Raw genomic sequence first — 69,860 nt, 5'->3', positions numbered from 1 at the left:
TATTCCGGGGCCACGCTTAAAATCAGGATATCTCCTTGGTCCTGACGCCATTCCTTCCCCCGCCGGCCTCGAACCCTAGAAGACGCCAGGGCAAGCTAGGCTGGGCCCGAGGTCAGCGATGGGCCGCGACCACTCGGCTGCCCCGAGGCCTAGACCAGGAGTACCGCACGCAAAGGGCCCGGCTTGGGCTTTCGAAAGGACCAGAAGCCCTGGCGGGCCCCGAATTGTCAGCAGGACCCAAAGTTGGGGGGTTGGGGGGACCAAAGCTCCGGCTCCCTCCCTTCGCCCGGGGCCGGACAGCAGCATCCATCACCCGCCCGCGCGCTTCCTGATCCGGGTCCGCGCGCGCGGCGCGCCCATTGGCGGGGGCGGGTCACGTGGAGGTACTAGGCGGGGCGCGCGTGGGGCCGAGACGAGCGCGCGCGCGTGCGCGCGCGGGGGGGAGGAGCGGCGCGAACTTTGGTGGCATTGGCGGCGGCGGGAGGGGGAGGGGAGGGGAGGGGTGGGCGCTTGACAGCGGGGGAGGGGAAGGGAGCTGAGGAAAGGGGGGGATGGGAAGCGAGGCAGGAGGGGGAGGGGCCTCGGCGAGCCCAGAAAAACGACAACGCGAGAAAAATTAGTATTTTTGCACTTCACAAATTAATGACCATGAGCTCGTTTTTGATAAACTCCAACTACATCGAGCCCAAGTTCCCTCCCTTTGAGGAGTACGCGCAGCACAGCGGCCCGGGCGGCGGAGACGGCGGCCCAGGCGGGGGCCCCAGCTACCAGCAGCCCCCAGCGCCCGCGGCCCAGCACCTGCCGGCGCAGCAGCCCCAGCTCCCCCACGCGGGCAACAGCCGCGAGCCCCCCGCCTCCTACTACGCACCACGGGCCGCCCGCGAGCCCTCGTACCCCGCGGCCGCGCTCTACCCCGCGCACGGTGCAGCCGAAGCCGCCTACCCCTATGGCTACCGCGGTGGCGCCAGCCCCGGGCGGCAGCCGCAGCCCGAGCAGCCCCCGGCGCGAGCCAAGGGTCCTGCGCACGGCCTGCACGCGAGCCACGTCCTACCGCCCGGGCGGCAGCCCCCGCCGCCGCCGCCGCCACCTCCCCCGCAGCATCGCGCGGCGCCCCCCGCACCCCCGCGGCGTTGCGAGGCGGCTCCAGCCACCCCGGGCGTCCCGGCAGGGGGCAGCGCCCCCGCGTGCCCGCTGCTCCTGGCCGACAAGAGCCCGCTGGGCCTGAAAGGCAAGGAGCCCGTGGTGTACCCCTGGATGAAGAAGATCCATGTCAGCGCCGGTATGTGGCGCCGCTGGAGAGGCGCGGGAGGGTGGTCTGGGGCCGGGTCGGGGTTCGGGGGTCGGGGCTCGGGTCAGGAGGAGAGGCCGAGGGGAAGGGGGCCTCTGGAGGGGAGCCCCCATCTGGCCCAGGCTACAGTGGGATGTGGGTGTGTGCGCGCCAGCCAGCCGCCTGATCCTAACGTGAGAACCCTTTTGTACCCGGGGTCCCTTTATCGAGAGATTTACGAGACGCCAAACTGTTAGGGCAGTAATTATAGCCCCCATAAATTTAATTGCCCTGGCAGAGGCTTCAGGCCATGTGTCTTTGAAGCTTTTCTTCAGCCCCAATGCCCAGCACCATTCTTTATGGCTCTCGGGTGTTTCCCGTTGTCAATAGCCTGTGAAACATTTTCTTTGCCGTTTTATGTATCTTGCAGTGAACTTGGTGTCAGGTTATTATATAATGATGATGTCCAATTGCTCTTCCCCACCCCACCTTCTCTCTCCTCCTCCTTTCCCTCTCTTCCACTCCCTCCTCCTTGGCATTCTCCTTCGGGGTTATGGGCTTTCAGTCAACCCCAGTTATAACGGAGGGGAGCCCAAGCGCTCTCGAACCGCATACACCCGACAGCAGGTCTTGGAGCTGGAGAAGGAGTTCCACTTTAACCGCTACCTGACCCGGCGGCGCCGCATCGAGATCGCCCACACGCTCTGCTTGTCCGAGCGCCAGGTCAAGATCTGGTTTCAGAACCGGAGGATGAAGTGGAAGAAAGATCACAAATTGCCCAACACTAAGATGCGATCCTCCAACTCGGCCTCGGCCTCAGCAGGCGCGCCAGGGAAAGCACAAACTCAGAGCCCGCACCTGCATCCCCATCCCCACCAGGGCGCCTCAACACCCATTCCCTCCTCCATATAATCCTCAGAGATCTAGACCAGTTTCCTCGCCCCAACCTGTTCTTCTCCTCTCTTCTGCCCCTTTCCCCATACTCCTGCCTGTCTGGACTGTAAGAGACCCCCAAACAAAACTCAACGTGGTGAAAAGGATAATAAAAAAGAAGACAGTATCCCCAAAAGAGTGGGTGCTGGTTGCCACCTAAGGGCAGACAATAGCCAGGATGCTGGCTGGCCTGAACAAGGCTGCCAGGTTTGGGTACCTGAGGAGGACCACTTGGCAACTAGTACTTTTGAGATGGCTAAAGTCAGCTGGACAGCCCGTGCTGACCGGGGACATAGACATGTATGTTTGTTGCAAGCAGAAGAAAACGGACCCTTTTCCCACCTTCCCTATCACTCCCTTCCACATTAAGGCAGCTCCTACAAGCTTGTGTTGAACTGAACAAATGAGTAGACATTGTGGACCTCACAAGATTATTTAATTCTCAAAATGTATAGACCTTGACGGTAGACGTGACACATGTTAGTTTCCTTTCCTTGCATTTATTTAAAATATTGTTGTAGAGATATTGTTGTCTTACTCTGAGGCACAATCTCCGGGGAGAGGGGAGTGCATTTCGACCCATGTGCAACTGTACAAATTGTGGTGTGGCTATATAAAAAGCCATGTGCTAAGAATAAACTCTGTTTTAAAAACCATTAAAGTTCTAAGACACATTTGTGTGTTTCCTACTTTTAATTAAAAAAAAAAAAAAACTTCTCTGGACTGAGATGTTTGACCTTGTGTGTGAAAGTCTTGTAGATGGCTCAAGTTATGTTCACTTGGATTCTGACTGCTCACATAATTTGTGTGAGTGTATTCAACTTGAGCTGAACTCTTGTCAAGTTTGACCCACTGTGGGAAAAGTTCCAAGGAGCAGGAAGGCTCTTGAGCTCTGAGAGGGCTCCTCTTCTTCCCAAACTTGGCCAGGCTTTCAGGCTTCAAGTCTCTGTAAGGCATAGAAACGTGTCCTTCCCTGCAATGAAAGGTGAAACCACTCAATGCTTCGGGCCCAGGAGTTTCTGCAGCTGTTCTACAGGCTGAACTCTGAGCACACTTGGAAAGAAGTGGTCCCATTGGTATTTATTGCACCTTCACACTTAATCTGCCTGTTTCCCTGGAGATAAAAAAAAAAAAAGTTTGTGCAAAGAGTTGAGATTGCTTTTTTGTTTCTTGGCTGTCTTTAAGGTTGTCTTCACTACAGCTTTGGGGTTTTTGTCTTTACCTCTTCTTAAGTGAGAGCTTTCAAAATAAACTGAATTTCCCTAATAAACCCTCCAGAGTTTCTTCTGAGGAAAGAAAAGGCATAATGGCACCCTCAAAATATACCCCAAGCAAGGGAGTCCTGGGAGCATTCAGTGCTGGGAGAAAGTTCAACTCTGAGCTATGGTCACTGTTCTTAAATACTCCTGGATCCTATTGCCCAGCCTAAAGATCTAGATCCAGAGGCTGAAAATCAAAACCCAGGCCTTAGTCTCTATCACCCTAGTATGCATTTACTGATTTATAAATCAGTAAAGAGGATTTAGACAGGGTTGTCACTGGAGTAGTCTGCACCAAGATGCAGAAAGTGAACACACGCCAGCCCTAGAATATAACTGTCACCCGGCCTTAAATGAGTGCGACGTTAGGTTCCTGTTATAATTTTAGCAGAGATGGGAGGGGGCGCTCACCTACCTTTGGAATATCAGAGGAATTTTAAGCACATCCCCCCCCCCCCGCCCCCGTCATTGGCAACCCCTTAGCCAGCGGGCAGTGCTGTTCCTCCTCTTGCCCGCTGCTGCCCTGTGTGTGACACAGGCAAGGGTGACCGGTTCTCTACCTATGAACAAACCGTATCTGAGAGGAGAGTGATGGACACCGGTCTCTGCCGGGCCTCCGCCTCTCCCCAAGAAAATTCAGGAGCAACCAAATGCATGCCTTCCCAAGTCGGGGTCAGACGTGGCATAACGTGCACTTCATGCGGTGTGAATGGTGCGGTGCCAGGGGTTTCTGGAGACACTGCAACTGCTGCTGAAACTTATTAACCCTCCCCCTGCTACACGCACTTGTAAAACGAAATTAAATCACGCTGAAAATAGCAATTTTCCCAAGAATCATTAATCACCTCATACAATAAATACTTCTTTGTAATTCAACAGCAATTCTGAAAGGCATTCTCTGGGAAAAGTCTGTGGAGAAGCGAGGGATCTTCTTGCAAATAATATGGTCTCGGGCAAAGACGCAGCATCTTGGCTGTCAGCTCAAAAAATGCCTAGACTCTTGGTGGAAACTGAGTGTCGAGCTGCAAAACCTCAAATGGCAGATTGTCATCATTTAAGGTAAATTCTTATGTTTCTCCTTTGTAGGGAAGGAGGGGTATAGAGGCATTCATTCCCGCTTCATACTGGAGGCAGTTGTGTGGGGGGTGAAGGGGGTAACTTTCTTTCACTTACGTGATAGTCTATCCAGGAAAGGAAGAGAAAGGATGGACAGACTGTTTTTCTAATATACCGGGACAAAATGGCATTGCTGTCTAAGCTGTCTTAATTATTAAGGTATTGGTGAGTGTTACAAAGCCAGGATGATCCAAAATGACCCAAAGGATTGTGTCATTTCTTTAGTGTTTTTCCTGGTTTAGATTTGGTCTTTAAGGGAGCTTGTTTTAACAGCTCAGAAAAATCCCACTTTGTGCTTTAAAATCATGCATTGTCTTCCCTTTGCTAGGGCAACCATAAGAGTTCACCCAGAGGACAAATTTTCTATCTCATTAATTGTTTTTTTTTTTTAAAGCGAACCCTAGTGGCCCCTCAAACCCTTGACCTTTAAAGACAGTATTTTGTGTAAGCTCTATAATTCTCCTACCAAAATGACCCTTACACATGCTCTCTTCTTCTTTTTCTCTCTCTCCCTTCTTCCCTCTAATACACACTCTTTGGCTTTAGTCACAGAGCCAAGCTGTGCATGACTCTGGAGATAAAAGTTTTGTCAACATCTGAAATCAACCTAAATCGGATAGGAGACACTTTAATGGTCACAGTTTGAATTAAGTACTTAACACTCTCCCCCCTGAAGAAAAATGGCACTTTGCAGGCTCTCTTTCCTAGTTTTGCTGAAATCTACGATATACCCGGTGTTTTATTACAGCGGGAATTCAACTGTGACAGGCATAGTAGAGTACTTAATACCCAGGATGGGGCTCATGGGAAGATTACCTAGATATATGGGGAGTGGGCCCTCTGCACAGAATCTCTGACTTTATACCCAGCTATTCGAGGGTGCCCACATCCTTCCCCCACCCTCCCCACCTCTTAGCTTCCTCCCAGAGGGGTGGGTATCTCCATCTCTACTCTGTACCTTTGCTCTTCTAAGCTTCCAAATGAGGCTGCTCTTCTCACCACCGCCTTCCCTCCAGCAATTGCAACACAGAAATTGACCAAGGACTCTTTAGAATGAAGGGGGGGGGGGAGACCCCAAAGGATCAAACAGAATGGGGAGAGGGCTTCCTTTCTGAATGGATGGGTTCTGTGCAGGGAGTAGGCTGTTCTTTGCACCCCCTTGGTCTCCATCCCTAGGCTAGCTGCAGTCCTGTGTTGAAGAACACAGGCTTACCCTTCCCAAGAGTGTTCCTGTTGCCCCTCTTCTATATTATACACCAGGGCCCAAGAAGAACTCTGCTTCCTCTCTCAAAGGCCAAGGGCTAGGGAAAATAGGAGGAGGAAAGGATGTGGGTTCTCACTTCTTGTTGGAATCAGGGAGGCTGCTGGGGCTGTCATGAAACATTCTAGTCTGAAACTTCTCTCTTGGAATTCTGGCATCACTTCTTCCCAAGGCCCCACACTCATGGAGTAACTCCCACCAACCCGTTAGGCCAGCTCCCCTCTCTCTGGGCTTGATTTCTGGGGCTAAAAGAAATCCTTGTTGGAAAGAATGTCTGAGGTGAAAGAGATTTGGAGGCCATTTTGGTTTAGTCTTCTCAGTTTACCTACCCAAGAAGAAACTAAGGCAGCTGAATGTTCCCCCACGTATGTGTTAGTGAATGTGCTGGTTGATTAGAGCCTTTGGTCTCACCTTGGAGAGGGGTAAGTGCACAGGCATCTTTCCTCTGGGGAAGCCTATTCCACCTGGAATGGACCTGTATCTGGGCTTACCTTTGACAAGGATGGCCACAGGTGTGCTGCCCGGCCAGGGAAGTAGGGTGGGTTCTTGCCTGAAGCGCCATCAGAGCGGTCCCAGGAGATTAGGTAACCAAAGCTCCTTAGCCAGGGCACTGACACAGGTGGGCTGGCCTCTGGGCCCAGGAGGGGACAGATGCCTGGGAGAGCGGTGGGCACCTCACTGTCCAAAATGCTCATAGTTCCAGAAGGACTAATTCTATGCTGGCCCTGGGATTTCCATGGCAGTCGCTGGCCCTGGAATTGAGGAAGGGGCAAGGAGCGTTCTGGAGGCCTGGGAACTAAGAAAGCCAAACAAGGACCGTCGTTGCAGCAGATAAAGGTGTAGCGCCAGTTCGAGGGAGATATTGAAATTGTAATCTTTTGAGGTCACGTGACTCATTAAATAATTAATGCGGATCGTCAGGAATGGATCGGAGTCGTCAGGGCCACACTAGGAATGAATCTCTCAGAAGTGAGACCCCAACTTCCTATTTGATTTTTAAAAACACACACCCTCAGATTTTTCTCCAAAGGCTTTTAACTCCTTCAGGAGGTTTGAAGAGAGAGCTCTTCGGCGGGGAGGACCGGAGCTGGCGGGCCCGCGCTGGGTTTGGGGGCTTTTTCTTCAGGGTTTCTGCAAGTGCGGGGAGCGCGCCGCGCCGGGCAAACGTGAGTTTGGGCTGGGTTTCCTGCGGTCACATCCCGGCTTTAGTGATGAAGTGGGACGGAGGCGCAGACAGTTGATAATGTTCCGATTCACACTGGGGAAGGCCTCAGAGATACCACAGGACCGGGCGCGCGGCTTTGTTCAATTTTCCCGGTGTTCATAAATCACCCGCGCCGGGCGAGCGAGGGAGCAAGCGAGCGCCAAAAACGCCGAGAGAGAGGCCGCGGCGGCGGCGGCGGCCATTGCAGCGGGAGAGACCTGGGCAACATCTCTTTGTGACTCATTAGTCTGAACGATTTATGGGGAACAGCAGCCATGAATATTTGACTTGGGGATAAGGAAATAGCAACAACAATAATAACCATAATAATTACAATACTCCTAAGCGTCGTTGGTGGGGAGGGGTGGCGGATGGTGGCACAGCGGTTCTTTCTGGGGCGCAGTTGAGTGGCATTGTGCAGGGTAGCTAAGCCCCACCATGCTCAGGGTCACTGCAGGAGCCCCAAGGCCGGAGGCACTCCCTGTGGGGACCCAAAGGGCGAATTTGAGCAAGAGAAAGGGGCCCAGCGTGGATTCTGAGTCCCAAGGGCCTGATGGAGGGTGAGGGCTGCAGGTGGAGATGGTGGCAGAGGGCAACTAGTTGCTGGTTTTCGGCCGTTTGTTCAGTGTGTTAGGGGACCCAGAAGCCTGAGGGTCGGGGGGGGGGGTGGCTTGTCAGCGATTTGGTAGCCTCTCGGGCTATCAGCAGGATTGCATCGACTGGGAACAGGCATCCAGGGCCGGTTGGGGGCATGTGGGGCTGGCATGTGGGGAGGCTACTGGGCTTGGGTGAAGGGGTAGTGGGGGAGCAGCCGGCCCAGCAGAGTCCCCGACAGCGGTGAACCTCTCCTAGCTGGGGTTCGGCATCCAGGATGCTTCTTTTCCACCTTCCCCAGAGTGTTCTCTCCACCTCCGGAAAGTTGGCTGACCGGCTGCTAGTCAGAGACGGAGAGAGGGTTGCAGATATCTTGAGGGACAAGTTGGAAGCAGAATTAGGGCATCGGTTGGCTTGGCACTGCTGTGCAAGGCCAGGCTGGCTAGGAGCCCCGGATCGGGTACTGTCAGCTGTCTGCATCCTTCCTAGTTTCCCCCTCTTTCCAACCAGCCATAGTTGGCCTGCTCTCAGGGACTGGGTGCTCCGATGGTCCCGCCGGCCCACTGGGCCGGGTGAGTGAGGCACCCAGGGCTTGCAGGAACCAGAAGACAAAACCTCAGGACTGCCCCCAGCCCAAAGACTGAGCCAGGGTCTAATTTCGCGCCAAACAGAAATGAACACTATTAGTGAGGTTTCAAGAGAGTCTGTGATTGAATGCTCCCAGACAGGGCTTCCCTTTGTTAGCGAAAGAAAATAAAGCGTGCATTCACATTCCGCAAGTTGAGGTGCGTGAGGTCTTGGAGCAGAGCTGGCACCCACGGCAAAGCTGCTTCCACCTTGCCATCTTCCTCCGCCCGCCCGGTTTCTTCCCCCTGCCTCCTTCCCCCATCCCAGCCCCCGTAAAAAGAAAGAAAGAGGAGAATGTGGGTGCGGAGATGGAGTATGTATTTATTTTACAGAAATAAATCATCATCTGCAGGCCATTCTTAGACTGGACCCTGTCGAGCAACGAGTGCGCCTCATGGACGAGTGCCCTGGCGACTCCTCCGTGTCCGCGTCACCCCGGGGGCCACCCTGGCGCGCCCGCGCAGGGCCGCACTTCCAACTCCGGTTCTCCAACTCCCTTCCTTCGCAGCCACCGTTTACCCTCTGCTGTTTATTTGTCCGCAGAGCGCCAGGACACCGGAAAAGGCGATCCCCGGAGTGCCCGCGGCTGGAGACAATCACTGGTTCAGTCTTAACCGTCGTTCGAGGTAGGTAAGCGCTGCGCCAACCCTCCGCTCCTCCGGGCTTTGCACGGGCCCTTGGAAGGGGCTTACTGGTCCGGGCAGCTGCGGCCCTTTGAAAGAGGTTCTGGTCAATATTTAACCTCGGAGACGTTTTGGAGCCGGGTTCTCTGCAGCCACACGCCCCGGGAATGCGGGGTTTCAGGCAGACAAAGGGTCTGCCCGGAAAAACGGCCGGCGCTGCGCAGGAGGGGCGCTTACAGAGGCCAGAGATGTGCGTGCGGGGGCGGCCGGGGGGCGATAGGAGCGTGTTTGTTTCTTCTGGCCAGCTCGGAACAAACCGCAGCGGGGCAAGAGCAAGTAGAGGCCACGGGTGCGGCGGCCGCCGCGTGGGCCGCGCTCCCTGTCGACCGTCTGCGGCGCCTGCGGAGACTGTGAGTTCGGGAAAGGTCGTCAGTCCCAGATCTGCGTTGAGGAAACTTGTCTCGCCGCCTCGCAGCTTCTCCTACCCTTTGGCCCTTTCCTTGGCACGAGGGAAGCTGCTGCCTTTCGGACGTGTAGACCCGTCGCGGGCAGCGGGTCCCCTCGGTTCCTTTAGGCGGGCGGAACTGCTCTTCTTCCTACGGGAAAAGCACGCGTGTTCCAGGTCTCCGCGTTTTCTTTTCCTACTGGAAACAAGGGAACCCTCTTTAAAATTCTTTCCAAGTTCTGGCTTAATTTGTTCTCTTAGTTTGGGATGCAGGGAGGTAATTACTGTGGTTTATTACCTTGTAAAAGATCCATAAATTTCGTGCCTGTTTGGGGGAGGGGCTGCTGGGAGAGCTTTCAGAAGCTTTGGTATGAAGGAATGGGGTTGCTTTGTTCTTTCAGGAGGTATTTGTTTTAAAAAGTTTTCGGAGTTTTTGTTTTCTATTCCGTGGGCCTCAGTCTTCCCTAAAAGCTGCTCCCCGAATAGATATCAGGTTGTTACTTAATTGCAACATGCTAGTCAGTGATGCTGTAAGGCTGATACGTTCTGGATACAATTATTATCTTATCAGATAGAAGGTAAACAGGGGAATACTAAACCTGGGTTACTTTCTCAGCTACTGTATGTCTATGTATATCAAGTATAGGTTGAGTATTTTAGGAATTTGCAACTCACTGTGTACATATGGTGATTTGAATCTCTGCACACAACAGAATCACTGCATGTGTGCATAGTCGCAGGAGTTTGAGACCATGTGCATAAAATGACATACACATCCATATGTGTCCCAAGAACTTGGAGCCCATTTGTACTGCAGTTGCACCCACAGGAAATATCTCATGTTAAATAATGATCTATAACCTATATACACACACACACACAAAAGTGGGCTAAGCGGGCCTTACCAGACACTAAGAAAAACCACTAGAGCTAACCAAAGGGAGAAAAATGTTAAGTGTATTTTTGACAGAGAAATCAGATTGCAGTGTTTGGATACAGATATATCTAATCTGCCAACAGCCTTGCAAATATTGACTAAAGCCCTGTATCCCTGCTCACCTGCTCCTTCCAAGACAACTTTTGGCTCTGGTGAAATGGATCTACGGCGTGTGTCCCCAGCCCTGGCCAGGTTGGGGGCTGGATTGGTAGGGGACTGGCAGCTAGATTTCCCCGGCTGGGCTTCGATACTTGAGTATCTCTATATTTGTTCTCTGGAAATGATCTTTAAAAGGGCCATAGCCTCGTTCAAGGAGAGTGGATTTCAGAGTGGTGAGGGAGGACTCTCAGCTGCTCGTTCCCTGGTGGCCTGCCCAGACCAAGGTCTCTCTTAGGGAAGCCATTTTCACTTCAAAAGTTAAATTTCTTTTGACTTTCTCAGCTTTCTTCCTTCACATCCTACCAAGTCACCCCATTCCAACCCAAGTCGTTAATGTTAATTGTTAAACAGCAGTTGGAGCATTAACTGGGCAGTTAATAGCAGCAATGGAGGCTCCTGGCTAGAGCCGAGATGCCGCTGGGCCTTCCTGGCGTTAAGGCATTTCTCTGAAGCAGCACCAAATACTTTTCCCATTGATTTATGGCCTCAGAGTTGTGATTTGCTCCAGACTGTTCTGAGAGTTCGGAAGGAGGCCCCTTCTCATCTTCGAGTTGAAGTCTCTGCAGAAACTTTGGTTGGGGGAGATGGGAGTTTGGCAGCAATGTGGTAATACTTCCAGGTCCTTTCTAGGCTATCTGAAGAGTTCAGGGTGAACTATTTGGCACGGGCAGGGTGGGGGGACCGCATAAGGGGAGCAGAGGACGTTGGGTTAGTTGTGTGAGTCCATGGGGGACTGGAGAGTGCCTTTTGGGAAACCAGCCTTTGGCCCTATCCCCCACACCCCATACCTGAGAGAAGTAGGTTTTCACTTTCCAGCTTGTGGCTTAGGTCAGAGTTGGGTCAGTTCACAGAGAGGCTCTCTCCCAGCTCTACCACAGACAGAACTTTGTTGGAATACTGCCACCAGTGTAGGCCAGGGCTCACTTCCAAAGGATTAGGTCTCCTCCTCTTTTATTGCCCTTCTGATCTGGACACCCCCATGACCAGGCCCCCTTACTGAGGGCCTTCCATTCTCACTAGGCCCCTGCAGGGCAGGAGAGGAGGGGGAGGCATCCTGCAGCCGCTGTAAGTGAGTCCTCACACTTGGAGAGGCCTAGCCAGCTGAAGACCCACTCTAAACGAAGAAAAGAATAGGGCACCAGGAGCCTACCAATTCAGAAACTAAGTTCAGAAACTAAGACCTGAAAAGAGAAACTTTCAAGGCAGCTCCTGAGAGAGTGAAGTGTTAAAATCAGTAGACAGTATCACCAAGCAGAAGTCAGGAGTAGAAGCAGCGGTGGGGTGGGGGTGGGGGTGGGGGTGGGGGTGGGGGTGGGGGTGGGGTTGGTTCAGCTGGGTTCCTCCAGAGCAGAGTTGGTCCGGTTCATTTTCTGCTGCTGGACAGACTTGTCTTAGGGGAGAGTAGACAGACCCATCCGCAAAGAGGGTCCCAGGTTATGTTGCGGGTTAATTCAAGGGATACCAGCAAAGGTTGGTTGTATATATAGTTTTTCTCTTACCCAATTAGATCATTTCCCCCTTACATTTTCCATTGTTAGAAGCCTCTAATTCCATGTATCACTCAGCTGTGCCCTGAGGAAGTGCGTAAGTGTAGGTTTAGCCAGAGCACTGAGTCCCTCCAGATTTTGTAAAACCCTGACCCACCACTCTAGAGCCAAGCACCTCTTCCCTAGAGGGCTCCCATTGAACAAAATCAACTGGACTTGGAGGAGATGCATTAGCCTTTTGTCAGGTAACTCGTGGCCTTTTGGGTTTCTCCAGTGATGTGGTGTATGGCGTGGGTGGTAGCAAACTCCATACAATGTCAGGTCATGAGGGAGTCCACTGACTAAGCCAGTCATCACTGGGTTTTCTTCTGGAAGCAGGGCCTGGGGCCTTGCCTTTTGATGTACTGGCTAGCAGGCCAGAGGAGACTGGAGTGCTTGGGTGTGCAGGCTTCAGCTTGTCTGTGTGTGGAAGACGGTACAGAAAGTTACATGGACTCTAAGAATGGGGACGGCACTGCTGTTCCCTTCTGTTTGGATCATTTGTAAAGAAATGTAAGTGGAGATAAGTGGCCTAGTGTGGCACATGTTGGGAGGGGGATGCCCCCAGCGTCCTACTGCCCTGGATGAAACTCTTCCCCACTGCTGGGCAAGGTTCCCCACTTCCCCTCCCCCAAAGCTGAATGTTCTGCTTGGAAACCTAGTCCCTTCAGTGATTTCCTATTTCAAATAAAAGGATTTAAGTTGACGTATGACCACGTGAGCACATAATACAGCGCATTATTGTGGCATTTGGAGCGGAGACCCGGGCGGGCTTTGCCTGTGATTACGTTTTCTAGATTCTTTACAGAGCGAGAGCTTCTCCCCCCCACCCCCACGCACCCACCTCCTCCTTCTCCTTCCCCTTCTCCGGAGAGCGCTCTCCTAGCGGGTTGCAGTTTTCAGCGCTCATGGAGCGGTTCTGGGCGAGCTAGCCGATGGGACTCGAGGCCACACCAGGAGGATGGAATTTATTTTAAGGTATTTCCGCTGATTGTTCATATCTAGAGTGAGTTACGCTGTGAGAGACAAAGGTCAGGCGAGGAGACCCTGCTTCACGGACAGGACCCTCAGTCCCTCTCTTCCTTTGTTTCTCTCCTAGAACCGAAACCATCTGAAAGATCTCCAGTAGCACCTCAGACTGAGTTTAATTCTCTGCAAAGTGTAGGGGGGTGTAAAGGAAAGGGCACTTGGGGGCTGCGAGGTGAGTCCGGTGGCCTCCGGCGCCGTGGCGGCTTTGTCCACTGCAGCGGGGCTGGAGTCCCAGGAGCTGAGCCTTGGGCGGAGGGAGGGTCCCGAGGCGCCGGCTCGGGGCCGGGCCGAGGTGGCCCGCGCGGCGCTCGCTCGGCCGGGCGGCCTGGAGGGGGTGGGGGCTGGGTGGATGGGAAGGGGAATCTCTCCCGGGTTGGCCCCGGTTGCGGGAGGCCGGGGATGGAGAGGTAGGGCTGACCCAAGCAGCCAGCGCTGCTGGGAGAGGGAAATCAATGAGTGTGCAGACGCGCTGCCATTTTATTGATGATGCTCCAGGCCACTTTGTTCAGCGCTGGGTTGGTTGTAGGACGCGCTTTCCCACGCGCGGGACCGAAGTGCCAGACCCGGCGGACGCGCCATTGTTTCCTCGGTACTCTATCTACCCGGGTAGGGGGAAGAAAGATAGTTCAGATCTAGGACAGGCTTAGGGTAGGGGTAAGCATGCCCGATGCCCAGAAGCTCTGTTAGTCTAAATTTCGGCAGCCAGAACTGGGTTTGGGCTTCATAATGCGTGTGGCCTGGATGTCCTGTTGTAATGCACCCAGCCAGCTTGCAGAGTTTTCCTTAAAACTCTGGTTCTGGTTAAAACCAGGGTTTTGGTGCACCCTGGGCTAGAGAGAATTCCAGAGGCAGAGTCCACAGGAAGCAGAGGCAGACATCTCTCCGGCTTCAGACCCCAGAACCGGTGCTGTAGCCAGGATAGAAGCAGATGAGAGATAAACCGTGCTTGCAAATTGCTGGGAAAGCCTGTGTTAATTGCACTTTGGGGACCCAGCACTCCTGGGAAGGATGGAAACTCCCTGAAAAGGTGAAGGAAAACTTCACTTTGCTCCTGGGGCTCTTGGAGTGGAGGAAAGGGGTGTCTACCAGAAGTCGGGAATCAGATTTTCCCCGTGACTTTAAAAAAAAAATCTTATTTCTTTCTGTACTTGAAAAAAAAATCAAATCAGGCTTCCCCTACTTGAGTGGGATTTACCTCCCCAGAAGGGAAAGGCTGCTTCTACCCTCCCCCGCTGCCGTCCTCGGCGCTAACGGTGTTTAACTGAGGCGGTTTCAAGTGCTCCAAAACACCCCTTGGAAATAAAATGTAAGCTTTAATTGCTGTTCAATTACTTGTCAGCATTTCATATGATTTATGACCCAGTTCTGGCGCATTTTTGACCCAGTTAAAGACTCATAAATAATATAGTTTCGCTAGAAAGAATGAGAGAGGGAATAGAGGTTTGTTAAAGGCATCTTTTTATTGTCACTTCAGTGCCAGCAAGCGGAATAAATATCTAGGGATGGACTCTCAAACTGGTTCTGTATAAAAGGGAGCACAGTGAAAAGAAATCAGCAGTCCAGTTTCTAGAGCACCAGTTGGTTTTTCCTTCATGGAAGGAGCTAAAGCCACGCCATCCTAGCTAAACTATAGCTGTGAAAAACAGGCTAGTCCCCTTTTACCCTCAAAATGCCAGCCTCGCCCTCACAGGCAAGTGTAATTCCTCACCAGTTTTCCTCCCCATTCCCAGACTTCAATGCCTCTGGTTGCCTCACCTTCCTCCCTGGCTGCACAGTCTTGCAGGGACCCCAGGCCTGTTCTGAAGGAGGCCCCTGCAGAGGGTAGAGAGGCACAAGCACACCTTCGCTATTTCAGATCTTTTTCTAGTGCTGGGAAAATGTTTTCTTCTAGTCCCCATGGGCAAGACATAAGGGAGCACAGGGACTGAGGAGGGGGGTTTGGGGGAGTCAAGGGGTCCTCCCCGCACAGAAAACCTCAGTGGTTTTGGCAGAGCAGGGTGAATGGCTGCGGGATTTGCCTAGAAAAGGCACTGCAGCAGCAGCCGTGAGCAATTTCTGGCAGTGGAAATCGGCAGGCGGTATTTTTCTCTTAAAAAACAATAACACAGAACCTTTAGCAATCATAAATTATTACCTTTAATCACATTGCCTGCCTCGCTCTAAAAGCCAGTCCTGTGGATTTCAGCAGAGAGGCCCAAACCCTGCGGTCTGCATGCCAGGGTGTCAGACCCTAGTCTTGAGGTCAGAGCCAGATCTGTGCCCGCTGCAGCCAGCTGCCCAGAAGCCATCTGGTCTGGGACCATCCAGCAGAGACCCTGTCCCAAGCTCCTGCCCCAGCTCTCCCTGGGCTCCCATGGCTCTTCAAGTCCAGTCCCAGCATTGTGCCCCGTACAGTCCTGGCTCCGGTGAAAAGGTACGCACCCCAGGTGCCCCAGCCCTCACCTCGGTGCCCTCGGCCCTCGGCCCTCCTGGCCCAGGCGGTCCCCTCCCCTGGCAGGTTCTCACGGAAAGCTGGCCTTCCCTGCAGCTGGCTTAGCTGAGAAGGCGGTGAGAGTTGTGTCAGCAGTTTGGAGGAGAAAGTGCGGGTTGATTATTGACCCACGCCTTCTTTCTTCAAATGCCACATCCGACCCGGCCAGTTTGAAGAGAAAATGCAGCCGAGCGGATTTTTGCCGCAGCTCTCACCTCCTACGCCGGCCGGCTCCCCCTTTTAAGTTGTGCTGCCGCAATATGCCATAAGGAGCAAGTGTTTGCTGTTTTGTGCTCTGTTTACAGCTTTGGGGCGCCGAGTCATAAATCTTGCCCAGCCATAAATGACAAAAACCATTGGTATGCATGAGGCCACCCTGGCCAGGAGTGCTTTTTGATTTCTCCCTTTTCCCTTGGCTTTGTTTTTGCTTTAAGGTGACACTTTGGCTCCCTGACAGTTTAAACATACTACTTATATTTTTAACACCTTCCTTTGAGAAGGACTGGCTGTTGACACCTTGGAATTGCACGAAAGCTCCATTTCTCTTTTTGCCACACACATACCCTTGCAGAGCTCGCTGGAGAGTTGAGGGAGGCATTAGAAGAGAGAAAGACCATCCTTCTTAAAGTTGTGGCAATATTGCGGGGCACACCCGGGCCTTTCCTCTGCCCAGTGTCCCCGCATGTCACTAATTAGAGGAGAAAACATTGTAGATTTCGATTTGTGTCGGGGTCAGAGTTTTATCTGTCTTTCGCTGGGAGTGAGCTGCCCGTCTGTACTATGAAGTAGGCACAGAAAAGCTGGAGACCCGGGTTTGTAGGCACTCTAGGGTGTACCTGAGCCCAGCACATCCCATGTCACTGCCTGGACTTGTGTGCCTTTCCCCCAGGTTACTTCCCTCTTGGGTGCCAGGATTTTAAGGGTTTCTGCCTAAAAATATAATGAAAGACAGCTTAGTTGGCTCTTGGGGAGGTCTCTTGAGAAAGGAGGCCCTTTCCCTGCCTCCCTCCCCCCCCTTCCCCCCACGCCAAGGATTGTCTTTGAGGTTCTCAGGTTGGGGGTGGCAGATCTGGTAAAGTGCTCAAAGTCTGGGGAACTCTCCTTATGGTTTTCTTTCCCCTTGCACCCCAACTGGAAGTGTTCAGGGCAGAGGGTTACGTGGTTTCCCAAATGGATTCCCTAGAAATAGAGCCCGGCAAGAGAGCCCCTTTGTGAGAGCCGTTTGTCCTCATTAGCATAATTTTCCTGGACTTTAGTGACGCCTGGAAGCTAGGAGAGGGAGGGCGTTGGGGGTTGGGGGGAGACTGCCCTCCTCCCGCCGGCGTGGAGCTCCCCCTCTCGCTCCTGTCCCTCCCCTCGCCTCAACCCCATCCCCCACGCCGCCCCGCGCTTCCCCAGCCGCCTCGGCCTCCCCTCCCGCCCGCCCCCAGCACCCCCCACCTCACCCCCCGGCCAGACGCTGCTCCGCGTGTAATATTCATAAGAAACATACCCAAGTCGGTGCCACTAGCCCAGGCAGAGCCCTGCGCCGCGCTAGCGCTTATCTCCGGGCGTCGGCTGCTGCCCTCGGGAAGGGCAGGGGGCGGGGGTGTGGGGGAGGGGTGGGTGGGTGGGGTGGGTGGGGGGGGGGGTCCAAGCAGCCCCAGTCCGCCCTGGGCGAGCCGTGCCGGAGCAGCGAGGCGGCCACGCTCTGCGCCGCGGCGTCCGGGCCTCGGGGTCTCCCTCCCGCCAGCCGTCTCGGCTGATGCTGAGGGTCGGTGCCCATCCCGCGCCTAGGGGACCCGGCCGGGCCGCTAAGCCGGGCCGGGGGCCGGAGCCCGAGCCCGAGCCGGAGCCCGAGCCTGCGCTTGCGGCGCTCATCAGAAGTTAAGGTAAGCAGGGCCACAACCGGCCGCTCTCCGCGCTGAATGGCGGAGTTTACGTCTCGGTGATTTATGGCTGCAGACTTAAATCTCGGTTCAAGAAGAGTTCACAAGCCGGAGCTTCCTTCCCGGCAGTGACTGATACCCTTACACTTCGAGTTCAGGCCGCTTTCCCATCCCCGCCCCCACCTCTTCCCTCTCCCCTAGCCCAGCCCCAACTTTTCTGGGTTGGGGAGGGAGGGGTGGGCAAGGGGAAGCGGGGGCTCTTACCCCATATTCCCGCTTAAACTCGGGGTGACGGCAGGCTGAGAAGGGGCGGGAGGGGAAAGAGGGAAAGGTGTCTGAAGGAAGGACGTTGAATTTGGGCAGATCTTCCAGAAAGACAATAGGGCTTGCTTTCTGCACTCAATTTAGCCTCCTCAAGTCTCTTTCAGCTTTTGCACCTGGGGGTTATTGTCCAGAAACAGATCTGTTAGGAGGAATCTCCCCCCCCCCCCAGCCCTTGCTTGAGGGGGTGCAAAGCAAGTTTCCTGACTGGCAGATCTCCAACTTCTTTACTAGATTGCAAACTTTGGGGGCTGGGGTGGGGCGGGAGGGGAGAATTGTGTGGGTCCCAAGGTGGTTGTCTGCTGACCTCAAACAATAGAAAGGACTCTGGTGGGATCTCCAAGGTGGATTCATATTTTTAGTTTATGGGGATGGTTGTGTGCTCTTCGGTTTTTAATGGTATTTTTGTTATTAACAAGACAATGCACAACTTGATGAAAAGACTTAAGTAAGCAGCAGGCCAGTGTAGCTTGTGTTAATGGATTAGAAAGTCTCTTGAAATGTTGCACATTCAAAATCACCTTTATTTTGTTTTATCTAATATCTTGCTCTTCAGGCGTCTGGAGTAATTTTCTTAACCTGACATTTTATTTTACACAAGCCTGGTATCTTAAAAATTTATAATGGCAGACATTAGCACTGCCAAATGTAATAGGAACTATTTTCTGTGAAAGAACAGGAAACTGAGACATTCAGTTGCTATTCAGTTTTAAATTTTATTTTATCTTTTAAAAATTTTCGATCATGGTATCTGTAGCTTCCTATCTGTTTCCCAAATAGAAGCAATACTCCAGCTCTCAGGATCAGGCACACTAACTTCGGATAATTTTTAATTGAGGTTCTGGAAAATTAATTGTGCTTGTTTTCCATATGTTGGTCAGATTGCTGGTTTAATAATGAAATCCAAAGGAGCCCATTATTAGAAACAAAATTATAGTCATCTGCTGTTGGACGGATTTTTCTGGTTAACAACGTGTCTGCTATTCCTAGAGAACTTGAATGACTTCAGGTCTCAAATATACATAGTTGGGGCATGAACTAAACTGTTTTCTTCTTGAATTTATCATTGTATTTTTTCTTAAATGGCCAGACTAACATTCTAAGTGTGTGTGTATATACACACACACATTTTAACTCACATGGAACTTTTCTCAGCTGAGAACCAGAGATTGACCATGCAAAGGTTGAAAACAAAAATAAAACAGATTTCACTTCTGCCAACTGCTTTCTAAATAATTTTTTAAAAAGGGTTGAGAAGGCTTTCAATTGCTTTTAAGATTTCCAGGGTTGACCTTTGCTTGGTGTTTCTTAAGCAGGTAAATAGGGCAAGTAACAAACACCCACAACAAGAGCACACAAAGATCAGGGAACTCTGGCAGGATTTTATGGCTTGTGCTTCCATCCCTCGTCCGGAGCCAAATGACCCCCATACATCAAATTACATAGCAGTTTCTAAGACAGAACCTATTATCGTTAAGTTGGAGGGAGAGTTCAAGCCGTGGTCATGGAGATGAACGCTGGTTTTTCAGGTTCCTGGTGGGTTGTTTTTTTTCTCTAATCCATCATGTTTTAACAGGTAGAATTTGATAGTTATCCTGAATAGCAGCACCTCAGAAAGTCCAAGGCAGGAGGGTCTGGGGACCTTCCGTAACAGGGGAGAAGAGGTGGGAGTGGCTTGCTGGGTCAAGCCTGAGAAATAGGCAGAGGAAAGGAGGACAGAACTGTCCAGGATGTGAGTTGGACTTGCTGGAGCAAGTGTTGTTGTTGGTCCTTTCCCACACAGGCTGTTCCATCCAAAGTTTTTTCGCTCCCCTTCTTGGCCACAAGGGGCTCATTTGGAGGAGGTAGGTCATATCCCCTGCCCAAGGGTCGATTAACTGCCCAACAAGCTCAGCTTCTGAAATCCAGCGGGGTAGTAGGGCAATTGCCTGAACTTTTTTTGTGCATACCTCTCTTGGGTGCTGAAAGATCCAAGAAGGGGCTCGATGGGAAGTCGCCCCGCATCAGGGCTCTTTTGCCAAATATCAGTCCTAAAGCGAGGACTGGAGAACAGATTGGCAACCTAAGCTGCCCTTAGCCTCCTTGCCCCTTCCCCAGGATCCTGAGAGGGAAGGAGTCCTGGAGCTCGCTGGACGAGGCCAAAGAGCAGAGGTGAAGGGACACCCCAAGTTTCTTCTTCCCTGGAAAAGAAGGATCCCAGCCCTGTTCCTTTCTAGCCCATCAACCTTTCTTCTTTAGGACTCCAGCTCTGGAGACCCGGCTTCCAGCCCTCTCTCATTCTCTTCCTCTCTCTCCCCGGAAAACCCCCTAACTCCAGACGCAAGTTAAGCAAATATTTGTAGCTGCCAGTAAATTCCAGCGGCTTTTTATAGCGCGGCTCTCTGCGCCCGGGGCCAAGTCGTGCTGCTAAATATTGCTGACCACTTTTTCTTTTATGGCTTTCATGTCACTTAGCTATTGAGAGTAAGATGGATTTGCGCGGAGCCCTCACCGCGCTGCGATTCTCGCCCCCCAGGTCTGCGCGGGGCGGCCATTGGCGGCGGAGTATCACGTGACCGCGGGGGCGTGCCAATGTGCGCCCTCAAGGGTGTCAAGCCCCTGTCAGAGTGTGCGATCAAGATTGTGGGACAACGCGATGCAAAAAGCGACCTACTACGACAGCTCGGCGATCTACGGTGGCTACCCCTACCAGGCAGCCAACGGGTTCGCTTATAATGCCAGTCAGCAGCCGTATCCGGCGTCCGCGGCGCTGGGCACTGATGGCGAATACCACCGACCTGCCTGTTCACTCCAGTCGCCCGCCAGCGCCGGGGGCCACCCCAAGGCGCACGAGCTGAGCGAGGCGTGTCTGCGCACCCTGAGTGGCCCGCCCAGCCAACCCCCAGGCCTCGGCGAGCCGCCCCTGGCCCCGCCGCCACCGCAGGCCGCGCCCCCTGCTCCACAGCAGCCTCAACCCCCGCCCCAGCCCCCAGCACCTGCTCCTGCCGCGCCTCCGCCCCCCTCTTCCGTCTCCCCACCTCAGAATGCCAGCAGCAACCCCACCCCCGCCAGCGCAGCCAAGAGCCCCCTACTCAACTCACCCACCGTGGCCAAACAAATCTTCCCCTGGATGAAAGAGTCTCGGCAAAACACAAAGCAGAAAACCAGCGGCTCCAGCTCAGGTAAAGCCGTACCTTCCAGAAGAGGGGTCCTCTGGCCTGGCTCCCGGCCCCCCAAGCTACCTCCAGCCACAGCCAGCACAGACTGGGAGCACTGGAACATTTTCAAGAACTAACAGCTCCTTCTACTTCAACTAGAGGTGGTGACAGGACTCTGTGTCCAGGAAACCCCCAGAAAGAGACCTGATGGGAGTCTCTCTTGACTTCCCCAAGAGCAAGTGGGGCCTAGTGAGTTTGGAACCCCTCCTTGTTCCACTCTTGGAGTTAAGACCTCTGGGCACAAGAAACCTGAGCTCCACTCTCTCTTTTTAGCACAACTCCTCTTTTCTAGTGACACAGTGACATCCACCCCACACTGAAATGTGGCAGAATAAAAGCAGGCCTAGTCACCACCCAAGTCAGAATCCACGCTTTGCCTGTAAACAGAGCCTATTTTTAATTTTTGCTCCAGTAGATGGAGTGGCTGCCTTACCTCTGGGAAGGCCCTTCTCGGATTTAGTACAATGAAGGCAGCCAGGGATCTCCTGGGGGAGGGGATTTGGGCTTGTCATGCTAATAGGAACCACATGGGCCTCTAGGAAGAGATTGGAGGACAGGACCTGGGTCTTAGGCTTCCCAGCATCTTGGTTACCTTTCCCCCCTGCCTTCTCCAGTTGCCACTACTCTGCTCTGAGCCTAAGCTTCTGGGACCCTGCAGAGCTAAGGTGGGGGCATGGGGGAAGGGTAGGGTAGGAGGGTACAAGATTAGTGGATTAAACTGGGAGGCTGCTTGATAATATGAAGAACCCTAATTAATAGGACCCAGCCAGGGGCCTGGGCCTCCCCACCAGAAACTGGTACTTTCAGTGTGATCTTTTCCTTTGAGCACAGAAGGCCTTCCAGACTGGGGCTTCCACTCCACCTGTCTTCACTGGGTAGACCAAATAAGGGGCCAGTTGAGGCAACTGCCCAATCCTTCCATCCGACAGTGAAAGAGAGAAAGGTTTATTGAGTGTATATTAGGTGCCCCACGTTCCAGTTACTGTGAAGAGGATGAAGGTGGGAGACCTGCCCACAGGGAGCTTGTAGTCTGGTAGGCCTGAATCACTACGGGATTCATAAAGTGAATAGCTCCAGGGAGGAAATACAGATCAGGAAGGGAAACTGGAGGTTCTACTTTCTTACCTCCTCCCCGTAGGGAAGCCTATGATTGGAACTTGACTGAGTGAGAGCCCAGCTACCCAGCTGCCGGCACTCTTTCCCCTCCAGGAGAGAGGACGGCACCTCGTCCCCCCTCCCCCTTTCTGGGCCCCGACAGACGGAGGGATCTTGGGCCCTGGAGCAAGGAGGGGCCTGGCGGGACCAGGGGCTAGGCGGGGTCTTGGGCAGCCCCTGACACCACTCTTCCTCTCTCCTCTGTCCTCGCAGGGGAGAGCTGCGCTGGCGACAAGAGTCCGCCTGGGCAGGCGTCGTCCAAACGGGCGCGCACCGCCTACACGAGCGCGCAGCTGGTGGAGCTGGAGAAGGAGTTCCACTTCAACCGCTACCTGTGCCGGCCGCGCCGGGTGGAGATGGCCAACCTGCTGAACCTCACCGAGCGCCAGATCAAGATCTGGTTCCAGAATCGCCGCATGAAGTACAAGAAGGATCAGAAGGGCAAGGGCATGCTGACGTCATCAGGGGGCCAGTCCCCAAGTCGCAGCCCCGTGCCCCCCGGGGCGGGCGGCTATCTGAACTCGATGCATTCGCTGGTCAACAGCGTTCCGTACGAGCCCCAGTCGCCCCCGCCTTTCTCCAAGCCTCCCCAGGGTGCCTATGGGCTGCCCCCCGCCTCCTACCCCGCACCCCTGCCAAGCTGCGCGCCCCCGCCGCCCCCACAGAAGCGCTACCCGGCAGCGGGGGCAGGGGGCACACCCGACTACGACCCTCACGCGCATGGCCTGCAGGGCAACGGCAGCTATGGGACCCCACACTTACAGGGAAGCCCCGTCTTCGTGGGGGGCAGCTATGTGGAGCCCATGAGCAACTCTGGGCCTGCCCTCTTTGGCCTAACTCACCTCCCCCACGCAGCCTCGGCGGCCATGGACTACGGGGGTGCTGGGCCGCTGGGCAGCGGCCACCATCACGGGCCCGGGCCAGGGGAGCCGCACCCCACCTACACGGACCTTACCGCTCACCATCCTTCTCAGGGAAGAATTCAGGAAGCCCCCAAGCTCACCCACCTGTGATGGTGGGCTCGGGGCTGCGCGCCAGGAGAGTCCCCCCGCCCCCACCTTTCATCGTCGTTTCCCTGTTTTGTTTTGTTTTAAGATTCTTCCTGTCCTCTCTTTTCTGTTCTCCGCCCCCTCTACCTTCCCCTCCCCCTCGTTTTGTTTTCTTTGGTAACGCGTTTTTATAGTTTATGTGACGTAGCAATCTTGGTTGCTGGAATGGCTGTCAGTAACAGTAGTGATGTTTATCTCCTCCTACCCCTCGCTCGGCCGCTGGCCCTGCACCCTTTACTTTCTCTACTCTTTGATCAGAAACAGGGTATATGAACAAATTTTCTAGCCGAGTTCTTCAATGTGAATTTGTTCGTACATTATGGCTCCCGAGGGGAAGCAATTACTTTTTTTTTAATTTTTAGACTTTTTTTTTTTTAAATTGCACTTCTTGTAAAGAGCGAGAAAAAAATCAAAGGCGCTTTGAAACAGGGGCTCCCTGTGCAAGGATGACTAAGTGTACGTCTTTCCGTGTGTGTATGCTGGTGAACAGTCAGATTTATTTATATTTTTTTTGCAAGCATTGAATAATCTAAGTTTTAAATATTATTTATCCCCATCCGTTCGTATTTATATTAAAGAAATTCTGTACCCTGATTGTTCAGGAGGTTTCTTGGGCCTTTTGTTCAATAGTGTATTGGCGTACATAGAAAAATTTTTTTATTTGAAAGGGAAATAGAATTCCTTTTTAAAAACGGTAATGATGCAATAATACCAGAGAGGATCCAGCTTTTGAAAACAGTGATTTAGGTTTGTAACATCCGGCGAAACTGAAAAAAACAAAAAACAAAAAAACAAACCAACAATCTGTAAACGTGAAGAAATGCTAGATTTGTTTCGAGAGTTCTACATTCCTTGCTGCTCACACTCTGAGAAACTAAACAAAAAAAAAATAAATAAAGTTTTTATTCTGAATAATATCCGTGTTCAGAAGGGGTTCTTTGGCCGAAGACAGGGGTCCGCGTGGAATCGAGGCAGAGGCGAAGTGGCCGAGCAGGCCGCGGCGCGCCCTCCGGCTCGGGAGTGGAGCCTGGCCAGGCGGCTCGCCTGCGAGCACCGCGAATTCTCGGGAAGGCTGCAGGAGCCCCTCCACGGAGGCGGGCGGCTCTGGAAACGGCCCGGCGCCGGCCCGCAGGGCGGCCTGGTCCCCAGCTGCCACAGGGACCAGCCGCAGGCGCAGAAGCTGCGTGAGGGCTCCGTGCGGGAGGAACAAAAGGCGGCCGGCCCGCGGCGCACAGGTGCCCGCGAGGCCCCGCCGGGCAGTGAGGCAGCGCCGGCTTCTCCGAGATCTTCCTCCAGGTAAACGCGGGCCGGTCAGTGCCTTAACCCTGGGAATCGCCAGCCGCGCGGAGGAAGGCGCGCATTTCCGGGAGCCCCCGGCCCCTCCGTGGGTGCTTTTTGGCCCTTCATCGCACCAGGAGGAAAAGAATCACTCCTAAAATCGCCCCGGGGGAGCTAGGAGGCTCGAACCGGCCGAGCCTCACCCAGGTCTCCGGCTGAAGAAAAGAAAGGTTGAACTCCCAGGAGCCTCCCGGAAGCCCTTCCCTGGACTGTTGGAGTCCCAGCTTTGGCTTCGTCCTGGAATTTAGGATTTGGCAGTCTCTGGATTTATTTCCTCTCCTACATCCCTCCTCGCTCTCCTTTTATGGCCCCAGGGGGAGGAGGAGAAAGGAGATTGGTATCTTTGTAATAAAAATGCAATTTTATAAGCATTTCTTTCATTTGATGCTACAGGAGCCAAACATTACATTTCTACTTCTGGAGTTAAGATAGGGCTGCCCACTGACTGGGTGGCGGAGGCAAAGGCAGGCACAGGGAAAGGAAATCTTTTTATCTCCAGATTAAAGAGCGGCTTGGAGAAGGAACCAAATTCAGAAAGTGTAAGCCTCAGAACCATAGCCCCATCACCATCCCCTTTCTAAATTGGAAGTGAGGAACCACCTGCGTCTGGGGATCAGAAGCATCTGATGTGAGAAATAAATCCTCCTTCTCCCTGGATTGTATCTTTCAGAGACCGAGGTGAAAAATGTCGCCATTTTGTTTGCAATCCAAAATATCCATCATCATGGCCTCTGTCTTTCCCCTGAGAAGCTCCCTCAGCTGATCTGTAGAAGCAGGCACTGGAGCCATTCTTGGGTATCTCCTGGGCCCACAGGAGCTGCTTTTAGGGAACCTTCCCACATTTTCAGAAAAAGAAAAAGTCTCTGAAGGTTTAAAGCCAGGTAGCTGTAGAGATTTGGGTGTTACTCTCACAGCCAGAGATGCGTCTCCCATATCTGCTCACGGGCTCCTGATACACATAAGTTTTTTTTCCCCCTTTGAAAGAGTTTGGGTTATGGAAGGAGCAGATTCGCTCCCCACCACGCCCCAACATCCCTGCTGAAATATGGCGCACCTCAGAAATGCAGAGTCTGGAAACCCAGTCTTTGTGAGGACTGGACCGTCTTCCCTTCTAGTTGTTCAGATCTGAACTGAGCAGGCTAAACAACACAAAAGTCTTCTTATGAGTAATAATTTTAGAGAAGTGTATAAAAATTACCTGGTAAAATAAGGAACCGTGGAGAATGAGAGAAAGAGAGAGCGAGAGAGAGCAAGCCAGGGAGTGCTAACCATTCAGAGAGGGAAATCTTTCAGGGATATCACTATTTGAACCCATTTCTAAAATCTGCTATTTAGCTGAGAGGCAACTGGTTTGGAGGCATCCTTCCTCCCTCAGGACACAGATTTTTTAATGAAAGTCCAATAGGATTTCCCATACCTCAGCAGTCAAAACATTCATTTTGGGTTTCAAAGGAAAAAAATATTGATCTCACCTCCAGCTTCCAAGATATTACAAATAAGTCCTTATTAAAATATTCCTGAGTTAAAGCAATAGATTTGGGGAAGATTTCAGTGTTGAACGGCCAAAGAAAAGGGTTTGCTTCCAGATGGTGTTTGAATTAAGGCCGCTGAGGCGAGCAGAAAGCTCTCACCCACGCAGCCCCTGACAAAGCCTCCCCGATATGGGGGCAGCGGAGCTCTCTCCGTAGCTCCCCCTCCCCTTAAACCCTCAGTATTATTTCTGGTAAAAGCAAATGGCAAAAGCCACTATCCCAGAATCTGCAAAGCACTTTTCCTAAAAACAGCCTTATAACTCTCTCTGCTGCCAGAAAGCTATATTTTAAAAGACGAGTTTTCCTTGTTTACTTGCGTTTCCTGCTCTCCTCTTTGCTCGGCCACATTTGATCTTGGAAAAAGCGCGAAGCTGAAATGTGTTCTTAAGGGCCAGAAGCTGTCAAGGCTTTTGGTGAGCAAGATTGATCGCACCCAGACTTCCTTCAGAGCTTTGTTTGGAATAAAAGCAAGAAAACTGAAAAACCTCACATTTTCCAAAATAGCATCTCTATCTGTAAGGCAATGCTGTGGGCCAGTCAGTGACGGTGGCCACGTTATATGTAATTTCCAACCCAAGCCCCCTCTGATGCCGGCCTCAGAGATGGAGTCCTAGCCTTGTGCCGCGGTCGGCCTTTCTTGTTTTCTACGTAGATTTTTCTCCCCCACCAACCTCTCTCTCCCTGGCCATCAGAATGATTTATTTTCCTGCCACGGATGCCTGCCGGCCTGGGGGATCTGATCACTTGGTCCATTTCAAAGGAAGCAAAAGCGAAGCATCATCCTCAGGGTTCGAGGGAAAAGAGATACCTTCAGATTCCTCTCTCAGCCTCGTCCCCTCTTTCTGGCTTGGTGGATTTTTTAAAAAGTTATTGTTTGGTACCTAAAGGTGTTATTTTTTGAACCCTCCAGCACAGTCCACGATGCCCTCAGTCTCAAGTCTCTGAATTGGAATAGAGAGAGAGAGAGTGAGCAGAGAAAAGAGAACCTTTATCATTCCTCCTGAGGTTGCCCTCTCTCACCTGGGATGCTGTTTCCCCACAACAGAACCTGAGTGCAAACATCCCTGGTGGCCAAGGAACGGAAAGGTGCGGGAGACAATTTGGGCTGCCAGGGAACACGCATTGCATCTGAATCAACAAGCCCCCAATCAGAGTGACAAGGACCAGGAGAAGAAGGAGAGGAAAAGAAAAAGAGAGAGACAGAGAGAGAGAGAGAGAGAGAGAGAGAGAGAGAGAGGAATAAACGCCTTCTCCTTCCCTGCTGCTAACTTCCAACAGACTTCCTGGAAATGAGAAATACTCACCGCACCCGAGCCCTACGGGTATGAAACCCAGAATGCCAGGAGCCGCAGGAGCCTGCTCGGGGTGGCATTGCTTTGGTTGGTCGCCGCCCTGGCTACAGGGATTTGGACACATGAACCTGGGGTTGTTGTCTTGCTTGGCACATGCATCTATCTTTCTTGAGCCACTCCTGAAAAGTTGATGGCACCGGAAGGTTGGGAAGCTTCGAGAGCCGCCTCCCCGTCTTCCGCTTTTCTCTGGAGCCAGATGCATAGCTGCCTTGGAAAAGCCGGCTAACAATGGGCCGGGGTCCGGGTCCGGCGGGGGGGGGGGGGGGGGGGGGGGGGGGGGGGGGGGGGGGGGACGCAGGGTCCGGGCCCCGGCGTCCTGCCACGGCACGCCACAGGATCGGGGTCCTGGCCACGCTGAGGTGGAGGGGCGAGGGAGGGAAGGGGACAGGGNGGGGGGGGGGGGGGGGGGGGGGGGGGGGGGACGCAGACTCCGAGCTGGGCTTTGGGAGGGGGGCGAGGGCATGCGGGAGGGGTTTGGAGAAGGAGAGGTGGAGGGGCGAGGGAGGGAAGGGGACAGGGGGGAAGAGGAAAAAAAAAAAAAGGGAAGGACAGAGAGGAAGGAAAACGGGGATGACTCCTGAGATCCAGGAACTGGTTTTAGAAAAGGCAGCGGGAAATGGAAATAAAAGAGGGGAGAGCCCAAAATGAATCCTCTTTTCTGTGTCTTCTCTCTCTCTCTCTGTCTCTCTCTCCCTCCCTCCCTCCTTTCCTCTCTTCCTTCTTCCAGTCTCATCTCTCCTCTCCCTCCGCTCCTTCCTCCTGCCTTAGCAGAACTTATGTGGCTGGGATGCGGGGCTCTCGGGTGTCAAAACTTTGAAGATTAATGGATTACTTTGTTAATGACTGCAGGCGTCAGACTGAGGTGCTTAAATGATTTGTGAGGTGCGAGGCGTCTTCCCGACAGTCCCAAACAATGCGCGGAGTGTGCGGGGGAGGCAGAGGGCAGCCGCCGGCGGGCCCGGCAGCAGGGCTCACACTCGCGCACACTCACACACTCACACACACTCCCAAGCGCACACACCAGTTCTGTGCCGATCAGGCGGCGGGCAGGCACCCTCGCCCCCACGCACTCCCGGGCATCCCCACCCACGCCCACATATATGTATTTTTGCCCTGAAAAAAGTGTAAATAAAGCCTCGCTGGCCCCCAATGAGGCGTTCCTTCCCGACTTTTTTGGATCAATCAAACAGACAGTGGCTTCTTTTGATTAAAGCCCAAATTGTCATTGGGCAGAAGCAATCATGTGACAGCCAATTCGGTCCAATTTCAACCTTGTCTCCATGAATTCAATAGTTTAATAGTAGCGCGGTCCCCATACGGCTGTAATCAGTGAATTAGAAAAAAAACACCCCAGCAGCGATCTTCTATGATAGATTTTTTTTTTCCTCTGCTCTCGCCTTTTTCCCGGGCCTTGCCCCCCCAAAGCCCCTCCAGAAGAGGGAACTTTTTCTCCGAGGGGGCTCCAAGGAGAAGGCCATGAATTACGAATTTGAGCGAGAGATTGGTTTTATCAATAGCCAGCCGTCGCTCGCTGAGTGCCTGACATCTTTTCCCCCTGTCGCTGATACATTTCAAAGTTCATCAATCAAGACCTCGACGCTTTCACACTCGACACTGATTCCTCCTCCTTTTGAGCAGACCATTCCCAGCCTGAACCCGGGCAGTCACCCTCGCCACGGCGCTGGCGGCCGCCCCAAGCCGAGCCCCGCGGGCAGCCGCGGCAGCCCAGGGCCCGCCGGCGCCCTGCAGCCGCCCGAATACCCTTGGATGAAGGAGAAGAAGGCGGCCAAGAAAACCGCGCTGCCGCCCGCCTCGGCCGCCGCCGCCGCCGCCGCCACCGGCCCTGCCTGCCTCAGCCACAAAGGTCAGTCCAAAGACTTGGCCCCAGGTCCCGGGACCCCCTTCTCCTCCGGGGCTGCCCGGGGAGCGGTTATGGGGGAGGGGAGCGTGGGCTGGGAGAGAAGGGGGAGAGAGGGAGAGATGCTTGGCTGCCTTCCCTTCCCCTGTGGGCTCAGGAGTGGGTTTGATGGAGAGAAAAGGGATCCTGCGCTGCACAATGAGACATATATATATTTTTAAGGAGAGGGGGGGAAAAACTTTCCCTAACTTGTGTAATGTGGGATGATTTATTTGAGTTGGAGCTGACCTCCTCTTGTCTAGTTGTCCTAGAGTTTGGCTTTTTGACAGTAATGAAGAGTGATAGATCGCTCTTGCTCAGCTAAGCAGCTGATGCATTAATTATAAATTGTGGTGTGGCTAATATAAAGTTTGCTCCCGGATGGAGAGGTTGGGGGGAGCCACAGGCAGGAATTTGATGGAGGTGGAAGAGATGGGGTCCCCCCGGGGCTGGGCTCCCAGGAAAGGCTGCACAATAGCCCTACTGCATCCAGGGGCGGCCATTTTGTTGCAGTTGATCTTTTCTGCTATATTTATTCTCCAGTGGAATAACCCCGCTCGGACCCCTCCACCTCCAACTGTGCGTGTGTCTCTTGTTGGTTTCCCTTTCCGCAGAATCCCTGGAAATCGCCGATGGCAGCGGCGGGGGCTCGCGACGCCTGAGAACTGCTTACACCAACACGCAGCTTTTAGAGCTGGAGAAAGAATTTCATTTCAACAAGTACCTTTGCAGACCTCGAAGGGTGGAAATTGCCGCGCTGCTGGATCTGACTGAGAGACAAGTGAAAGTGTGGTTTCAGAACCGGAGGATGAAGCACAAGAGGCAGACGCAGTGCAAGGAGAACCACAACAGCGAGGGGAAATTTAAAAGCCTCGAAGACTCTGAGAAAGCGGAGGAGGACGAGGAAGAGAAGTCGCTCTTTGAGCAAGCGCTGAGCGTCTCCGGGGCCCTTCTGGAGAGGGAAGGTTACACTTTTCAGCAAAACGCCCTCTCTCAGCAGCAGGCTCCCAATGGACACAATGGCGACTCCCAAAGTTTCCCAGTCTCGCCTTTAACCAGCAATGAGAAAAATCTGAAACATTTTCAGCACCAGTCACCCACTGTTTCTAACTGCTTGTCAACAATGGGCCAGAACTGTGGCTCAGGCCTAAACAATGACAGTCCCGAGGCCCTCGAGGTCCCCTCTTTGCAGGACTTTAACGTTTTTTCCACAGATTCCTGCCTGCAGCTTTCAGACGCAGTCTCGCCCAGTTTGCCAGGTTCCCTCGACAGTCCCGTAGATATCTCAGCTGACAGCTTTGACTTTTTTACAGACACACTCACCACAATCGACTTGCAGCATCTGAATTACTAAAAACATTAAAGCAAAACAAAGCATCACAAAACAAAAACCCCTTTGACCAGGTGGTTTTGCCTTCTTTTATTCCGAGACTTGATTTTTATTTTCTTTTCTTCCTGACCTACCCTCTCTCTCCTCTAAATGTGGAAGATTTTCTGTTTAGTGATTCTCCCGGTCCAGTTTCAGAGCCATCTTTTACAGATTATTCCGGAGTTTTAGTTGTTCTAAATCTAATCCAACACCCCTCTATGTGATTTCCTGAAAGCAATATATGAGGCCTGCAAGAAAGTGATCATATAAGTGTATCTTCACTTTCTTTTTATTTTTGTATTACATTAGGATGCATTGTCATGAGTATTTTTGGTAGAATAAATTCTCCTTTGCTATAAGTAGCTTTCTTATTTTTTCTCCCCCCTCTTTCTCAAGGCTCATAACGGTTTCTTTTTCTTCTTTTAGTCTAACTTGGTAAATAAAATTCTGGTCACAATTCATCTTCTTTTTCAATTTTAATATATTTATTAAGGGGGCATGTTCAAAGTCTTCAGTAGACAATAACGAAAAAGAAAGCCAGGACATGGTTAGGTCTTCTGAGAAATGTTTTTTTGTTTTTTGTTTGTTTTTTTCCTTTTAAAGGGAATGGATTTGGATTTTCAGTGTAGAGGTTCAAGCCATAGACTTAAATTGGTAATAGAAACAGGACTGGGCAGCCTCACAGTTGGGCCAAGCCCAAGCTTTTGAAAGTGGAGAAATAAAGTGCCTACAGAACCGCCCCCACCCCCCGACTCCAGGAGGAAGGAACATGGAGTTTCTTTAACAAGCTACCAGTCTCCAGGTCAATAACTAAGTTATCAACAATTCATTTATTTATACACATTTGTTTCAAACATCTACATTCCAACCCCTCCCCCACAATCCCGGAAACATTTTCAGTGTGGTTGATTAGTCTCCCAGCTGTTGATGGGTCCAGGCAAACAGACCTAAAAAGGTAGAGAAAAACAAAATTAAAGCAAAACATGGTTACTAGCTGGAAAATGCACTTCAGAAAGAGTTCTTTCCCATCCTCTGGTTCAGTCATTCTAGGATTCTTTTCTCAGGGTCAGAAAAATCAATATTTCATTCTTAAATCTGTTTACATGGCAAATAATGGATCATTAAAGCTTTGAAGCCAGGTTACCAAGTTGAGATTTAAAATGGAGAGTTTCTGCGCCCTAGGTTATAAATTAGCCCAGTTTCTAGAGAGAGAAAGAGAAAAAGCACTTTAAATGAAATATCAATAAAATGTAATCCAGGGCACGTTTCTGGGTTGTCCTGTCCTGTCCCCCCCTCCCCCCCCTTCTTATATCTCCCCATGCTGATTTTTCCCTTACTGAGCTCTGTTGTGATGGCTACTTACCGTGAGAAAACGCAGTGTGTAAGCAACATGTGTGGGGGGCGGGTTGATTTAGGAACCCGGCTCTTCAGAGCTAAGGCCTGGAAGTTACAATGAAATCGCGATCTTTCTCCATGGGTTGGCACCCTGTCTTCCTGCACCCCTTCGCCCCCTACATCCTGGCAGCGGCGGAGGCGTGTGAGGACCCCGACGGGTCTCCAGCCCCAGGCGCGGAGCTGAGCCGGGCAGCCTGGCCGCAGCCAGGGCTGAGCCGCGGCTGTTTGCGATTCGTCCTGCGCTCATAAATCAAACGCTTTCTATGAATGAGAATGTCATCAAAGAGATCAATTGCAGGAACACATGCACAAATAAAAATCCTCTTACGTATTTGCCGGGGATCCCCGTCCGAAAGCATTAAGTTAGAAGGCGTTTAGTCATAATTCATTTTTATTGCTCTTTTAAAACAACAGCTTGGCTGAGCCGCGGATGCCATGAGCAGCTCGGGGCCTCGGCGGCGTTTTGTCTCCTCCTCGCTCCTTCCCCTTCTAGTATAAGCCCTGAAAGAGGCGCTTTGAGCCCGGCAAGCCGTTTGCAGGCCATCATTTAAATAGTGACCAAGGTCTCCTTTCACCCACTCTCCCAGGGCATGTAAGAGACGTTAGCTCCAGTCGTGGGGCGCTGGCCTGCAAGCCCGGAGAACCAAGCGTCTCCTACAAGGCAGGATGAGCCCCAGGATTTCGTGGGGGTGGGGAGGAGCCGGGCTACGGAAGCCTTGCGGGCTCCAGGCCAGAGACTGACTGCCTTTGTGAGTAACGCCGGGCGAGCCGCGCTGCGGGCGGCCAGCCGGGGCGGAGCAGCTCGGCCGCGGGCGTCCGGCCTGCCGGGAGCCCGGAGCCGGGAGCGGCGCGCGGAGGCAGGCGGTCGCCCGTCCCAGACATTGCGGGCCTCTGTGCAAGTTCATGAAACTAGTCCCAAGAAAAACATGCCCACCCGTGCCGGCTCTGAGAGAGGCCCGGAGGGAGGAAGAGAAGGGGAAGGAGAGCAGCGCAGAGGCCGAGAGCGAGCGGAGGAAGGAGAGCGGCTTCGGTCCCGGGCGGCTTTGTGGCGCGAGCCCTGCGGCCGAGGGGGTCGCGCAAACCCGGGCCCAAGAAGCCAACAAAGGGCCAGGAATGAGGCGGGGGGAAAGAACGTACTTCGGTTCGGAAAGCAGATCGTCCGCAGTGCCGGCACCGACCCTCTCACGTCCTGCCTCCTGCCCGACAGGAGCCGCGTCTCTCCCCGCCTCAGGAGCCCTGGCGCTCCCAAGGAAGCCGCCTCCAGGAGGGCCTCCTTTCCTTTTCCTTTCTCAAAAATGAGTGTCCCCCAGGTGCTGAAATTGGGGTAGGAGTGACCTTTCCTGTCTGTACTCTCTCTTAACCGTGGTTGGGGATGGGTCAAAGGTCACAGAAAAACAGGATTTCAAAAGGAAATATTTAGGGAACATGTTTCTTTGCTACTGAGGGAATCCATAGTGGAATGTCGGCAAGAGTTCCCCTCTGTGGGGGGGGGGGGGACCGGTTTGGGAGGGGAGGGCTCCTATACGTGAAGAGCAGAATGCAGAAACCTGAAAGGTTGGCTAACCCACTTATAATGTGCCTGCCTCAAGCAACACTTCCTCCTTCTCACTGGGGAGGGAAAACTAGAGGGGAGTGGGAACCTCGTCCTCAGATACATTTTATCTGTCCCATTCCGACGCGATAAACACGGTCAGAGAAAAATCTGTACTGCATTGGCTGCGAAGCCGCTTGATGACCTCTGGCTCTCTTTTACCTAAGAATGCATCAATTCTCTCAGTTTGGCATTTTCTCTCTACAAGCCAAGGGTTGGCACGAAACCTAATAGTAAACAGCAATTAACGACCCCGTCAGCCTCAGGGTAGGATGAGGGTGATGGAGAACAGGACCCCTGGCCTGGGATGACGCTCAGATTTGCACGTGTCTCTCTAGAGAAAGACTTGAAGGTTCACACAAGGAACTACACAGTCAGATACAAAGGGGAGGAGGTGTTGCTGGGGAAGAAGAAAACGTCCCGTCCACCATCAGCCATCTGTCCGCCGCCCCTCCCACCTGCCAGCCCCTAAGCCCCCACTTCAGACAGGCAGTAGAATGGGGGGGGGGCGGTTAGTGGATAAAAGAAGCCCTACCCCTCCGAACATCCCCCTCCGGAAAGCGAGCACCACTGTTGGGGGGTGGGGGGAGTTCAGCGTATTTAGCGGGAGCCGTGGTCTCGCCCTTTGAGGCCCCCGCTGGAGCGCGCAGACTCCTGGGTCCCGGGGAGCCGGCAGATGGCCTGCAGCGCGCCGCCCGGCCCCCACGCTGGCCACGTCCGCTAGCGTCATCCCTCTCCCCCGCCTCCTACCCTTCAAAATCCAGCGGCCGAGCTGCTCCGGATCCCATAGGGCTCCGGGAGCGAAGCTGAGTGGGGAGGAGAAAGGGGCGGAGAGCGAGGAAAGAGGGAGGGCGAAGAGCCGGCCACCCTCGGCCTTTTCCGGCAACCTTAACTACTACCAATCACCCGCTCCCGGGCGTCGAATTACAGAAGCCCCTCGTTGCCTCGTTAATAATCAGTTGCGGTGGGGGGAATAGGGTTCGGAGACCCTCCTTGGGGCAGGGAAGGTGTTTTTGTTTTTTTGTTTTTTTCCTGCTCACGTCCCCTCCACGCCCAGCCGGGCTGTTCCCTGCCAGCGCTCTGCGCACTTCCCTCTCCTTTCGAAGCGCGGAGAGCCGGTGGCCTTAGCCTCGTCCTGCGCCACGGTCCTCTGCGCTCCTCACTGTCCCGGCACCACAGCGGGGACTGTGTAGTGAAAGCGCCCGCCGAGCTGCCCTTCCAAGCCCCAGCTCTGCGGGGCTCGGCCCCCGAGCTACTGGCAGGCCAGCGAGCTCCGGCCCACTGGTTCCCAGCCCAAGAGAGACGGAGCCCTCTACCCTTCTCACCTCTCGCCAGTTCATCTTTCTGTGCACGGTGGGGAGGGGGGCGGAGACGGGGATGCCTCCCAGCCCCCACCTCCCGGAGGGGGGGAGAGCGGAGTCGGCGCGCGCAGAAGGTGGCTTCTGTTCCCCCTCGGCCCAGCGCTCCGAATCTGCCCTTGCAGCCGCCGCAGCAGCTGCCGCCGCCTGGGCCGCCTGGGGGGGCGACTGCGCGTCACCTAGACTGGAGGAGCGCCGGGGATTTAAATGCCACTGAAACGGTGATCCATCACCGCGGGAGCCAGCAAACTTTCGCAGGAGGCTCAGCCATTGGCTGACATAGTCACGTGCCCCTCCCCCTGCGCCCTCCGCCCTCGCGCCCCCCCTCTTGCGCACTGTACATTCATATCATTTTTCTTCTCTGGCCCCATGGAGGAAGTGAGAAAGTTGGCACGGTCACCCAGGGCTTCGCAGGACCCGGTCCCTCAGTGACAGATGGACAATGCAAGAATGAGCTCCTTCCTGGAATACCCCATCCTCAGCGGTGGCGACTCGGGGACCTGCTCAGCGCGAGCCTACCCTTCCGACCACGGAATTACAACTTTCCAGTCGTGCGCGGTCAGTGCTAACAGCTGTGGCGGCGACGACCGCTTCCTAGTGGGCAGGGGGGTGCAGATCAGCCCGCCCCACCACCACCACCACCATCACCACCCCCAACCGGCCACCTACCAGACTCCCGGGAACCTGGGGGTGTCCTACTCCCATTCGAGTTGTGGTCCAAGCTATGGCGCGCAGAACTTCGGCGCGCCTTACAGCCCCTACGCGTTAAATCAGGAAGCAGAAGTAAGTGGTGGGTACCCCTCGTGCGCTCCCGCTGTTTACTCTGGAAATCTCTCATCTCCCATGGTCCAGCATCACCACCACCACCACCAGGGTTATGCCGGGGGCGCGGTGGGCTCGCCTCAGTACATTCACCACTCATATGGACAAGAGCACCAGAGCCTGGCCCTGGCCACGTATAATAACTCCTTGTCCCCTCTCCACGCCAGCCACCAAGAAGCCTGTCGCTCCCCTACATCAGAGACATCTTCTCCAGCACAGACCTTTGACTGGATGAAAGTCAAAAGAAACCCTCCCAAAACAGGTCAGTCTTGCCATTCCTTGGGTGCTCCTTGATGGTTCTGGAAGGAGCTAGTATGTTTAGCTGCCAAGGGGGAAAAAAATATATTTTTAAAGTTCTTGCTTCACACTGGTGTACCTTGTGGACAGACTGCCCAGGTGTGTTGGGGCAAAGGAGCATCTGGGGCTGTTGTCTTTCCAAAAGACCTGAGTTTTAGAGGTTCTGGAATAGGAAGTGGGTTGGGTGTGTGGGGGTGGGGTGATTCTGTTAATATCTCCAGGCTCCATTAATCACTGGTCTGACCTGGCTAATGGTTGGCTTCAGATTAACACTTTACACCTCATCAGTCACCTTTCGCAGCCAAGTTTCTGTTGAGAAAGTCTTGATCTCCCCTTTATCTGAATGCTTAGGGGATCTGAAGCTTGTAGGGGATCTCATATCGATTGTAAACATTTTTACCTTGTTCTCTCATCGCTCCCCACCATGCCCCCAGGAAAAGTTGGAGAGTATGGCTACGTGGGTCAACCCAGTGCAGTGCGCACCAACTTCACCACGAAGCAGCTCACTGAGCTGGAAAAGGAGTTCCACTTCAATAAGTACCTGACGCGCGCCCGCAGGGTGGAGATCGCCGCGTCCCTGCAGCTCAATGAGACCCAGGTGAAGATCTGGTTCCAGAACCGCCGGATGAAGCAGAAGAAACGAGAGAAGGAGGGTCTCTTGCCCATCTCTCCTGCCACCCCGCCAGGAAGTGAGGAGAAGGCCGATGAATCTTCAGAGAAGTCCAGCTCCTCACCCTGCGTTCCTTCCCCGGGGTCCTCGACCTCAGACACCCTAACTACCTCTCACTGAGGCCGACCGAGCCCCAGACTCCGCAGCCCAAGCTATTCTGCAGGCTGGGGACCCCTTCCGCAAAGCACATTCTTAGCTTATCTTCCTTTCCATGTACAGCCTCTCTCTTCCTTTCTGATCCTATCTGGGGAGCTCCTGGCCAGGACAGTGTGTTTCCAGAGAATTCTGGAGTAGAGAGGCTTGACTGGGGCGTGTGTGTGTGCTAACTCCTTGATGAAGATTGGGTGCCATAATCAGTTTTCTGATGGCCCCCAACACCCTTTGGAGATTTCCACAGTCTCTTCCTTTCAGATGTCCTTTGGAATATCGTCTCCTTTGCCAGCAGAAACATGTTAGAGGGAGGCCCATCTTTCACCTATCTGTACAGTTACATCCTCCCCTACTTTGCCCTTAAAGGAGGATAGAGAGAAAGGGGAGTGAGTCCAGGAGCTCATGAAGAAGAGATGCACTATGAGCTTGTTTACACGATCAATTCATCCCTTAATTTAATTCAGTTTCATGTGTGTGAGTTTGCTGGTTGTAAATACTTTGTCCTGAGAGATTTATCTTTATACAGCTTTTCTAGAAATGTTTAGATTAAGGGACTAAAGCAGGGTGGCAACTCTCAAAGCTGGTACAGTTTTATAGGTTATGGGTTAAAGAATAAAATCGCTCACTTAAGCTGCATCAGATGCCTCAGAGGGTAGCCTGCATTTGTTCTTTCAGTGAGTTCAGAAGGCCTGCGGAATCCAGGGTTCAAAAACCTGTGCTAGGTCTCCCCTATCCCCACCCATTTATTGTTTCTCTGGCCACAGTCTATTTAAAATTTGTGCTGGGTTATTCAGAACCTGAAGGTATTATTCGAACCAGCTTCTCCCTCCCACAGTTATCGTAGCTGGATATGATGTATTTTCAGCTCAGTTGTTAATGTGATGGATGGCACAATGAATGTATATTTTGTGTGATTCGTGAATAGTCTTTTGCATGTCGCACAATGTTTTGATGTCCCTGAAGTACCACACTGAGTTATATCAGTTATTCTTTGTGAGCCTATGATATTCCCCATTTCCTGTACAATCATGAACAGCTCTGAGATCCTGGGGTGATGTGATCTAGAGCAGAGTTTACGGGTCTTAAGATGTCTGTAATAAATATCTTCAAGTTTCACATACGCTTAAGCAGCCCTGAATTTGGCTTGGTTACAATTTACTGGTTCCAAGAGCGTTGGCTCATTTCAGGTGGGGAAGGGGAGAAGGGTGCTGTGCATTTTCAGAGGTGGGCCTTTTCTTGCAAAAAAAAAAAAAAAAAAGTAAATGCTTTCCATCATGTAGCTGAAAGTTCCCCAGGAGTGTCATTGCATCGAGCCAATATCCACTTAATAGGTTGGTTTTCTTTAAGATACCAGTAGTTCCTTTATTATAATCCAGGTTCATAGTGGAAAAAATGAACGGTGAAGAAATTTATGAAGCAGATCTATTTTTGAAACAAACATGGACACTTCCTGGGTCAAGTGCTAACCTTTTCACCTCCAACTGAATGTTGACGTATATATAAACAGAACCCCCTTCAAAAGCCCAAACTCTTCAGTCAGCCTTTCCTCACATCAGTGAACCAAGAGCTAAGAGATTCACATTTAATTAGCTCCAGTATAATGCTGTTTGAGGATGAGGCCTCCATCTCACCCCTCTTTCTTCTTCTTCTTTTTTATTTTTGGCTTGTTAGACAGTGTTCCAATATATTCCACCCCTTAACTTGAGCGTGGTCTGTTTTCAGTAAACCCTTGCGTCTCTCCTCGTCTTTCCTGTCAATATCCATCCCTTCCTGCCACTCTCTACACGTCCCCCTGCCCACTCCCTCTGGGTCACACATCTCATTCCCATTAGGTTCAGCTTCGATTTCATAGCCATCATGGCTGTCACGGGTCTGCTCTACTTCTAAATCCATAAACCAGTTCTAATCCCATAACCCAGAAAAAAAAAAGTTGTTATTTTCTTCTCTGGGCTCAGCAGTGTCTTCCAGGTGAACTTGCGGGAGCCTCTCTGAAGTCTTCCGATATTCAAGTTGCCTCCAAACGGAGGCAAGCGTCTGCTCTCAAATAGAGGGAGCCAGCAATTCAAAGGCTCTCCTCCTAGACCTCTTACCACTTTTCCTTTACTTTCACACATTTTCAGCAGCTTTCGTTTAGCCCCAAGAGTGAAGCAGAAATTTTACAGCATGACAAATACAGGCATCTGACTTCCTTCCTCTCCAAAGGGTGTTTTACAAAGGATGGGCTGGGGGTGGGAGGCGAAATCCTACAAAACGTGGAATTTGCAGGCCTCCTAGAGCACCCATGAGACTTCCTGCACTTCCTCGTCAAAGGGGCAAGCCTGGACTTCGCAGGCACGGTGGCTGCGGCCATATCAAGGGCACCCGCTGCCCTCCCCTCTTGGCTCCCGGGCTCTGGGCTGGCCTCTAAAAGACTCAAGTGGATGGAGGAGAACTTCAAAGTCGGCCAGCTCTTTCTTTCATTTCCCACCCTGGCCTTATACAGTATCTTTTGTTTATTAGTGTAAGGCCACACAGCAAAACAGATGGCTGGTTTCCAAATTCTTTAATGTGCTAAAGTGTCATTTGCATGCCACTGCCGTAATTTCAATATCTAAAAGCAGGGCCCGACCCGCTGGAATCCTGGAGATTCCAATCTTGAAGGTGCTGGTTTTAATGTAGCCGAGAGAGAGGAGAACGATAAATTATGGCTAACCATCCCAAGCCTTCTCTAGGTCATGGAATAAATCAGTTAGCAAGCAATGCATTTAGGAAACATTAATATACCTTTCAACAAGGAAAACATTTGTATCTTTTTAGTTGCCCCAATCGATTAAATCAAAGGCGCTTACCACATCCTATTTCTAGGTCTCTCTTTTTCTGTCTTGGTCTCTGAGGAGCACGGTTTACTCCTTGAAAAATGACAGCAATGGTGACTGAGACAACAAAAGAGAGAACACAGAAAACAGCATTTTATTGATACATTTAAAAAGGACAAGAGTCTCAATTAGGGACTTGGGATAATTGCAACACACAATTCCAGTTTTCAAATGCGTTCCCCTTCACTTCCTTCACACTCATTCAAAGTCCTCCCGAAATTCAGGGTGTCCCAGCCTCGGCTGAGTTGAGATCTGGCTCTCAAGTCTGCTCTCGGCTTCACCTTTGAAAGTTTACTTTTGGAGGCTATTCAGATGCCGTGGTGTTTTCCTCTGGGGCAATCAGATTCAAACCGATCAATATTTACTCAGTCTGAAAGGGTTGTTGAAAAGGCTGCTAACAACAAACTGCTTAGCTGCTCACCCCTGTTTAATCTCAGGTTCACCGAAAGTTCAAGAAGAGATGAATGCAGCGATGGGTCACTTTAGAATGAGTCCCAGCGGTTTATCTGAGCTCTCCGCTAAAGGCAACAATTATAGTGCCCCTCTTTGGGAAAGGGGTAACTTTCCTATTATTCTTTTGCTAAACAGTGTTTACTAGAAACTTAAAACACTTTCCTCTCCCTTCCTGGCTTTTTTTTTTTTTTGTAGGTGGGGAGAGGAACTTCCAGTTGCCCTTCTACTCTCTCCTCCCCTAGCTTTCTGCCAATCCACTAGGTTTCATTTGACTTCAAATAAATTACACTGAATATTTTTAAAATGCTAAATTAGCCTGACAGAAGAGATCCAATTTATTTCAGATGCCAAGAGCTATGAAATGAGGCTCTTTGGGCCGTTAGAGCTTATCTCCTTTGCGAAAGTACAGGGCAAGATTGAATTGAAATCCATTTGCGTTTGAGTAATATCGACAATCAGAGCCCCAATATCCATCTGAGATGACTTTTTAGACAGGAGGTGAGGGGAGGAAGGGGTAATTCGCTTGTGCAAAAGCAAGTACCTTAGGTAGAAAGTCAACTTTAAAATGTTATCCTCTCCTAGTGCATAGACTATTGAGATGAGAAAGGGGACCCAAGGAAGCCAGTGAGGAATGGAGGGAGAAGATGCTGGTCACTGAAGCTAATTGCTACAGCTCTTCAGAGGTCAAAGTTCATGTAATCACTGCATAAATGCATACTAAATGGGGATATATTAAGCTTTTCTGATGGCTGAGCACGTCTGTGGAAAAAAAAACAAACGGTCACTGCTGTTTGTGTTTCTTCCTGGAGAATAGTCATTCTAGCAGTAGAAGCTCTTGGAGTCTGAGTCTTTAATTTACTGTTTTGAATGACAGGCTACCCTTCGGTTTTAAAATTTTGAAATCAATGCATGGACAACTTTCTTTGTTTTGGATGGGGCCGTAAAATAACTCTCTCACTCTTAGAAATGTTATGATTTTTTTCCAATACACACGAGAATACAAGTTAGCATGTCCTTATCAGAGGCTCCTCACTAGATGGCTAACTTTGGTGACTCTTTGCTGTAGATAAGCTTACTTTTTGCCTGCATTTCTGAGAGCACACAAGCGTCCTGCCTTAGGACTTCTGGTGCATAGATGACCAGAACTGAAAGGGACCCAATTCCCAATCTCTTGTTTTATGATTGCGAAGATAAGGCACCCAGAGGTGGACTGATTTGACTTAATATCTACCTAAATAAAAACCAGGATGGCTTAGAATCCGAGGCCAGTGTACTTCTTGATTCTAAATTGCTGATTTGATTTTGCCCCTTCTCATTTATTCTATGTGATTTATTTCAGGCTGGATATAGTTCACATTTTTCCACTTCTGATTTAGTAGCCATCCACTCAGTCAAGTCCTTGATTTCGAAGCCAGCAAGATTACTTGAATCTTTGAAACAACCTCCCAGTTCAATGTTTCTGCCATCTTGTTTGAACAATACAATGTTGGGCTACTTGCTGTTTAAGATACATGTTCTTAAAGTATAAAAATAGAACAGGTAAAATTCAACACACATGTATTTTTGTTGTAGTTGTTTTTGAACCTAGACTAGGGAAGAATAAATGAAAGAGGGGTTGCCCGTGCCCAAGTTCAATTTCCATTAAATTGTCAAGAGAGGTACCAGCTAGAAAGGGCTTAGAAATGCAAGGAACGTTCCAGGAGGTGGCTTAACCCTGAATCTTTTTCTGTGTTTGTTTTTGCTTGGTTTGTGACATAGCACCGCCTCCTGAACACTGTTCTGTCTGTATTTCTTAATTTTCTAAACGACTCACTCACGTACCAAACACACAGACAGCTTACACATAAAATTTCCTTGCAACACAACTTTCTACAGTTTCTTTCTTGGTGGGATCCTACTGATCTCAGTAGAAGCTGCTGGCCAAGGGGACACCCAAGGCTGTCAGCGTCTGAAGATCTGAACTGGAATCCCGAGCGCTTGAGAGCCTTATTTCTACTAACACCAGCCATCAAATACAGCTGACCTTCGACTGCAGAACTGCAAAGCAAATATCAATCAAGCAACTCTGTTGGTGGAAGCTAGCCTATGAACCGCCCCCCCAACCATCTGAACCCCCCAATTATTTCCTGTGAAATATTCTGGAAAGATTGCATTTTGAGTTTACTGGAAACAAAAAGACTGACGTTTCTTCTCAACATTTCCAGACACAACTAAAAGGTGTGTCTCCATTTTTAAGACAAGCCCCATTAAATATTTTCCTAATTTAAAATATGGTAGAGAGCGTCCAGCCACAAGCCGAATCGATAGAAATCGAGATGGTTTTGCGTTTTCTTGTGAGGCTTGGGCTTTTAGGGGGAAAAGACGCATGGGCTTGTGAGTGAAAATAAATGGGAAAATGACCGATTTCCCCCCCCTCCCCCCTTTTTAAACTGGGATCGTTTTTAGCCGCACTGGGCATTTCAGCCTGCTTCCTTTGAAAAAGAAAAGTCGCCAGAGAACCATAGCGAGAATGCAGAAAGCAAGGATTTAAAAGTAGACCCCCCCCACCCCCGTCCCCCATCAGTAATACGGTTCCAGGAATCTTCTCATTCGGAGGAACAAATGAGGTCCTTTAGGACTCGCAGGGGCAGCCACTCGAGGCTCGGGCAGCGCTCGGCTCGGGCCACCGGCTCGCGGGGCAGCGGCGGCCGCGCGAGCTCGCGCTCCGCCCTCGCCGCGCCGGCCTCGGGGTCGCCCGCGGGGCCTCCCGCGGTGGGGAGCGGCCGCCGGGTCCTCGGCGCCCCGCAGCGGTGGGGGTGGGGGGAGCCCCGCCACCGAGGTTAAGGCGTCTTTCCGCGCTTAGCTTCCGCGCCTTCTCCCCGGAATCTTCGGCAAACGCCGCCGCTCCCTTCCCGCCCCACGCGGGCCCCACGCGGAGCGCGGCGGAAGCAGCATCCGGGCCCTTCGCGGGTGTGCGGGCGGCGCGGCCCTTCCGGCCCCGGCTGGCGGGGAACCCGGCGTGGATCCGGGGACATCCCCGCAGGCTGCCGAGAGCCCCGCTTTGTCTCCGGGGACCACGGGGCGTCGCGTCCTCTCCCTCCTTTCCCCGCCAGCCTCGCCTGGCTGCCAGGTGCTGTAGGAAGTGGCCGGAGCGGAGACGTGCGGCCGCAGATGCCTCCGACCGGAGCCCGACTCCTCCTGGTGAGGGTTCAGGGCTTCTCTTCCCTCGACTCAGAGCCCCGGGGCAGAAGCCTAGCCCCTGGTTCAGCTGTTAAGATGTGAAGCCAACAGGGAGATTTTACTCCCTGCTTGCTTCCTCCTCCCAGCCATTTCCCAAATATATTTAGTTGAGTAACATATTCATTCTCCTTAGGTGTTTTGAAGGGTAGAGGTGGGGGTCGCAAGAGTGAGGAGTAGAAGTTTCTAAACATTGGATGTTCCTAGAGAGACTAGTGCTTCTCTAGTCAGGGGAACTCCTTGCGCTCCTGTCCTCTCCCCATTTCAGTTACAGAGTCAAACCCTGCCTTGCCGCAAGTCTCGCTTCTTTCTAGAAAGTTTTCCTGTACTACTTCCCACTCTTTCAGCCGAGACCCTCCTCAAAACTCCACATTTTACACGAGAAGCCTCGTTATATAACACCTAACTGCGACTGTGAGATTGTGACTCTCCATTTGTGTTGATCTTGGCTCCCTCAAATGGATCTAAAGCTTCTTGAGGGCAAGGCCCTTAACTTCCAGTAACTTCAAGAAACCGGTCCCATAGAAAGAGCTCTGGACTCCTAGGAATTCAGGACACTTGTGTTTAGTCTTTTCTCATTCACAGCAGGAACTTGGGCAGAACTCTCAACCTTTCTATACTTTAAGGTCCTTAAGTTATAAAATAAGGTGATTGTTCCTGTTGATACTTTTAAGTATTGCTCTAAAATGTATATGGCTTCTCAGTATCCTGAAAATTTGGTATTTATTCTGGATGACTCTGAGCCAAGCCCTGTGTCAACCACTACGCGTACATTAACTCATTTAATCCTTACTCAGCCTCAAGAAGGAGGTATTTTTGTTATTTTGATTTTACAGCTCAGGAAACGGAAGGGTCCAAGATGTTAAGTAACTTGTGCACTGAATCCAGAGCTCAAATGAATAATAGTGCTTCTCCACTGGGCCAAATACATGAATCCTCTACAAAGAATTACCAGGCTATCTCTGTTCAATACAGGTGCTATAGTGGGGAATTCCTCCTTGGTAAATAATTAGAGAGCAGGAGAGAAATGATTTGAATATCAGACATATATACAAACTGTAGCTACACATTCTTAAGAAAATAAGCAAATGACAAATATTTGAATGAAAAAGCTAAAGAGACAGATCAAATTTAACAATAAAGTCAATGAGAGGGCTAGTTTAACAATAAAAGACCTCCCCCCCATATCTGGCACTAATTGATTAAGGGAATAATTTGCAGGAAGAAGAAAGATACCCTTTATATGCACCAGTCCTGTCTATGACATGCCTAGCATGTGGACAACATGGAAATATTCAGTACAAATGTCTTGTCACCATGAAAGCAAGCAACCGTACGATTTGGAAACATTTGCACGATATTTTATCTTTCAGTTTTCTTTTTTTTAATTATTAAAAAAATTTTTAAAAATGTTTATTTATTTTTGAGAGAGAGAGTGAGACAGAGTGTGAGCCGGGGAGGGACAGAGGAGGAGACACAGAATCTGAAGCAGACTCCAGGCTCTGAGCTGTCAGCACAGAGCCCCATGTGGGGCTCGAACTCAGAAACAATGAGATCATGATCCAGCCGAAGTTGGACGCTTAGCCAGCTGAGCCACCCAAGCGCCCCTCCATCTCTCAGTTTTCATTTGGTTATTTTATGGAGTGCAAATCCAGTCATAATTCACATTTGAAGAAAAAGAAGAGAAGAATTTATCTTCAGTGAAAAGTCTAGTCTTCCTTCATAGTTTACAGCTTAGCACTTCTTGGGTGCCTGGCTGGCTTAGTTGAAGGATCATGTGACTCATGACCTCAGGGTAGTGAGTTTGAGCCTCACGTTGGGTGTAGAGATAAATAAAACTTAAAAAAAAACAAAAAAACAACAACAATATTGTACTTCTTGACTAAGAATAACCAGAGGAACCAGGCTGAACAAGAACTTGAAGAAATATATTATGAGGCTTCAAGCGAGCCAGTTTTTAAAAGCCAATTATTCCCAGTACTCAATTTACAGAGTCAGATTAAGAGTTGTATGTAGGGGTGCCTGGTTGGCTCAGTCGGTTAAGTGATTGACTTCTGCTCGGGTCATGATCTCACCAGTTATGGGTTTGAGCCCTGTGATGGACTCTGTGGATCCCTCTCTCTGCCCCTCCCCCACTCATTTTCTCTCTCTCTCTCTCTCTCTCTCTCTTAAAAATGAAAAAATGTTGGGGCGCCCGGGTGGCTTAGTTGGTTAAGCGTCCGACTTTCGCTTAGGTCATGATCTCGCGGTTCGTGGGTTCAAGCCCCGCGTCGGGCTCTGACTGCCAGCTCAGAGCCTGGAGCCTGTTTCAGAGTCTGTGACTCCCTCTCTCTCTGACCCTCCCCTGCTCACGCTGTCTCTCTCTCTCTCTCTCTCTCCTAGAAATAAATAAAAAAAAAAATGAAAAGATGTTAAAAAAAAGAGTTGTATGTAGAAGAACATGGTTTGCTTCTTCCTACTTTTCTAACTTTTGTAAGTAAACAAGGACTTGGCATAATTACAAGCAGTATAATGTTACTGATGTTATTTAGTTGTAGAATCACAGATCATCTAATCTGGTCTTTCTGCTTAACAGGCAAAGAAATTGAAGCCCAGAAAGGTGCTAGCAGCAATAGTGGTAAGAAAAAATATTTGCTTATATCTTTAATATGTACTTAAATGGATATTAAAAATGGCAAAATTAATCTCAGGATAGATATATTAATACCATCAATAATTAATCACTCTATTAAGTATACTAATTATAATAATTAATTGCACTAATAATTAAATATTGAAGATCTAAGTGTTATTAAGAATAGGTGGATTTGGTTAACTAGATATATGACCAGAGGGTTTCTTCTTTCCTACTTACTTCCATGAATCCTATAGAAAGGGACCACCCTTTCTACCCCATGGGTAAAGAGAAACCGAAGGAACCATTTTATTTCTTCTGTTTCAAAAATCCTTTATATGGTTTCACAGATGAGAAAGCAAAAGTCAAGAAGAGAGCCAAGCTTCTTAATCGTCTTGCCTAACCCACTCACATAGCATGTTAGCTCCCTGGTTGCTGCTTGATTTAGGCACCATGAACTTAAGGCATTCTGGAACAGTGATGTGTTCCCTATGGAGCACCAGGACCAAATTTGCAATTCATTATGTTATCTAAAAATGAGTCTCTCTGCTAGAGAGGTCCAGACTTTAGCAAGTTGTTGACAACTTATTTTATGTTAACATTGACTGAAGACCTTCTTTGTATCAGATGTTAAGCTAAGGTCTTATACACATTGTCTCAGTTACTCTTCACCATAGCCTTATGATGTGGGTTTTATTATCCCCGTTTACTGATGGAGAAGCGGACGCTTAGGGAAGTTTTAGAAGTTTCTCCCCATAACATAATGAGTGGTTAGTAAAGTTAAACCTGCAGCCTGTTAGAGTTAAATCCTCACATGTTGAAGCCTTGTGTCTCAAGAATTTGAGGATAATGTAATGAAGACTAACCTTAAATTTAACTTTAGCTTTAAAATGTTTGTATTTTAGGTGTTAGGGAATTTCTCACTGTGAGTCAGAAAAGGTAGCCCCATGTGTTTTAGCACAGCCGTAGTGAAGGTGCTGGGGTGGCAGTACCAAATCTGGTGGTTTAGTTGGGTTGGTGGTAGCATCAAGGTTTGGGACAGGGACAATTGTCTCATCCTACTGGCTCCCTAGTGGACATTCAGCTCTGGCTCTGGCTGCTAAGCTTTCCATTTATCTAGTTTGATTTCTAGTCTTCCTAGCAATTTTCTGAGCTATGTGTATGTTCCATTTACAATTAAATCACCAATAGTCCGTTTCTGTTGCTTACAACAGAATCCTGATTCACGTGCCATGTGGTATACCAAATGATGCAAATGATGGTGTCTTGACATTTCTTTTTTTTTTTTTAAGATTTTATTGTTAAGTAAAATTCACAATTTTACTTAAAATTTCTGAGGTCAAGAGTCGTATACTCTAGTGACTGAGCCAGCCAGGTGCCCCATGACGCTTTGAAATTTTCTAAGACCAGTGCACTGTGGCCAGGAATTGGGGGAAGCAAGTTGGACTCTATAATGTAGAAAGTATCTGTATAAGATGGGCCAGAGGGCAGCTTCTTTAGATTCTATTTTCTCTTTTTCCTTACCTTTGGACTCTTTTTTTTTAAGTTTTATTTATTTAAGTAATCTCTACACCCAGTGTGACACTTGAGCTCATGACCCCCAAATGAAGAGTCACACATTCCTTCGACTTAGCCAGCCAGTTGCTCCCGGACTCTTTTAATGCGCACCCTTTTTGCCTTGTTAAACCTAAAAAATATATTTAAAAAGCTAAAGATGACCCTGTCCTCACCAAGAAAACACAAATTTATCTAATTGTGTTGTAGACCATAGCGCATTTTCTATTTTATTTGACAGTGTTCCTAGCTTATCATCTTGAGTAATTCTTCTGAAGTTGACCCTTTATGTACATCAGTAGCTGGTACTTGTTGATAACTTACAGTGTGCTAGGTACTGTGCTGAGCACTTTCCGTGGATTGGCTCGTTTAAGTCCTCTCAACTATGAGGTGCAGGTAGGTGCTATTATTACCCCTTTTTTTTTAAATATTTTTATTTATTTCTAGGAGAGAGAGAGACAGCATGAGCAGGGGAGGGTCAGAGAGAGAGGGAGTCACAGACTGAAACAGGCTCCAGGCTCCGAGCTGGCAGTCAGCACAGAGCCCGACGCGGGGCTCGAACCCACGAACCACGAGATCATGACCTAAGCGAAAGTCGGACGCTTAACCGACTAAGCCACCCAGGCGCCCCTATTACCCCTTTTTTAAAGAAGAAGAAACTAAGAGGAGACGTCACCCACGTAGAAAACAGCAGAGTTCACTCTTAGCATTGTGGCTCCTGAACACTTATTCTGCAAAACACCGTATATACTCTTCCCCCTAAGTGGCTTGACTGATCCGATTTTTTTTTCTTACCTTTCCTCTTTCTCATTTTCTCTCTCTCTCTCTTTCTGTTTTCTTTCTTTGTTATTTAAAAACTTTTAAATGTTAATTTATTTTTGAGAGAGAGACAGAGCACAAGCAGGGGAGGGGCAGAGAAAGAAGGAGACACAGAATCCAAAGCAGGCTCCAGACCCCGAGCTGTCAGCCCAGAGCCCGACATGGTGCTCAAACCATGACCCAAGCTGAAGTTGGATGGATGGATGTTTAACTGACTGAGTCACCCAGGTGCCCCTAGTTTTTTCTTTCTTAATTGAGAATGACATGAAAGCATCCAGTCCAGTCCCTAACTGAGCATCTGTAATTGTGCGAGGTCACTGGCTGGGTATCTATCAGTTGCAGGTGCCCTTGAGAAGCACCTATTAGTTTTCTCCTCTGGCCCTAGGAATTCCTTCTGGCTTCACCTTTTCCTGACCTCCACTATCTCTATCTCTCCCCACCGGCTTGGAACTTCTGTTCTCATCTCCTCACTCTGGTTTTTCTTGCTGCCTTATATTTGAATCCTGTCTCGTGACTTTGCTCCTTCACTAATCAAAACATTTATTCAGGGATGATGTAAAATTTTACAGAGAGAAGGTACCATCCTGTTTCAAGGAGTTTATAAATTATTATGAAGCATATAACCTACTACCTAATTTATGTTATATTACATTATTTAATACTTTTGTTAGAATTTAGGCATTTAAGCATTTAGGATTTTATTATAAAAGTCCTATAGAACGGGAGCACCTGCTAGCTCAGTAGGAAGGGCACACGACTCTTGATCTCGTGGTCATGAGTTTGAGTCCTACATGGGGGGTAGAGATTACTTAAAATGAATAAATAAAAATTTTAAAACAAGCCCTATAACACAATTGGAGTTGACACTCCTTTCTCTCCAAAATGTGTAACTTGAGAACAAGCCTCTAATTCTGGTTGGGGCAGTGATCAACATGTGATTTGGGTTGAATGCTAAGGTTTTATGATGACATTTGCTGGAGAAGACAAGGTGTCTGGTGAATGTTAACATAAACTATATGCCCCAGTTTGACTGTGAAAGGCAAGGGAATGGAAAGAGAAGAGAGTTAAGAATTACAGAAACTTGGGGCTTTTCAAGTACTTGTGAGTCAGAAAGGATGAAAAAGGAGGATAAGATAGATGGAAATTGACCCTGGGAGATTGTGTGTTTAGGATAAAGGAGATCTAATTTTGGGGAGATTCTGTGGATGGAATCTAAGGAAACGACCAAGTCAGACAAAGCTTTTATGGTTTCAAGGGGATCAGTTTTTCTAGATCCAGTGCTGAAACATGTGAGAGCTGAAGAAATTAAAAACAAAACAAAACAGACCCAACTATGGTTTAGTTTAAAAAAGAAAAACAGGGGAGCCTGAGTGGCTCGGTCCGTTAGGTGTCCGGCTTTGGGTTGGGTCATGATTTCACAGTTCGTGAGTTCGAACAGCCCCGTGCTGGGCTCCGTGCTGACAGCTCAGAGCCTGGAGCCTATGTCTCTGTGTCTCCCTCTCTCTCTGCCCTACCTCACTCATGCTCTCTCTCTCTCTCAAAGATAAATATACATTAAAAAAAAAAAAAAGAAAGAAAACCAGAGTTAGGAACAACTGTAAAGGCCATGATAACTTACCCATGATTTAGTGTGTCTGTGCAATTCTACGTGTAGATGCATATTTGTCTCTTTAGGAAGAGCCTTTCCTCCTAATGCCACACCGCTCACCTTGTTCACCCGCCTTCTTGAATTCCCTCCAAAGAGCCATACTCTTTCTTCCCCAGGGAGTTTGCAACCTGGGATGAATTCCCCTTCCCCATTTTTTCCTGAGACCTTGAGGCCTTAGCTAAATGATGCTTCCTCAGAGGGGCCTTAACCTAGCACGCTCTTTGTTTCCTTTACATACTTTATCACAGTTTGCAAATGTAGGTTTATATGTCTTGACCATAGCAACCTCTATCCTGAGAGCTTTTCTGTCTATTCACCATGTTCCGTTTTCCCTGACGTGCAGTTCCTGTTAGTCCCTACTAAATAGACATTGGGTGAATGTTTATATTAACAAGGGTCTGACTGCGCTGCTGTAACAAAGGAATCTAAAAATACAGTGGCTTCAATATGGCTGATGTTTAGTTCTCTTGCACGTAAAATTTGAGAGGAAGGTAGGAGCCCAGGCCGGTGGGGTGCCTTAGCACCGCGAGGTCATTCACAGTCTGAGTTTCTTCCACTGTGCTGTTCCGGTATTCCTTAGGTCTTGTCTGCACGGTAAATCTGTGCCACCTTCACATTCCCATTCTGTTTGTAGGAATGGGGATAGAGTGAAAGTGGAGGGCAGGCAATTTCCTATAAAGCAAGCGACTGGAAAGTGGCACGCCTCACTTCCATTCACGTTTTATTGTGATAAACTTAGTCATGTGGCCACACCTAGCTGCAAAGAATACCAGGAAATGCTATCTCTGGGTGGTGTAGCCACGAGCCATCTAAAATGGAAGAGGGAGGGGTGTTTGGCTGGCTCAGTCCGAGGAGCTTGCAACTCTCTCGGGGTCATAAGTTTGAGCCCCACTTGGTTGTAGAGATTACTTAAATAAGTAAATAAACTTTAGAGAAAAGGAATAAAATGGAAGAAGGCAAGAATGAGAATTGGAGATTAACTAACCATCTGTCCCACTGTTGGATAAATGCTTGTTGAAAGAATGAATATTCATTTTTTTAAAAGTTTATTTATTTTGAGAGAGACACAGAGAGAGAGTGGATGAGCAGGGGAGGGGCAGAGACAGTGAGCGGGAGAGAGAGAGAGAGAGAGAGAGAGAGAGAATCCTAAGTAGCCTCCATACTGTCAACGCAGAGCCAACTCAGGGCTCGGAGCTCACAAACCCTGAGATCATGACCTGGGCCCGAATCAAGAGTTGGCCGTTGCATAACGGACCGAGTGAGCCACCCAGGCTCTCCTGAATTCTTATGTTATCAGAAGTTAGAATAACATAGGGGTTTGAAGGCCGTGTTTTAGAACTCCAGAAAATAAGGATGCAATAGAAAATATTGGACACTAAGATAACATCAAATATGTTCCGTGGCACAACCTGTTCCCCTGCAATTTTGGGGGCAAGGGTTAAAAAAATCAAGCAGTTGAGCAAAGCAGGTGCAAGGCAGCTCTGGGTGTTGTGACTACACTCCTGGTTTTGTTACAGTTTGGGTATAAAATCTCTGCCTTCAGCAAGCTTCCAGAAATAAGCCTTTAGCTAATAAGCGTAGTTTCCCTCCAGTCCTTGGGGCTGAAGGCGTGTGGGAAGGCTTATCAGCAGCTGGCCTCACCACACCAGTGCCCACGAGAGGAAGTGGCCCACTTGTCGCCACAGCCCAAGTTGTCCTCATGTCTGCAGCCGCAGGAGACACTGGGCTTGGCATTATTAGCCTCTCCTTCCTTAAATTCCCTCCACACACAAAAAAGTAACCATTCCCCTCGGGTCCCCCCCTTATATTTGGCCAGAAGATTAGGAAGCTTATTTTGCCCTCTCTCTGCCTTGGAGCTGAGCTCACGGGTCAGTCCTCTGTGAAATGTGCTCCATGGAGAGTGAATCTCTGGTCTGCTGTCCTCTCTTAGCACTTTCTACTTTTCAGAGCACTTACTACCTTTGGAGATGAAATTCTTCTGTTTGTGCCTTTTCTTTGTACACTTCTCCAGTATAGACACCATATCTCACCAATCATTGATTCTCTCTGCCTTGTACAGTACCTGGCACAGGGTAGGCACTGGGTCCACAAGTGTTTGTGGAATCCGTGAATGAGGAAATGAGTGAGTGAATGAGGGGACGATTCTTTGGGTTCCTCCTGTAGCTTCTCAGCTATTCTAATGTGCTCATTATTCCTGAGGCTCCGGAATGCAGAGTGTGGTTCCAAGTTCTTCCTTGTTTCCAAAAAAAAAAAAAAAAAAAAAAAATTTTTTTTTAAGTTTGTTTACTGAAGTTAAATTGAAGTTCAAAATTCTTTAATGGAGAATTGGCCTTTCATTATGCAATGAGGGGTAAAAGGGTTTAAATGTAAATGTTGTCTGAATTAACATACTGACTAAAACTCAATGAAATTAACCAATCAGTCAATCAAAAAGTAAATAATTGGCACTTAAGAGTCTTTTCTGTCTTGACAGGGGGGTGGAGGTCTGAGAGAAGTTGGTGCTTGGGCCTTAGTGGGGGTGGAAGAGGACTGGAGGTCAAAGGGTCACCTAGGTAGAAGCAGAGACTAGAAAGGGGAACTCGGGCCACGGGTTTAGTCCTTAATGTCTCAGTTTTAGGGGGAGAAGTAAAGCCCACTGTGCTCACGTTTGCAATTTTGTGGGAACAATGTTGGGAGCTACAGGGCGCACAGATTTGATTTAGGTGTTAGGGCATGCGTGCGCTTAAAAACAAAGTTGACTTTGTTGGAGGGAAACTGCATTTTCAGAAGAGTCATATAATCTCTCCATTGTACCCTCAAGTATCTCTGCTGGTAGTAGAGCAATTGGAGTACTTCGCACGACTGACTAGGTGATACTGGAGATGGGCCTGGACAGGAACCCGTAGAAGTTATGCCAAGATTTGATTTTGAGTTGGAGCCTCTGGACTGGGGGACTGCTATAATCTATGTTTTATGTTATCAGAGGATCTCTGATACTGCACATTTTACAGCTGGAGCTGCTTAAATAGCTCAAGGCACTTTGCAAACTTCCAGTTAGTTCTCTCAGTACCTTTGGACGTGGAGAGCAAATATGTGCAAACGGAGGCCTGGTGCTGCACAACTGGTTTAAAATTGGATGCTTACACGATGCCAAATTATCAGTTTGACTTTTTTTTTTTTTTTTTTTTTTTTTACTCGAGCTGTAGCTGAGCTCCAGTATTAGTTGAGAGTCAGTGTCTTAGGATTGTTTTGGCTTCACCCTGAGTAGATGAGTAACAAATTGCAGACCACTTCTCTCTGGATGGAGGTGAGACTGAACCATTAGGGCTCATTCCAGACCTAAGGCTTTGCATGTGAGCACCCCATTGCAACAGCTAGAGTGAGCACTGACACAGCAAGCAAACCAGTAGCAGAGTTTGGACTGGAACACATGGCTTATAACCCCTCGAACCTCTACTTATGTTTTACTTTTACTTTTTAAACTTTTTTTTTGTTGAAGTGTAGCATATGCATAGTATAAGTACATACAGTGCGCTAATCTTAAGTGTGCAGTTTGCTGAATATTTTTAAAGGAGGTATTGAGGGGCGCCTGGGTGGCTTAGACGGTTAAGCGTCCGACTTTCGCTTAGGTCATGATCTCGCGGTTCGTGGGTTCGAGCCCCGCGTCGGGCTCTGTGCTGACTGCCAGCTCAGAGCCTGGAGCCTATTTCAGTCTGTGACTCCCTCTCTCTCTGACCCTCCCCTGCTCACGCTGTCTCTCTCTCTCTCTCCTAGAAATAAATAAAACATTTAAAAAAAAAATAAAGGAGGTATTAAGTTGTGATTTAGCTCTAACAATTCAGCCTTTGTATTATTTTATTATGATTATTTTTAAAATTTATTTATTTTTGAGAGAGAGAGAAAGAGAAAGTATGCGTCATGGAGGGACAGAGGGAGAGGAAAGGAGAGAGAGAATCCCACGCAGGCTCCATGGTGTCAGCACAGAGCCCCATATGAACCCACAGACCATGAGATCATGACCTGAGCCGAAATCAAGAGTTGGATGCTTAACTGACTGAGCCACCCAGGCACCCCAAGATTCAGCCTTTTTAGAGGTATGGTTTGATGAGTTTCGATAATTATATACTGTGATGTAACACCACCAAAGTCAAGATGTAGATGATTTCCATCATCCCCCCAAATTCCCTTGTGGCCTTTGCAGTCAGTCCCCTCTTACCCCAAGCTCCTGGCAACCACTGCTCTGTTTTCTATCCCTGTAGTTTTGCCTTTACCAAAGTGTCATATAAATGAAATCTTGCTGTATGTAGACTTTTATGTCTGATTTTTCTTCTATAATCTTTTTTTTCCCCTCTTGTGTGCAGAAGTGGGGGAGGAGCAGAGGGAGAGGGAGAGAGAGAGATTCTTAGGCAAGCTTCATGCCCAGCACTGAGCCTGACATGGGGCTCAATCTCACAAATGGTGAGATCATGACCTGAGCTGAAATCAAGAGTTGGATGCTCAACTGACTGAGCCACCCAGGCGCCCCTATAGTCTTTTTGAGATTCATCACATACCAATATAATTGCCATCTAGATCAAGATATAGTATTTTTCTGGCACCTGAAATGTTCTCTCATGTCCTTTTCCAGTCAATAACCTCTTCCCACTTTTCTGATTTCTACCATTATATTAGTCTTACCTATTTTGTGTTTCAGATAAATAGAATTATACAGTAGGTAACATATGGCTTTTTAAAAATGTAATTATCTGTAAGATTCTTTCATCTAATAGCTAGTAGTAATAGTTTATTCTTTTAAAAAAAATCACTGTGTGAAAATAAATAAAAATAAAAATTTTAATAAGTAAACAAATAAATATCACTGTGTGACATTCCGTTGTATAAATATACCACATTTCATTTATCCATTCTACTGATAGCATTTGGGTTGCTTCTACTATTTGGCTATTTGGCGTAAAGCTGTTGTGAACATCCTTTCTGATGTCCTTGACAATATCCTCTTGAGAACATGCACTCCCATCTCTTAGATATATTCCTAAGAGTGGGATTGCTGGGTCATAGGCGAGGCATATGTTTAGCTTTAGTACATGCCGCCAAAGAGTCAAAAGTGGTGGTACCAGTTTATCCTCACTGTCAGCGTACACGAGTCAGACACTCCACAGCCTTGTCAATGCGTGGTACTGCCAGTCATAGTTTAGCCTTTCTGCAGAGTTGTAGAGTTCCTGCTGTTTTCCCCCCATTTTTAAAGTTGTGATAAGATATACAACCATTTTCAGCGTACAGTTCAGTGGTATTAAATACATTCAAAATACTACCATCCATCTCTCGAAATCTTCTTCTTAAAAAACTGAAACTCTATACTCCCATTAAACAATAGCCCTCCACCCCCCTCTTTCTTCCAGTCCCTGGCAACCACCATTCTACTTTCTGTCTCTGAATTTGACTACCCTAAGTGCCTCATATAAGTGGAATCATACAGTATTTGTCTTTTTGTGACTGGCTTATTTCACTTAGTGTAACGTCCTCAGGGTTCCTCTAAAAACTAGCAAGGTTGCAGAATATCTTTCCTTTTTAAAACTAAATAGCATCTACTGTATATTATTTAAGGCTAAATGATACTCATATTTTGCTTATCCACTCATTCAGTAGTAGACACTTGGGTTCCTTCCATGTACAACTGTCTCTTTGAGACCCTACTTTCACTTCTTTTGGGTATACATATTCAGAAGTGGATTTGCTGGATCATATGGTAATTCTATTTTTAACTTTTTGAGGAACCACCATACTGTTTTCCATGATGGCTGTACCATTTTACATTCCTACCAACAGCACACAAGTGTTCCAATTTCTCCATAGCCTGTCAACATTTGTTGGGTGTGAGGTGGTATCTTACTGTACTTTTGACTCGCATTTCCCTGATGGTTAATGCTATTGAGTATCTTTCCAAGTGCTTATTGGCCATTTGTATATCTTCTTTGGACAAATGTTTGTTTAAGTCCTTTGCCCATTTTTAACTGGGCTATTTATTTTTTTTGTTGTTGTTGAGTGTTAGGAGTTTTCTTTATATTCTGGATATTAGCAAGCACTACTTTTAAATAGAGTGAAATTGTATGTGCAACACCAATAATGCAGTTCAGAGGTGTGAATCAGGAGTGATTACTGACAAGACAACCAACAGGGGCAAGCGTGGTAGAGCCACCTTTTGTTACCAAAAGGACACATGTTTTAAAAATTTATCATATCTGTATCACTAAGAAATAGTGGTGGTGATGGTAGGGAGCCTTCCCTCCCTGATTCAATGACCCCACCTCCCCTTTAATATTTATTTAATTCCAGTTTCCCTGGAAGGAAGAATCTAGGGGATCGGGTGGTGAGAACCTCCCTGCTTTGGCCTTATCAAAAGAAATAAGTGAGTTTATTCTTTCTCTCTTGAGATGGCCTTTGGAGGTCTGTATCAAACCTCCACTGAAATGAGAATAATAAATGAGAGTAATAAATATTCAACCTCCAGCAAGGAGGTTGCAGAGAATCCATGAATGGAGTGAGGGTCCATGTATGTGTCTGGAGCAAAAATATGCTTTATATTTGCAAAGATAGTAGTTTCCAGGAAACATAGTGAGGCTAAAGGGTCCATTTAGAATTCAGCTGTTACTCTTTAAATTTTTGTTTTAAATTTTTTTTAATTTTTCAGAGAAAGAGAGGGAAGGAGAGAGAGCAAGGGAGTGGGAGAGGGGCAGAAAAAGACACAGAATCTGAAGCAGGCTCCAAAGCTGTCAGCACAGAGCCCAACATGGGGCTCTAACCCCCAAGCCATGGGGTCATGACCTGAGCTGAACTTGGACGCTTAACCAACTGAGCCACCCAGGCACCTCTTTGAATTCAGTTGTTATTCTTTTTTGTTTTATTATTTTATTTTTTTAATGTTTATTTATTTTTGAAGGAGAGAGAGACAGCATGAGCAGGGGAAGGGCAGAGAGTGTGAGGGAGACACAGAATTTGAAATGGGCTCCAGGCTCTGAGCAGTGAGCACAGAGCCCAAGGCGGGGCTTGAACTCATGAACCATAAGATCATGACCTGAGCCAAAGTCCAATGCTTAACCGACTGAGCCACTTAGGTGCCCCTGAGCTGTTATTTTTGATGTTAATAGCACCAATCAGGTTTGAGTTGGTGGGCTATGGGTGGGTCTTGCAATGTGATTGTTCACTTGAAAATATGCCTATGCAAGTGCAGCTAAAAACTGTGAGACTTTTTTGTACTCTACACCTAATGTAGACTGTATAATAGAGTTTTTATATGTACCTAAGAATCACTGTGCATTTTAGAGTATTTCTGGCCACTCTACAAATACATGAATCAGATTAAAGAATCGTCAGTCAGACTTGAATTAAATATATATTCCCATAATGGTTATTATCTTTTTTTCTTGGCTTGACATTATTATAGCAAGCTAAAATAATAGAAGATAAGTAGCTATTATAAATGAACCATTAAAAGCAACAGTAAGCCAAAGTTATCATTGATCTCTCCCTGTCTCTTACTTTATAAAAACTAATGTAGTGAATTGCCACGGAGTTACCTACTTTAATAATAAATCTGTTGTGTCAGGGCAGTGACCTGATGTTTTCTTTTACTCATAATTTATAGTCTATTGATTTAATCCTCTGACTATCTCACCCTATTTGTATAGCATAAAACCATTTCTTAATTGAAAGACAAAGGAAGCTTGGGTGAAACCACATGGCAGGATATTTTTACTGAAGATTTCTACTTGATCAATAGCCAACTAAATATGAACTTATTTTCAATGACATTTTCAAGTTTAAAAGACCAAAAAAAAAAAAAAAGAAAAAAGAAAACGCTTTGATTCATCATCTATGTGGATAATCGATTTATAGATGTGTTTAGAAATTCAGATTTTTTCCATGGGCAGGGGTGGGAGGCTTATGGAAACGTTTTAAGAAGACACCAGCGTCTTTTTTTAGTGAGTCATAAACAAGAATGTAGAAAATGAACTCAAGTAGGAGACAGTTTAATGTGACTACATAAAACATTGATGCTGTGCTGCTAGAGCTCTTCCCTCAACTTGTGGAAGAGAAAGCCAGCGCTTTATGCTCCTCCAGACAATAACTGGCACCTTTCCCTTTGGCTATGCATACCAGGATGCCAGGTGCCACACCACCACTCTCTCCTTTGAATAGAATTAGCTGCGGACTTCCTCTTACTGCCAGTTTTAGGTTTCTGGCAATGACTATTACCATAGCCCTGCCATACCCCATCTCCACCCGCACAGATCTTGAGCTTAGCGTCCACTTCCTGAGCTTTTTTTCCACTCATCTCAGGTAAAAGTGTAACGCATACCATCGAATATCACTGAGAAAAAGCTAAGAAAATAGCAACTATAACAGAGCAACAAACACAGGATCAGTTTGGCAGAAAGCTTTTCTCTATTTTTGTCCACTTGTCTACTATTTATTTGCTTATTTTTCTTTAGATGTCATAGATCTTACCAGGGAAGCTAAAAAAAAAAAAAAAAAAAAAGACCATGCATCATTGTCATGTCACAAGCATAACTCAGCTTGGAAGGAGGCAATTTAAGGATGGCTATCCTATTACCATGCTTTATTTTTTCTTCACCTAATGCAGATAGCTGTAGAGAACATGGAAGAATACCTTAACATTCACCCCTTGAAGAGAAAGCAGTGATTTTTTATGGCGCTTATAATTCATGCCATCAATTTTATCCGTGGTAGGTCCATGTCAAAATCAGAGTAATTAAATGGAATGGCAGTCCTGTTAAATGTGTTCATGCCATTGCATTGGCAATAAAGCATGTGCAAATTTACAATTAAGGCTTGTCTTTCTCCTTAGCCATAGAGAATTGTGACAAACATTAAGTTGCACGGGCATAGGGATCCAAAAGGGTATTCATCAAAATAAAAACACCAGGTGGATAGTCTCAGGATTATAATATCTCCTTATGCAATTACTCTTTTTCACTGCATATCTTTTGACTGAATAATAATTACTTTTGCACCGAGAAAAGGCAGATCAGCCAGTTTAAACTTGTTTTATTACCACCCCCTCCTTTTTAAAATTTGCAAGGCAGCATAGAGCCGTAACTGTTTATTCAGATAAAAGTATATTTGTTCCAGTTCTTAGCTTTCGGAGGGTGACAGACTGTTTCAAATACAGCACACTGAGCTTTTAATACTGTCACTTTGGTGCTACAAAACACACCATTAAGATGCATATGGATGGTGTGGTTAATTTCCTAAGCTATCACTAGGAATCATCAATACAACTGAGATAAAGGAGTTGTGAAACCTAGCCCAAGCACTGAATTGACAGCCATCTTTAACCACCGTGACCTGAGAATGACCCTGATCTCCGCTGAGTGCAGGAGTTAGAGATGTTGCAGAGCACAGGAATCAGATATCTAACAGGCCTGAGGGCCCCCACTGTGTGGCAACTGCAGAGCCACCTGCAAGGTCTGATACACAGAGAGGTGACAAACAGTGATGTCAACTCCATGCCCTTTTTCTTTTTAAATTTCAAAATAGGATTGTAAATGTTTAATGTTTATTATGGCTGTTCCCTCTTTTGTGAACTTGTTAAGATTCATAAAATGACACTTAAGTTTTTATATTGTTTAAAATGCTCTAATTTGACCATATCTGCAAATATTGGCACTGTGTGTATACATGTTTTGCACATACACTCATCAAGAATTAATTTCACGGTGATGGAACAATATATTCTAAAGTGCTTAAAATTGTCCATGGCATCTTAGGATAAAATGTACCCTTTGTCTTGTTTTTGGTAGCTCTTTAGCCTTAAGTCTGCTTACATCTTAAATTTCTTGCTTAAATCTTTATAACTTGGTTAGTAATGATAGTTTTTGGGAAGCACATATAACAGGGCTGCAGGGTACGGATTTAGGCTCAGTTACCATGCTCCCGTATGGCGGAAATGCGATGTGCAACAGTTACTGCAATAAATCAGAGTTGTTAATAAGGGATAGACATTCAGAGGAGCTAAGGAGTAGGAAAGCAGGCTACCTCATTAGCTTTCAGTGACTGAAATGGAGAGTTTCTCTTTCATAACGCTTCTTTTCCTAGGATTCTTATGAACAAAAAGTAGATACGCTCACCTTAACAAAAGACGTAAATTACCTTATTTGTATTACTAGCCTACGTATAAGGACTAAGATGTTTATATATCCATCTGGGGAAAATGCAACTGGGATGATATCTATACAGTTTCCTCCAAGTGTAAAATGTATTTTAAAAAATTATTTGCCAACGATAAACAATCATAATAATTATTTCTCTGAACTTTCTCTGGTTTTGTTTTTCAAAGAACGCTGCAGCTTGCAAGTAAGTCCTGCATTTGGAATTTGCCAGAGTCTGGCAGTTCTACAGGCAGCACCACAGAAGCTGCCCTCCTGGGCCTTTGTGGGGTCTGTGACCTAAGGCCGGGCCAAGCACAGTAGAGTTGGAACTCCCACCCTGACTCCATGGGGGGTGGGGGCGGGGGGTGGACCCCCGCCTCCTATTTGCAGGGCTAAAAAAATAGTGGGGGTTTTGAATCTGATCTTCACAAATACCACATTTTAGCTGAATCACCTCCCCTCCAGGGCCATTGCAGGATGCCGGATTCAACTGCCGCATTCACCCCCACAAACCCATGCTTTTCTCAGGATGGCCTTTCACTGTTATTGTTCCTTGCTGTGCTTTTAATGAGAGAAACAGGTAGTGATATGCATACTCTAATCGATAACACTTTCTGATAATATTGTAACCTGGGTTTATGTAACAGCTCTGTGGAAAGTGCGTAGGGATCTGGGACGCAGGGTTGAGTATCACTTCCCTAGCTCTGTGACAAATGAGGATTTTAATCTGATTCATAACCTTTTACAAACAGTTCCAAGTTGACCAGAGCACCGTATTTCGTGACCTATTCAATTTATTAATGTTTCACAATGGGCCTAAGTGCCTACAATGGGGAAATGACACCAAGTGAGTACCGGTGACCTCATTAACTTGGCTAATACTGGCAAACGGATGGCTTGGCATTATGGAGGCCTGCCCCATGGAAACCCTTCTACCTGGGGACAAAGATAGTGAGACACAGTCTTGCTGTCAGCTACTGCTGAAATTTATATGTTCAGCTGCTCTGCTCATTTGCATACACCCCAATGCTTTTTATTTGTAGGTACTATCTCTTGTGCCCAAGTGACACCTCCCTGTAAATGGGATTCCTCTTTGGCTTGACTTCTGTATCATCGCAAGTCTTTAATGCTTTAGGAAGTAGAATGTTTCGTGGTTCAGTTTCAGGAAGGAGAGATGATTCCATTGTAGCCCTTGCAAAAAGAGATTTAAACATAGAGAATTTTGTCTCTATGCGATTGGAGTTGTGAGCTCAGTGCTCTCAAGAGTCTGCAGCAGCTAGTACTGCTGAACTAGCCTGAAATGGTAGCTGCTGCTTGATCAGGAAGGCGGGTAATCAGGAGGCTATCATAGAGCTGTGGAATCCAAAAGCTCACCACCGTAGCCTCAACAAAACTAGTGACTGGATGCTGGAACTTGGCTGCAGAAAAATCCAACATGTCCCCTCCCCAGCCCTCCTTGCCCGCAGCAAGAGAAAGAACAGCAGGGTGATTGCTCCCACCTCTTTCCCCCCTTCCAGATTGCAGGATCTCAGGTGATTGCATCTTCTTGGTGGATCCTGATTTCAGAACTCTTGCTGCAAGGGAATGTTGGAAATATGCTTTTTTTTTTTTTTTTTTTTTTTTTTTTTTTTTTTTTTTTTTTTTTTTTTTTTTTTTTTTTTTTTTTTTTTAAGCTTTCTAGTCTCTGCAGTACTGGAAGGCACACTCAAGAGGAGTTGCAGTGGAGGCTGATTACTAATTTACCATTTCCATCTCAGAGTCTAAACAAGCAAAAACGTGTAACAGGAGAGGAAATCCATGGGTTCTCTTTCTCTTCCTGGTGCCCTTTGGTTTTCATTTAGACAAGTGACTTTTTTTTCCCCACAAAAGTAATACAAATGATGATTCTACAATATTTTTCTACGGTTTGTCCAAAATAGATTGGCACTGTCATAGTCCTTTCTCAGGTATTGATTGAAGATGTACTAACCTGGGTCTCAGAGATTCTTCAACTTCTTCCGTCTTGTGTTCCAACCAGTTGCAGTTGCTCCTGACCTGTCCATTGGCTCCCACTTGTTTTTGTCTCACCCTGTGCCCATTCCCCTCATATTATTGTTTAGGTGGGATTGGGACTTTTTGAACTCAGCTTTCTTCTGGAAGCTATTGTTGGGACCTTCCTTCTTCTAGGCTCAGGGCTAGAGGAAGCCTTAAGCACATGCCCACTTCTGTTCTTCTAACCCCGGCCTGGGTGTGTCATTTGGACCCCTAATCATCCAGGAGGGAGTTGGGCCAGTAACATTTATGTTACTGGAATGCTCTTAAATTTATTTGTTATAAAAATCTCAAACAGTGGTGCATGAAGGGCTCAGTTGGTTAAGCGTCTCACTCTTGATTTCAGTTCGGGGCATGATCTCACAGTTTCTGATTTCAAGTCCTGTGTCAGGCTCTGTGCTGACGGCAGAACCTGCTTGGGATTCTCTCTCTTCCTCTCTCTCTGCCCCTCCCCATGCTATCTTTCTCAAAATAAATAGATAAACTTAAAATCTCAAACAGAGCTAGATATCTCATTGAGTAAATAGAAACATTCAGGGACTGCATTTATTTTCCATTACTGAGCTGCCCTGACCTTGCTGGAATCGGCACCTGGCACAGCCACAGAGTAGGCATGCTGTATTGGTCGAATAATCATGGAATTCGGTGGCCCTGATGCCACGTTTCCAGAACTCATTCAGGTATTTTGGCAAGTAAGAATTATGCTTTAAGCTTATGCATCTTCCTTTAGAGTGCAGCCTTTACAAAGTGCTGTGCTGTCAAGCCATCTGACTATACAGTGTGGCTTAATTACAAAAGAGCGATTATGCTACATGTTAGAGCTCTTCGGGTAACTTCTTGACTCACAACTGAAAGGCCAGGGACAAGACGTTCAGAGCAGCTGCTCCAGGCTCACGTGGTATCATTAGAATGTGTCCTCCTTTCACCTCTAGTGGATACATGGCTACCCTCTGCTGTATTCAGTTCATTGCCTAGCTACGTAAGATGGCTTCGAGCAACGACAAGAACACATCTCCCCAGTAACAAAGCCAGTGACAAAGAGAGTTCACTTTTCCCAAAGCACAAACAGGAGTCTGAGACCTAAACCTCCTCAGCCAGGATTGGCCTGCTTTAGGTCATGTGCCTCTTTAGGAACCAGTTGGTGGCTGGGGGAATGGGATGCTCTGATCGATTTAGGCTCGGGCTTCACCTCTATCCTTAAATCCAGAGACAGAATCTGCTTCTTCAGAATGGGGCTGGAGTGGATCCCTACATGGGAATTGAGGAGTTGATATCACAGGAAGCGGAAGTAGATGTCAGATAGCAAAAACAACACAAGTTCACAAGCAGAAGACAAACTACTTGTGCAAAGAAGATACTGTGTCCCCAGAGGCTTAAGAGATATGAAGAGACATCCTGAAATTTCTGGCTATTTTTCAGTGTTCTGGGCCACAGATCCATTTGACTCTCTGAAAGCATTTCTCCCCCATGAAACCAATGAAATAAAAACCGAGACGCTAGCATTAAGGACATGAGTCTAGAGTTAAACTGGGATGGATGGACCAAGATGGAATATTCCCTGCAGTTTTCAAGAATGATTCGGAACATTGGGCACTATTTGTCTGGATTGCTGTTTTTAATCTGAAATTATGAAATTTAATCAGAAATTATCTGAAATAATGTAACACTTAGAAAAGAAAAAACCCTCAAGCATACACAAATGTAGAGAGATGGTATAATGAACCCCCCCACCTACCTGAATTAAAGTCTAAATATATAGACTTTGTCATTTTCTTCATCTATCATCTTTTTCCCCCTTTGCTGAAATTTTCTAATGTATATCTCAGATATCATGCCATTTTACCTCTACATTTCTCATTATGAAAAAAAATGTGTAAGTAGCCTTATTTTACTCTTGTTATTTACTACAACTGGGGATGATTTAGCCAGAAATCCCGACATTTTGGGGCATCAGGAGCTTCAGCTCCTTTCCACTGAAACCACAGAAGCCAATACACCTCTGGCCCAGGGCCAGGCCTACCGAGTATTCACAATACTGAAAAGATTGCAGCATTCCAGACAATATGAAAGGAATGAAAAAGAGGTGTGTTCTATGCCTACATGGACAGAACTTTGGCTGGTGTCCTGCTGAAGCAGTTCAGACATTTGAAAGGTACCATGACTGCCAGGTGGGTGGATCTGATCGTCTTTAACAGTTGTCTTTTTTTTTTTTTTTTTACGGGACTTAATGTTTTCTCCTTTGAGATTTCAACATGATTGCTTTCTTTTCCGAAATTAATTTCCCCAGGAAATTACTTATAACACGAGTGTGAAGCTCAAAGTTTATTTTAATGTTATTAATACTGTCTTGGGTTTCAATACAGGCACCCCAATCTGACTAGTTTGAGACATTTTCTTACATACAGTTTGATATGCAGGGATAATCAAGTTCTAAAAGAATCTTGGGGCTAGACTTTTTACATTAAAAAACCCAATTGGGATTGTTGTCAGAAAGATTATAAATCAAAGCTTAAATATGTGGTTCAAGGGGCGCCTGGGTGGCTTAGTTGGTTGAGCGTCAGACTTTGGTTCAGGTCATGATCTTACGGTTTGTGGGTTCGAGCTCCGCATCAGACACTGTGCTGACAGCTCAGAGCCTGGAGTCTGCTTCAGATTCTTTGTCTCCCTCTCTCTCTGAACCTCTCCTGCTTGCACTCTGTCTCTCAAAAAGTAAAATAAATGTTAAAAAAAAAAAAAGAAAATAAATATGTAGTTTAAGTAAGATATCTGGTCTAGTGTCTGCAAAACCTTGTTCCTGGAACCTGTAATTCAGAAGGTCTCAGGAGCCTTTGATCTCCGCCAGCATTGCTATTGCCACTGCTATTGATTCAGGTGAAACAAGGCAGAGGTGGGAAGAGCAGCTGGAAATAGCTATTGATTTATTTATTTGACAAATGTTTATGGAATATCTGTTATGTGCTGGGCACTGTGCTAAGTACTGTGGGTAAATTAAAGAAGAAATGACAAGGATCTTGGGTATAAGGAGCTTATAGTCTACTGGAATAGAGGTAAGACCTTTACCTAAAGTAGAACGTGAAGTATCATGAAATGAAGATGGGGATTCTGAAGAGGAAGAGATTTGTTCCTTTTCGATTCTGGGGTCTGAGAAAGCTGGATGGAGAGACGGCAGAAGAAATGAGCTGGGGAGTATATTTTGAATTTGGACATGCAGACATGGTCAGGAAAGAAAATCATGGCTCCACGGACTATTACAGATCATTGTATTTTTTTGCAGCACAGCCTTAGGAGGCTGTCCTTCAGGTGTGCAGACAAACAGTATTGCTGTTTGTCAATTTTATATATTACTTTTGTGTACATGTTATGTATTATGAATTGTAAAAGGGACAGGAGAAATTACTTGTCAGATATTCTAATGCTATCTGTGAACCTGTTTGTTGTAGCTTTGCTTCTGTAGCTCCTCTAGGATTTGGGGAAGAATAGGGAGCAAGCTATTGCCTCCATCAGTCTTTCATGTGAAATAACTAATTCCTAAATGTTGACCCAAAACCCCAAATGTAAAATGCACAAAAAGTGTAAACAAAAAGTGATAACATATAATAGATAGCAATGATAACTTTCTGTTTTACTTCCTTAGGTGTCTCATGAATCTGTTTATTTCTCATGTTCACTATCAAATTCCAGGTTGATAGTTCCCACTTAGGATTCCCTGCCTTTAGCCCTGTTCCCTTCCATCCCAGTCTCCATCCCGCATAGTGAAATTTCCACAGCTCCCGTCCACAGAAATGACAAAATATCAAAACCAGTTGAATATTAGATTACAGGGTAGTAAACAGTAGTAGATATCACATGATGTAATACATTTATTCTTGATTATCTTTTGTTTGGTATTTTTCTTCTATTTTTTTAATGTTTATTTTTGAGAGAGAGGGAGAGAGTGCAAGCAAGGCAGGGGCAGAGGGGGGGGCAGAGCATCTGAAGAGGATCTCTGTGTTGATAGCAGTAAGCCTGATGTGGGGCTCGAACTCACTCTTGGACCGTGAAATCATGACCTGAGCCAAAGTTGGATGCTCAACTGACTGAGCTACCCAGGCGCCCCTCGTATTTTTCTTATCCTGTTTCTTATATGAGCCATTTAGCTAAATTTGACTTGATGGAATAGATAGATTCTTTTCTCTATAAAATTAATTTCTGAATTTTATCTCTTTGCACACTAAATTTCTTTACAAAAGTAGAAATTGATCCTCTTGTAAAGTCTATTGACCTTAAAATTAAAAAAAAAATTTAAACTTTCAAACATGTTGAACGGAAATTAAAATATATTAACTTTTTAAAAAGTCTTTCATTTTTATTTTTTAGACAGAGAGAGCACATGTGAGCAGGGGAGAGAGAGAGAGAGAGAGAGAGAGAGAGAGGGAATCTCAAGCAGGCTCCACGCTCTGCATGGAGCACAATGTAGGGGTTGACTCAAGGCTCAACTTGGGGCTCGATCCCACAACCTTGGGATCATTACCTGAGCCAGAAACCAAGAGTTGATTGCTCAATTGACTGAACCACCCAAGTGCCCTGAAAATATAACTTAATTCAAGTTTAAAAAAATGTTTACTTATTTTTTAAAATGTTAGTTTATTTGTTTTTGAGAGGAGAGAGAGAGAACACAAATAAGGGAGGGCCAGAGAGAGAGGGAGACACAGAATCTGAAGCAGGCTCCAGGCTTTGAGCTGTTAGCCTGTTAGCACAGAGCCCCATGTGAGGCTTGAACTCACAAATTGTGAGATCATGACCTGAGCAGAAGTCGGATGCTTAACCCACTGAGCCACTCAGGCGCCCCAATTCAAGCTTTAATATATAAACACTTATTTATTTAGATGTATTTTAATATATCATATATTATTTTACATAATAAATGTTACATATATTTTTGTATAAATTATATAAATTATAAATGTGTAGTTGTGTAGAATATATATTTAATACACAAATTTATAGGAGTTAGGATTTTTTCTAGTTTTAAGACAGTGAAATAAAGGTTATTCTAGAAAGATGCCAGTGACTTGGTTGAATATAATACAGCAGACTGAATAGTCATAATTTATCAGCCTCCAGATCTTAATAAACTATAGCAAGGTGGTGTATGATTTTCATATTCTGTTTCTTGGTTCTTTTTTAAATGTTCATTTTTGAGAGAGAGAGAGAAATCGGGGGAGGGGCTGAGAGAGAGAGACAGAGGATCCCAAATCCTCTTAGTCCGCTTAACTGATTGAGCCACCCTAGTGCCCATGGCACTTGGTACTTTGAAAAATTGTTGACATCAGGAAATACCAGTTGATCTGGGCAAAAGAAGGTATAAGTTATAGAAAAAGAGCTAGTACAATGAATTAAAAGTAACATTAAATAGCTTTAAAAATGGGACAGTACATTTATTGACACTTAAAGGGAAGTCCAATGATAAGAAAGTAACGTCAAAATTATAGGCCAAGAGGTCTTGAACTTTTGAACAGTCTGCTGGGGTGATGCTTTCATTCATTCATTCATTCACTCATGTGCTTATTCAATGTTCATTCAAAAATATAAGGCACAGTAAGTAAGCTCTAGCAATGTAATGGCAAAGTCAACATTCTGACGCCCTTAGAATTTTCAATCTAGTGTGAGAGTGTGGGGAATGGTTGCATGGAAACATACAATAAATAAGTACATAATAAATTAGAAAGTTAACTTTTGATAGAGGTATGTTCCATGAAGGAAATAAGACAGTGGGAGGTGATAGAAATTGCAGAGGGAGTAGTCATTTTATGTAGGCTGGAAAAAACTTAAAAAAAAATTTTTTTTAATGTTTATTTGAGAGAGAGAGAGAAAGAGTGAGAGCTTGAGCAGAGGAGGGTAGAGAGAGGGAAACAGAGAATCCAAAGCAGGCTTCGGGCTCCGAACTGTTGGAACAGAGCCTCATGCAGGGCTTGAGTTCACGAACCGCAAGATCATGATCTGAGCTGAAGTCCAGCGCTTAACCGATTGAGCCACCCAGGCACCCCTGGAAAGAACTTTCTAAGATAAGGGAAGATATTTTTATGATGAGAAAGAACCAGAGGAATAAAGGACTGGAAGAAAAGTGTTTCTAGTTGAGGGCACAGTGAATGCAAAGGCCTGGAGGCAGTAATAAATTTGGCCTATTTGCAAGAGGAGATGTGAGATGGAAGGGAGGGAAAAGAGCATACCAAGCCATGAAAAACATGGAAAGGAGTTTGGATTTTCAATTTTAATGAAATTATTGAAAACCTGGTTTGCCAAATGCTGTCTTCAAGGAGTTCATAGTCTATTAGCGGAGACAGGCATATAAAGAAATAATGAGTCAACAAGAAATAGTTGATTTCCACCTCCTATAAGTGGTTCGCAGATCTGGCTGCAAAGCAGAGGAAGTTAGAATATGCTTGGGTGCCATCCCCCAAGCTTCTGATTTTAATTGAACTGGAAGATTTGGTTTCCAGGTGTTTAAGAAGTTGATTAAGAAGGCAATTCTAGGGGCACCTGGGTGGTTCAGTTGGTTAAGTGTCCAACTTTAGTCCGGGTCATGATCTCATGGCTTGAAGGATCCAGCCCCAAATTAGGCTCTGCACTGACAATGTGGAGCCTGCCTAGGAGTCTCTCTTTCTCCTTCTCTTTCTGCCCCTCCCCTGCTTGTTCTCTTTCTCTCTCTCTCTCTCTCAAAGTAAATAAATAAACATTAAAAAAGAAAAAGATGAAGAAGTTGGTTCTAATGTCATCGGGGTTCTGAGCTGGTGAGGACAAAGGCTTGATTCTAATGGGCACATGTTGGTAGTTTCCAGGCAGGTTCCCTCAAGAAACCACAAGTCCGGCTCACTGAAAAGTTTCCCTGAAGATCAAGGCTGGAACCAAATAACTTTTATCATGTCCAGAAATTCATACTGCAAAGAAGTATGTTCAAGAGATAATCACAAAGCCCAAAGCAGGTAGCTTGATGAGTCTTGTATTAAAAAAAAGACAACATTAAAAGAGCAGTTTCACAGAAGAAAAATGATACAAGAGGAAAATCAGAGGTAACATACATATTTTAGAAGAGAAATAAAAATGAAGCTATCAATTTGACAGTCAAATTATTGAGTCCTGATGGTTCACCACTATTTGATGTTCTAAACCATGTGAGACATCTGCCCTACAGCAAGGGAAGAACAAAGGGAGCTATGAGAAATGCTGGCTTTAAAAATGCTTGGCAGAGGCTGCCTCCTGAAATCCAGCGATTCATCCATGATTTGTAGAACTGTTCTTGGTACACGTACACAAAACACATTATAGAGCTTATCAATCTTTACTTTTTCTCTTATCATACACTCTGAGAAAGCTGAGGCAGTGACACATATTTGGGTCAGGGTCATGATCCAGATTTAAAACTGAGGCACTACTAACTCCATTTACAAAACCATTAACTAAATAATAATGCATCTTACTGGCTTGGAAAAATTAGAGGCAACACTTCCAAACTTCCTCTTTTCCTTAAGTTTTGTGAAAAGTAGAGTTAAACAGATGTGCATAACATTTAAGTCGATCCTGATATCTCAGCTTGGCACGCACATACTAGCCTTATTGTTGCTGAGTTGCAAAGATTTGTGTGTGTTTGGAATAGTTGGCACCATTTGTATTGGATAGCTTCTCTATTAAATTACTCCGTGTAATAGTGTTTCCTTTTTAAATATTTTGAATT

The 69,860-nt window shown here is 47.8% G+C and overlaps 4 protein-coding genes across 4 annotated transcripts; all 4 read left to right on the top strand.

Annotated features, from left to right (window-relative positions):
- The first annotated feature begins 605 nt into the window (after window positions 1-605).
- Window positions 606-2,276, top strand: HOXA4 (homeobox A4). The gene is made up of 2 exons (XM_039229882.1): window positions 606-1,279; window positions 1,833-2,276. Exons 1-2 carry the CDS (start codon window positions 643-645, stop codon window positions 2,177-2,179), a joined length of 984 nt encoding a protein of 327 aa, XP_039085813.1. The 5' UTR covers window positions 606-642; the 3' UTR covers window positions 2,180-2,276.
- A 17,998-nt stretch (window positions 2,277-20,274) lies between these two features.
- Window positions 20,275-23,054, top strand: HOXA3 (homeobox A3). The gene is made up of 2 exons (XM_039229893.1): window positions 20,275-20,800; window positions 22,205-23,054. The coding sequence occupies exons 1-2, from the start codon at window positions 20,275-20,277 to the stop codon at window positions 23,002-23,004; spliced, it is 1,326 nt and encodes a 441-aa protein (XP_039085824.1). The 3' UTR covers window positions 23,005-23,054.
- Window positions 23,055-28,738: 5,684 nt separating this feature from the next.
- HOXA2 (homeobox A2) lies at window positions 28,739-30,513 on the top strand. The gene is made up of 2 exons (XM_039229894.1): window positions 28,739-29,126; window positions 29,774-30,513. Exons 1-2 carry the CDS (start codon window positions 28,739-28,741, stop codon window positions 30,511-30,513), a joined length of 1,128 nt encoding a protein of 375 aa, XP_039085825.1.
- A 4,794-nt stretch (window positions 30,514-35,307) lies between these two features.
- On the top strand, window positions 35,308-37,852 carry HOXA1 (homeobox A1). The gene is made up of 2 exons (XM_039229886.1): window positions 35,308-35,956; window positions 36,426-37,852. The coding sequence occupies exons 1-2, from the start codon at window positions 35,308-35,310 to the stop codon at window positions 36,779-36,781; spliced, it is 1,005 nt and encodes a 334-aa protein (XP_039085817.1). The 3' UTR covers window positions 36,782-37,852.
- Window positions 37,853-69,860: the final 32,008 nt, after the last annotated feature.

This window comes from Hyaena hyaena, unplaced genomic scaffold (assembly GCF_003009895.1).
Source record: "Hyaena hyaena isolate Hyena2069 unplaced genomic scaffold, ASM300989v1 scaffold_40, whole genome shotgun sequence".
Lineage (NCBI taxonomy): Eukaryota > Metazoa > Chordata > Mammalia > Carnivora > Hyaenidae > Hyaena > Hyaena hyaena.
Note: the sequence above shows the minus strand (reverse complement) of the source record. Positions and strands in the feature narration are given on the sequence as shown.

Bases quoted from the DNA above. Each gene is read 5' to 3' on its own strand.
- HOXA4 (XM_039229882.1), top strand. From the start codon at position 643: ATGACCATGAGCTCGTTTTTGATAAACTCCAACTACATCGAGCCCAAG. The intron at 1,280-1,832 runs GTATGTGGCGCC...ATGGGCTTTCAG, and splicing joins GAAGATCCATGTCAGCGCCG to TCAACCCCAGTTATAACGGA.
- HOXA3 (XM_039229893.1), top strand. From the start codon at position 20,275: ATGCAAAAAGCGACCTACTACGACAGCTCGGCGATCTACGGTGGCTAC. The intron at 20,801-22,204 runs GTAAAGCCGTAC...CTGTCCTCGCAG, and splicing joins AACCAGCGGCTCCAGCTCAG to GGGAGAGCTGCGCTGGCGAC.
- HOXA1 (XM_039229886.1), top strand. From the start codon at position 35,308: ATGGACAATGCAAGAATGAGCTCCTTCCTGGAATACCCCATCCTCAGC. The intron at 35,957-36,425 runs GTCAGTCTTGCC...CCATGCCCCCAG, and splicing joins AAGAAACCCTCCCAAAACAG to GAAAAGTTGGAGAGTATGGC.
- HOXA2 (XM_039229894.1), top strand. From the start codon at position 28,739: ATGAATTACGAATTTGAGCGAGAGATTGGTTTTATCAATAGCCAGCCG. The intron at 29,127-29,773 runs GTCAGTCCAAAG...CCCTTTCCGCAG, and splicing joins TGCCTGCCTCAGCCACAAAG to AATCCCTGGAAATCGCCGAT.